Source organism: Ornithodoros turicata, chromosome 1, assembly GCF_037126465.1.
Source record: "Ornithodoros turicata isolate Travis chromosome 1, ASM3712646v1, whole genome shotgun sequence".
NCBI classification, from domain to species: domain Eukaryota; kingdom Metazoa; phylum Arthropoda; class Arachnida; order Ixodida; family Argasidae; genus Ornithodoros; species Ornithodoros turicata.
The window spans coordinates 215,450,108-215,522,196 of NC_088201.1; the positions used below are offsets into that span (position 1 = coordinate 215,450,108).

Below are 72,089 nucleotides of genomic sequence, written 5' to 3' on the forward strand. Positions count from 1 at the left end.
TCGTGTCAAGGTACTCAAGTTTCCGCGATGAAGTGGACATAAATTTGGCTGTTTGTCGTCTGCTCGCCGGGGCTGCACTGTGCTGCCACCACATCCAGCTTCCGCTTTGGGAGAGGGACCTCGGCTTTCGCACCTAGCTGGGAGAGGGGACGGGAGAAGGTGCGCGAGCAAGCGCGTGCAGGGCAAACTGTCTGATAATCAAACTACATTACAAATTCCGACTTCGTTTTTCTTTGCAAACATATCCTCTATGTCACTCAAGGGCTCGTGACTGAAACAGTTAGTTGAACCTTTGGCTCACGAAACGTATTAGGGATCGTATAGTGTCTCAACTAAATAAAAAAGCTGCCGTTGTTGGTGCTAGCAAGTGCTCTTAAGAAAGTTCCCCAGTTGCGTACGATCCGCCTATCCACAAATGACTAGATCAAGAATACGTCCATCAAAGGCAAGGAAGCGAACGAAAAGAGCAAGGAGCATTGCCACAGCTCGCAAGAGGATGCGGCTTGTTGCCACATCGTTGGCGGAAAACTCTGACAGGTAGGCGTCGCATGACATAATTTATAGCTGTCCGATCCCTAAAGTGGAAACATCCCCAAAGGAGTGCAAAACTTGTTCGTAAGTAAAGCACGAGATGCACCGCAAAAAAAAAAACAAAAAAAAACAAACTATAATAAAATAAAAGTTCACTTCGTGTTTCCTTTTTAGCTTGGAAAGTGAGTAATGACCAGATGCAGCATTTGCGCTTGCAGCGCGTTGTTGCTGACCCACGTTGGGTACTGTAAACGTAGTTTTATTCGCGATGTATTAATTTTCGCGAGTCGCGCATTCAGTTATTTGCGAAGTTATTCGCGATTACTTAATTTCGCGATTCCAGGGCTGTTTCCTTTCGCGGGATAAACGTCAAGCTTTGTTCGCGAGTACAATTTTTCGCGATTTTTTAGCGGTCACGAAATTCGCCAAAATTAATACATCGCGAATAAAAATACGTTTACAGTATACTATTCCTTACTTTATTAGAGGAAACGCGTGAGCGTCACCTACTCTCACATACGCTTACAGGTCTTTGTTTGTAATTTCACCTCTAGGGATCAGTCCTGTGCATTTGATGCGGACGTGATGGACACTGAAGCACAATGGGTGTCTACCCCAAAACGTCCAAACACGGGAAAGCCACAGGAATGTACTTTCATGCCACGTCACGTCTGCGATAACAACGACGCAGGCAGTGATAACCGGCAGCAGTCGCAGAGAAGTGATCTGGAACTACCAGCATCCGCGTCGAGTGTTCACGGCAGATCGGGAAACGACGACAACCGGCACCCGCCTCGTACGGCATCGTTGTCCGCAACCTCTGTGTGCGACTTTCCAGAAACCCGTGTCAACACAAGCCAGTCGATGGTGTCAGAAACCGCAGATGGTGAACGAGCCACCCTAGTCATCAACTTTCAACAAGTGATTGAGGAATACGGAAAAGCTGCTGTTACTCATTCACAAGAATGCGTGTTTTGTGGCCAGCTTCGGTTCTACAAAGAAGTTAGAGTGGGGCTGAATGTCACATTGGAATATCGCTGCACCAAATCACCTCTCTGCACCTTTAGCCATTTTGTGCGCACACAACCTCCACTGGATTCGAAAAACAGCATCAATGCCGATATTGTTCGAGGATGTCTCGCGGTCGGAATTGGGTTCACTCAAGCCCGAGAACTTACAGCGTCAGTTGGCCTTCCCTTCCTTTCTTACAAATTGTATCAGAAGTGCGAGGACAAAGTTGGCGAGAGTTTGCACGCTGCAACGTTGGACTCTATGAAGGCTGCCGCTCAAGAGGAAATCGAATTGGCGAAGCAACGTAAAGAATGTCCTGATCCTGACGGCTTTTGGCAGATTCCGGTCATAGTGGACGGAGGATGGAGTAGGAGGTCTTTTGGGCACAGCTACAATGCAAACAGCGGTGTCGCGGTTATCGTCGGCAAATATTCACGAAAGATACTGTACATTGGCGTCAGGAACAAGTATTGCACTCTTTGTCAACGTGCGGAGGCTGAAGGGAAAGATCCTTTTCCACACACCTGTGCACGCAACTGGTCTTCATCTTCGACCTCAATGGAGCGCGACATTATCGTCCAGGGTTTCCAAGAAAGTGAACGAATGTACGGAATCAGATATACGACACTAATTGGCGATGGAGATAGCAGCGTTTTCGTTGCTGTTCAAACACAAGTTTCATACGGTCGATTGGTAAAGAAAGTTGAATGCGTGAATCACCTGGTCAAAAATTACAATAAAAGACTGTACATCGCTGCAAAAGACACCAAAGCATTCACATCACCAGATGGAAGGGAAGCCAGGAAGATTTTGTCGTCAGCGAATATCCGAATCCTAAAGGGTCTCGCGAGGTCCACGGTTAGACGACATGCCCAAAACACCCACGCTGTGACGCCTGAAGCGATACGGAGGCTACGTCACCAACTGAAAAACGGCCCGTATCATGTTTTCGGCATCCACAGCGGCTGTCCCTCTGAGCATTGTCCCATCAAGAGAGGTGATGCGGTTGAACACGAACGACGGACCGAAAAGGGCAGGCTTCTAATACGATCCGGCATGATGGTAGAAATTCAAAAGGCCATTGATATACTCGCTGACAGGAGTGACATGCTCCTTCTGGACGCAACAAGCAATGCGGCTGAGACATACATGAGCATGGTTGCTCGTACAGTAGGCGGAAAGCGTGTGGACTTTGCGAAAGGCAGGGGGTATGGAAATAGGTGTCGCCTTGCAGCCATTGCATACAACATGAGAGGCGCAAAGTGGCACGCATTCTACCTGCAGAAGTCATCCGGGAAGAGGCCGACGTCTTCGTTGATCAAGATAATAGAAGAAAGAAAGAGACGAGACGAACGCAAGGCACGCAGAAAAGCGGTGCGTCGTGACAATCCCTGCAGGATGCCAAAATTTTCAAGCATCGCCGGAGACAAGGACTATGGGCCAGATTCACAAAGGCCGGACCTTGAGAACACCATCTTTCTGCAGAAAGCTAAAGAGCTAGCTGACAAAATAAGACTTACAGCCCACGAAGCGAACACCCTCCAGGAATCTACGCTGGAACAAAGTCAGTGCTCACTTTGGCGTGCAGAAAGAAAGCAGAGGATACCTTCCACCTCGATTTACAGCATATGTCGGCCGCATCGAGCGACTTTCAACTACTCGTCAATTGTGAAGCAGATATTGTATCCCAGGTCATTCCAGAGCAGGGATTGCCAAAACGGTATGGACCACGAGAATGAGGCAGCTTCGGTATTCCAAGCCAGAAACCCAGCCTGTGTGGTGAAGCGCTGTGGTCTTTTTGTGAATCCTGACACGCCGTACGTGGCCACGAGCCCCGATCGCCTTATTGATGACGATGGCATCCTTGAGATCAAATGCCCTGCAAGCGCTCAAAACTACCCGTCCATCTTGGAAACTGCTAAAAGACATGCCATTGGTGTCAAAGTTTCCAAAGAAGGTTCACTGTACCTGCCGCGATCACATAAATACTTTTATCAGATCCAAGCGCAATTAAATATAACTAAGAGAAGTTATTGCAAGCTTGGGATCTGGTCACCCACGGACATGCAGGTACTTACAATAAGAAAAGACCCATCGTTGTGGGAATGCCTGTTGCCCCAGCTCAAAAAGTTCTACCTACATTACCTGATGCCAGAAATAATCGATCCCAGTGTAACAAGGCATATGAAATTGAGAGAAGATGCTGTGGAAATGAGTGACCTTCAGGACCTGCTGTAGCTGTTGTCCACGTTTGTCCTTACTACTCCGTCGCAGGTTGTAAGGTGATGGCATACCGAACTATACGGAATGTACGAAGCAGGATTTTACTATTTGAAGAATGCACTGCAAGAGTGACAGCCTTGACTCTGATTGGCTTGGATGTAACATGTGTTTAGCAAGACACAGCTGATCCACGTCAAAGTCAGCGTGTCGAGAACAATTTCTTTGCAATATTTCTTGCATGGCAGTAGACAATGATAACTGTGTGACATTTTATAGGCAATCTGCCACTAAGCTGTGTTTCTTTGGCTTTTTTTAATGATAATTTTGGTTGCCGGAGCATGACAGGTATTGTGTATGTGTGTGCGCAGATAATTTCGAAACAGTTCACAAAACAGAAGAAATAAAATGTTAGAAAATGTTGGCTACTTAGTTGATCGTTAGAAGCCTTGGCTGCCTTGGCCTCGTCTGATGCCGACTAATCAGAAAAGAAAAAAGAGAAAATGGGGCGCTCTTTACTGCAATCCGCTTCACTTATCGGTGGTGGTGGGCAAGAGGATCGCTTAGACATTGTAGCGTGGTGAGAAATCATGCGCAGTAAACAGTGGGACTCGCGAACGTGTCATCTCCACAATTTGATAAAGGAGAATAATCAGGTGTAGTCACTCGCCCTTTAATTTGAGGAAAGAAAAATTACAAAAGGTTACGATAAATACACTTATATTTCGACAGCTTTTATTTTCGGCATCATACACAAGTGCATTACGCCACACATTTCGAAGCAGTGGGTAGGGTTCCTTAAAAGCCATCATGGCTGCCGCCTGTCGCGCAATTAATATGTTCGAACGAAATAAAAATAAGTCATCGGAAGGACAGGTATGGTGAACTATAGTTCACCATAGTACAGGTCATGGTAAGCTAGTACAGCCATTGTGTCGTAACGACGGAAGAAAAAGACCGTGTGGGTTTCGTCAACATGTAGAATGCAAGCTCTCTGAATCCCTCTTCCAAAGCAATTTTCTTATATAAACAGGTAAATGGCGCACATTCCAAAGAGTAATATATGTCTTTTCGTGTACACAATTTCCTTTACAAGGTGTTTACTATTGACCTCTTTCTTCTCTACACCCTGAAAAGAAGAAGCGGCAGCCAGCGGGCTCCTCGTGCCGTCAGTACCCAAAGTCAGACAACGTATAGACACGCAAACGCGCGTGCATTCGTCATTTCCCATTTTGGTCCAGAAATATCACGTGGCTCAACAGTACGTGGCGCCATCCATCGCGAGGAGATGACATGAGCGGGTTGGGTGATTCGGCCTTAAGTGAAAAGCTGCCAGGAATGAACAACCTCGAGAATATGTACCAACGTACGCAGATGCAGAACGCGCGTGACAACTTCACTTCTTCGTCTTCAGATGGCCAGCCGGGAGAACGTTAAGAAGAAGAAGCGCCGTTCCTCGACAAAGTAATACTGCAGTGGCGTTAGTGAAATAAAAACGCGCCTCATAGTTCAAGCACTCCTTGATTGAGGAAACCTTGAACACGGATAGCGGTGTCGGTAACTAACAATATTCCCGACAGCGCAACGGCTCTTCTTTGATAACCCGGAATTGTTCTGCAAAGTGATAATAATGAAGGCAAATCCCTACCGCTGGGCTTGCTCAGCGGCATCAGTACAGCTTTTTTCATATGTGTATCGGATATCATGTCGTACTATGGTTGTGTATGCCCCATTCATCATCTCAAAATAAAGTTGCGGTTGTTGTATGCCCTAGTGCTGGCAACAGTCATGTAAAGGATTCTTTATTCACCCATCCATCCACTGCTCTGCCGCTCGTGCTCCGCTCCTTGAGCGTCCAAAGAAGTTAATCAGTTTCTCAAGTCTAGGAGTGTTCGTGAAACGTTATAAGGACTGAAGAAGACGAAGTACGTTCAAGGAGTTCTTAAGGCCATTATGAGAATCCGGGCGTAAGAGTAACTTGGATTTTCAGTGATGGAAAAATTTTCAGTGAATGCTCGGTCACGTGGTTTTAACTTTTGTATACCCCATTTTTGTGACACGTAAAATAAATAAATTAAAATAAGTAAGGGTACTCGCACTGGCAACAGCACATGTGCCAATTCATTGCCAATGTGCATGTGCAAGTGCATGTTGCATTTCTGTAGTGTTTAATTCGTTCGCTTGCCATTACATTGTTTTTCGCATTTGTACATTTGTATTTCTCTCTTCTGCTTTTATGGTGCACCGGTATCAAACGCCTAGCAGATGTTTGTGGCCACAGAACGCGGAAATAAATACATGTAAGAAAACGAGATCGGCTTATGGTCCGCAATCTCCTGTTCTACAGAAACCGACTCTCAACACACACCGACAGTAGAATTTCCCAAAATTAAACTAAAAATCTAAAACAAAATTCGACCTTGCAGGAGCAGTGGAGATCAACAACAGCACGAGGTTGTGTGATGGCGTAACCCTTCATGGGTTTCATGCAATTATGAGTTTCCTCATGTTGGATTACTCCAGTGAAGTCAAGAAATTTCAGTGCATTAATTCCCTTTCAGACCTCCGTTGCATACAGGCCCTGAGGGTCGTCAGCGAGGTCTTCAAGGAGAAAAGGGTAGTGGATACTTTATTTCTACATGAGTTGGTGATCAGTATCATCATTTTGTGCTCACTTAACCGTGGACAAGGAGAGTGCATTCTCCTCAGTGGCAGAGCGTGCAGGGGGCCTTGGGGGCAGCGGGCCCGGGTAAAGAATTTTGAAGCGTAAAGAACAGTGCCGGCTTCTATGGCAGACAGAGAAGTTCGTTTCTCCTCCACAGACGACTTCCGTTTATGTGTGCACAAAATAACATTGTTGCACTGGGTGACATGGTTGAGATTCTAAAGAAAAGCATGCACAGTATTTCATTTTACATTTCTTCCAGCGCACCAATTACTGCATGCTGTTCTCAAACCACAAAAGGGAGTTCGGGGGATGTGTTTATTGGAAGCAAAAAGAAAGGGAGGAAAGTTTTGTCCGGCATAGGCTGGTTTGCTATTGCTTAAGAAGAGAAAAAGGAAGAAGCATAAAAAATACACATTCCCAGTTGCGAATGAACAAGTGGGTGATGGGGTGCTGTACACCCCTTACCCTGGGAACCTGAAATGCTTTGGGGCCAACCCCCATGGAGCGAATATCCTGCGAAAAAGTTGTTGCATCAAGGAAGAACACGACTGCAACGGTCCTGATCACAGTGAACAAAAACTACACCGACCTTCTGTTCAACGTCGTACGCCATCTCGTTAAGGATTCGTTGGGGAGCTCTGCCCGGCTTTTTAGTTGAGCATGAAAACGGCATCGCTGATGCACAGCTCGAGGGCAGCTGTGAGTTGTGCGAATCTTTGCTCTCCTGTAGGCGACAGCGCTTGGAGAACTGAGAATGTCGGCCCTCGCAATGAAGTCACAAGGTGGCAAGGCAGAGCTTGCGACTTCTTCTTGTTCGTTCCTCTATTCACTAGCGTAGGCCACGCTGCAGCAAGTCATGAGGAGAATTCAGGGACATTCCGTCTGAACTCTGGCTTCGCTTTACTTCAGAAATGCCTTGTAAGATAAGCAATGGCACGGGTCGCAAGAGCTGAAAGGAGGAACTGTTGGGTAGGGCGGGAGAGTAAGCCGGAGGCCGCGTGAAACGACTTATCCTTGTTCCGCTATCCCTCCGCCAGCGCGGTTGCCAGTTTATTATTTTTGTTTCCCTGATTTTTTATAAGACACCCGCTAAACAAGCTGAAGAAGCAATCTTGTTTCGTCGTTTCCGTTGTACGCCGATTTGAAAGCTCGCCGTTTTCGGGCTGTGGGAGTACAGCTTAGGAAAAAAGATACTGGAACGCTAGGATTTTATATTGAACTTCTCTCTGCACGTGATGAGCAGAATCCTTGAAATAAATCAATGAATCAATAATTCAGAAATGTTCCTCTAGGGCCGCAGGGGAGGCCGGAATAATTTAAATACAAGATTCCAGCGTTATAGGAACTTTTGTCCCAAACTCTGTTGACGGCATAGGTTGGTAGAATACAAAAAGCTCATCACAGGCCCAATCATGAACTGTGCACAGCAAGCGTTATCGTTGTCCCGGAAATTGGCGCGCGCAGGGCTGCATGCGCATTGGCCGTCGCAGTGCATAATGAAAACACAGGCCGGCCCGTGCTGGTCATGTGCTGGATATGTCGGCGCGTGTTACCCTGCCCATGCTGAGCACGTCACGTCGAGACTGGGAGGTACCCGGGTTCGAATCCCCGTGCCGGCTATGCTGTCTGGGGTTTTTCCTGGGTTTTCCTCAGACACTTTCAAACATATGTCGGCACAGTTCCCTTAGAAGTCAGCCCAGGATGAACATTCCCCGTCAGTCGTGACGTTGCCCACCTCTCCACCAATCAAAAGCAATCTTTAAAAATATGAATAAAAAAACGGGGATATTGAGTTAGGCCCACGTTGCAGCAAGCTCATTTGCAAGCGGCTTTTTAAAAGCGGTATCAGGTGGTCGTGCAACCTTCAGAACCCTTACCGAGCAATGCGGCCTTTCTAATACCTGGCTACAATTCTGCTATCCTCGTGCTTCCGAAAATCCACTCAAGAGAAAGCAGGTGAGCTAATTTTCGAAATATTCATCCGACACACGTGTACTGTTGGTCGTGGAATTTGCACCACGCCAATTTTGAAACCGTTTCTTAGTGTGCACCTACACGATCTCAGGAGCATGTGTGCCAAATTGCGTCTTTTTTGGTCCAGCTGTTTGGACTCTGGCTCGTTGACTCGTAGACTCTGGACTTTGGATCGTTCGCCACAAGCTCATTTATGTATATTACAAGTTGCGTGTCTAATTATTGTAGCGTGGCTGATTACAATAGGGACCCAGACAACCGTTTGCGTGGAGGATAAGACGTAGAATGAATGTTTATTGAGCTCGCGCGTCCCGCCTCCTCTTTGTCGCTCACAATTATTATCTCAACAAATATCGTTTTATTGTGATTTGATTATTATTGAAGAAGAATATCGGTATATTGATGGAAATATGCAACACAATACAATATACACACGATAAAAAGCCGCGGATTCGTCCCTGAGTTTTGTGATGACAACGTGGAAACGCGGGCACTCGAACGGACGTCTGCGCGGTAATCGAGTAATTTTATATTTGGCAGTGGGAACATGATTCTTTGTACTATCGTGGTACACCGGAAAAGACGGCGAAGAAGCTGTTAAGCTACCCGCGGTTTCCTTTCCTTTCTACACCTCTGACTTTGTGTCCGTATCATTGTGCGTCATGGTTATCTCCAGGTCGATAAACAACCTTCCCGACTCTGTATGCTACTTGCTTTTAGGTGGAAAACAATTTTTCAACCACGCTTAGCACGGGCCAGAATGAAACCGCGACGGAAGGTTCGGAATTGATTCTTGAAGTCGGTAGATAGTTCCCTTTCAAATACTGCTCTGTCCGTGATGGAGACATATCTCCGAAGCATTGTCGCAATACCTGACCATGATTAAGCCACACTGGGGACATTTATTTATTAGTACTCTCAGGGCAAAGTAGTATAGAGGGGAATGTTATAATGTAATCATATCAATAATAAAGGTCATAAGAAAGTAAAAAAGCTGCATCAATGCTAGGGATCCGGGAATGAAAAACAAACAAACAATTGTAACGGCAGCGCTGTCATACGAGGTATGTAAACAAAGTAATGAGACTGACCTGGTATCGACTGCTCTTGCAACTCTGTGGTCTCGTGTTTCACATGAGACCAAATTTAGCGTCTCAGCGACCTCCAGCAGGATATGTTCACAACATGTTCACAACTTAATCACTACGTTTAGCATTAAATTATTCACGTGGTGAAGGAGGGAGAATGTCGAACTACGGGTGACAAAAGATAAAAAATACCTGTGCCGCATATCTCCGGAAGAAGCAACCGCTGACCGACGAGAGGCGGACCCAGACCCTCGGTTTGGGGGGGGGGGGGGGGGCGGTCGCCTAATCGAAATGAGTTTATGAAGTGAATGAAATGAGAGTAAAGGAAAATTACTCTGGTGCATGTTGGTCCATTTCCGCCGAGTCACGAAAGGCTTTTAAAATAAGGGTGGGGTATGCCCATAACCTACCCGTGAAATCCGCATTTTGCTAGCTCATGAGCACTATCGCACCCACAGCCGACGAAGAGCGGTCGAGTGACTTAACGCGTGTGAAATCTTACACAGGGGACACCGCATTTAACGTCATATGAGTTCCATGCATCTACGCAACGATATCTCTACAGACCTCGTCTTCAAGTACTGATCCTGGCACTGTATGCGCGGCTTTTAGCAAAAATAAAAATAAACAAGCGCAAACAGCAACCGGTGCTAAATGCACAAAATACGTAAAATAAGAAAGTCAATTGGAAGGAACGAAACGCGGGGATTGGAACCCGGACATTTCGTGGTCAATGCCGGAGAGTTACCACAGGTGAACACGAGTCGGATCCGCATAACGCGGCATAACCTCCTTCCGAGGCCTCGTTCGTTGATTGAGAACTTTATACGCCCTTTGCGAAAAATTGACGCTACTTTGGGTCGCGGTTTTCGTCTCAGTTTGAAGTAGACTCTTTCTACTTCACGTCTCTGGTGGACATCTTTTGGAGAGCTTAGCATTTCGTCGATATTTGCAAGCAAAGACGTACGACCAGGTGTCACACCCTGGATGAAACGCGAATAGGCTAAGGTGGTCGGGCAAAAAATTCTGTGGTTCTAAAGTCGCGATCTTGGTATCAAAACGTCGCATTGGGTCTCATTCGTTCATCCAGACATGAACATTTTCTGGCAACACTGGATCTCTTCAGATTCTAGAGGTGGTGGGTGGTGGTGGTGAAAAGGGCTCGCCGTTGTCGGCCTCACAGGGGTGGGCAACGTCACGACTGATGCCCTGGGGAAACGTGCGTCCTGGGCCGACTACTTAGGGAACTGTGCCGACATATGTCTGAAAGCGTCTGAGGATAACCCAGGAAAAAACCCAGACAGCACAGCCAGCACCGGGATTCGAACCCGATTGTAGAGAAAGACGTGGTGCAGTACATTGCACCTATGGGATATGCAGGCATAGCCGACTTTAGGGAGGGTGTTCCGCGATTCTCGGAATCAGCTGCGTCAAGGACTCTGAGCGACGAATTTGACGGGCTTCCCAGTCTGTCAGCGCAGGAGGCTCTGGCGGGTCATTGTGTTCCCGAGGCCTCATCATTGGAGACGAATGGCTAGGGTTTTCCGACAGGGACAAGTTAAGCAACACAGCAACTGTGATTCGCATCTGCACGGCCATTCCGCGCGTGCGTTCCTGCAGCAGTGATCCAAGTTCTTCCCGGATCACAAACTCCGCCATGAGTGCTAAATCATTTTGTGGAGCAGGAGACAGTTGCTTCCAACGTCGTGGTGACATAACACAAAACGCCGCATCCTACTTCTGACACCAAATGTTACAGAGCCCAGAGGTCCAGTTCTATATCGTGAGCACCTATTAAATCAAAATCAAAATGTGTAGCACCATCGTTATATTTGCCTCCATTTTGCGACAACATTTATTGCAGCCCAGGCGGAGTTCAGGAGAACTCCCCCTTGAAGTGCTACGATGTCTACTGTATGGTGGGGTATGATGGGGCTTGCAATTTACTCTTTTTCGGGAATTAAGGTATAGTTTCCGACTCACGGATTATGTACAATAGTTAGGCAGACACCAAATGACAGGATGCTCATTGAGCAAGGTGTTGATAGATACCTGGCAGGTCATCATGAGAAGAACGATGAACATGGTTTACCTCATGGCAATGCTCGGTGCACAGTACCTTTGTACTTTATGTGCTCAATTTTATGAACCATTTTTATTTCAATTTTATATTCATATCCGTCAGATACACTCAGAGGAGGAGGAGCCAGACGGAAGAGCTCCCGATTACAAGGTCCTTCCAAAAGTATAAAATAATATCGAGACCATTTCACAAGCGCAACTTATTCAATGAGAATTGAAGATACAACCATAAAAGTAGTGACAAAGTCTAGTACCTTTTCAGATATCTAGTAACTTAAACAGATTCATCTGAAGAAAATAAGTGCTGTTTGATTAGTTTTTAAACAAAGAGAAATGGTTCGAGAGTTGTTTGGATGAAGACAACTCATTTCACGTATGTGTGCCAATTGCAAAATTTACGGCAATATTTGCTGTTACTACTGTCAATGAATGGAAAAAAAATACTAGGGGCACTAGGTAGAAGGTAATTAAGTTCCTGTAAAAGCGACTATGCTGGCCAAGCCCGAGTTTGATGTACACATTTCAGTATTGAGCCTGTTTGGACAAGCTTGCAGCAGCATCACAGGATCATTCTTGCCATTCAAACTGCCGAAAACGTGTCCAGGCTTTGACGCATATCTAAGTGCTGCCCTGCGATTCACTAATTTGATGGTTCACATAACAGTATGGTGTCGTAACCCCCACTTGTCAAGGGGTGCCTCAGGTTTTCTCAGCCAGGTTCTGGAACAAGATGAAAGAGCATGAGGGCAATCAAGAGAAACTACGTGGAGCGAAGATTATTTGCGCTAAGACAATGACTGGCACACTGTTCTCAGAAACAAAAACAAAACAAAAACAATTCATTGCTTAGTAGCTACTTATTAAGTATTTATTACCGCTCACTAACTACTCATTGCTATTGTGCATGTTGTAGTGCCTATGAAAGGCTAGAATGTAGTCATTTATTGCAAGTGTTTCACTACGCTGGCAACAAGAAAGGGAGCCCGAATGCTCGCTGGAGCTGCTGACGACGGTGACAACAGTGATGTTCTTTAAATGACGATGATGCTGATGGCAGCAACATTCAATCCCCGTCTTCGAGACGTGGTGGAAAGATAATTAGTTCAAGTCCGTTGCGTGTCGGTGGTGAATGCGCACACCAAGACCAGACGGTGTGACTATGTGACATGCTGAGGTGTGGGACCTATCTGCTTGGGTGGGTGACAGAGGTTGGTAGCTAAAGATGGACCAAAGGCCGGGAACATACATCTTTAATTACCGAAATTCACACCGGCTCACAACAATTAAAAACAGTGAATTAAAATTGACGTTTCGGAATCCATCCGGATTCCATCATCAGAATGCGGTCTAGGTGGTCGTCCCCGCTCTTTTATACATCAAGGGGGCGTAGCATTCGGGTAACGGGCCGGGATGCCTGTTCATGGTGTTATCTATCTTCTTGATAAACCAGGACTCCAATTGTTTACGTACCCCCCAACGTTTTTCATGTGCCAAGATTGCCGGTTTTTCTAAGTTCACCTGGTGCCCTGTTTTCAAAACATGATCACAGAGCTCTGTCTGCTTACTAGTATTGTATTTCATATCCCTTTTGTGTTCTTTCATTCTCGTTTTTGTTTTCCTACCTGTCTCCCCAACGTAAACCTCGGGACAATCGTTGCAGCTTATTTTATATATAACCCCACGTTCGTCCCCTTGTATCGTCTTATCCTTAGGGCGAGATATTAAGTTCTTTATAGTCACCTGTGGTCTAAAAGCAGTGCGTATACCTACCTCATCAAGAGCCCGCCTAATTTGTTCTGAGACACCCTTTGTGTATGGAATGGTTACAAATGGCTGTTGGCCAGAGTCCTCGCCTCCACGGTGCTCCCTGTTCATTCGACGGCACGTGTCGTCGATGAAACTGGGGGGATATAGTCTATTCTCTAAGCATTTCCGTGTAGCTTCCAACTCGGTTAACGTAGCCTCGGGATCGGAGGAAATGTCGACCGCACGAGAGGCTAAAAACCGGACTACAGATCTTTTATGTTCTAAAGGGTGAGCCGACGCATAGTGGAGGACCTGTCCAGTATCACAGGGTTTTCTGTGGACCGTGGTGGATATCAGCCCATTCGATCCCCTACTTATTAGAACATCAAGAAATGAAATCTTTCCGTGGGACTCCACCTCTGATGTAAAATTTATATTTGAATGTACACCGTTTAAAAGGTTAGAAAAATTGTCTATGTCCCCTTTCTTAACGATCACAAAAGTGTCATCGACATATCTCTTATAAAATGTAACTGCGGGTCCCGCCTTCCCAAGTGCCTGGTCCTCCACGTGTTCCATGACCATGTTAGCAATTGCCATGGAAATCGGACTCCCCATTGGGCATCCGTCGATCTGCCTATAGATTTTACCATTAAACAGGAAAGCCGATTGCTCTAAACACATCTTAAGTAGAGATATAATGTTGTCAACCGAAAGAGCGGTACGTTCAGTTAAGGTGGTATCCTCTGTAAGCTTTTCCCGGGCCACCATTATAGCGAATTCTAGTGGGACGGATTCCCTATGGGGAGTCCGATTTCCATGGCAATTGCTAACATGGTCATGGAACACGTGGAGGACCAGGCACTTGGGAAGGCGGGACCCGCAGTTACATTTTATAAGAGATATGTCGATGACACTTTTGTGATCGTTAAGAAAGGGGACATAGACAATTTTTCTAACCTTTTAAACGGTGTACATTCAAATATAAATTTTACATCAGAGGTGGAGTCCCACGGAAAGATTTCATTTCTTGATGTTCTAATAAGTAGGGGATCGAATGGGCTGATATCCACCACGGTCCACAGAAAACCCTGTGATACTGGACAGGTCCTCCACTATGCGTCGGCTCACCCTTTAGAACATAAAAGATCTGTAGTCCGGTTTTTAGCCTCTCGTGCGGTCGACATTTCCTCCGATCCCGAGGCTACGTTAACCGAGTTGGAAGCTACACGGAAATGCTTAGAGAATAGACTATATCCCCCCAGTTTCATCGACGACACGTGCCGTCGAATGAACAGGGAGCACCGTGGAGGCGAGGACTCTGGCCAACAGCCATTTGTAACCATTCCATACACAAAGGGTGTCTCAGAACAAATTAGGCGGGCTCTTGATGAGGTAGGTATACGCACTGCTTTTAGACCACAGGTGACTATAAAGAACTTAATATCTCGCCCTAAGGATAAGACGATACAAGGGGACGAACGTGGGGTTATATATAAAATAAGCTGCAACGATTGTCCCGAGGTTTACGTTGGGGAGACAGGTAGGAAAACAAAAACGAGAATGAAAGAACACAAAAGGGATATGAAATACAATACTAGTAAGCAGACAGAGCTCTGTGATCATGTTTTGAAAACAGGGCACCAGGTGAACTTAGAAAAACCGGCAATCTTGGCACATGAAAAACGTTGGGGGGTACGTAAACAATTGGAGTCCTGGTTTATCAAGAAGATAGATAACACCATGAACAGGCATCCCGGCCCGTTACCCGAATGCTACGCCCCCTTGATGTATAAAAGAGCGGGGACGACCACCTAGACCGCATTCTGATGATGGAATCCGGATGGATTCCGAAACGTCAATTTTAATTCACTGTTTTTAATTGTTGTGAGCCGGTGTGAATTTCGATAATTAAAGAGGTTGGTAGTTAAGTCTGTCGATGAAGATGTTCCCGCAATAGCTGTGAACAACAGCAGTGAAATGCTTGGGGAGCCCGTTGTAGGAGCTGGTACAAATCGTCATAAAGCAGCTGAAGGGGCTGCGTGCGACGCCATGACAGATTAAAATGGGGGTGGCAGATTGAAGATCAGGAGTCCAATCTTCAACTTGTGATCAACCCCATAACTCGCATTAGATGCATCACTTCGCACGTGATTAGGCAAGAGCCCCTGCGCGAGCCCAGCAATACGACTTTGGAGCGCGCGAATTCTAAATATAAGGATGATTCTCGCTATACCAGAGTTCAAGATCGGGGCTCAGGTCCAGCGTGCAGGAGGCGGATGTCGGAAGAATGTTGCCGGAGGTGCCAGCGTACTGGGTATGCTCACCGTACTCAGCAGTGACATCCGCAATGAACAACTGCCCCGGAAGCCCAAGTGACGTGCTACATATAGATTCTGACTGCTATGTACTGAATGTCTGGCTTGTGCGCTCTGTCAGGCCGAGCATGACGAGTGGAAGTTTGGTGTGCAATGTACCGCCTGACCACACGCCCGAAGGATGACGTTGAGCTGTCGGTGAACATGTTCCAGAGTGCTATTTGCTGGTATGTGATAAGCCGCTGCTTGCAGCTGAGTGACGGTGAGCTGGGAGCAGCACTGAGCGAAGAAGCGTGATGGAAATTGAGGTCGCCGGCGTACGTAGTAAGTAAAGACGTGGCGCCGAAGCGAGCAATCGATTGGTGGAGAAATTCCCATGCGACTATTGCAGCGGTACGACGGATACTGGAATGACTGCAGGCCACCTCGTGAAGCGGTCGATGTACATGACTATAGAGGATGTTTATTTTTATCATTTATCACTATCGGTTTGTCGCCTTGCTATTCCGCAAGAATATACGTAAAAATTGAAGTAACCGAAACTAACCAAAATTGTACCATTTGGGGCCTCTTTTTAAGAAGCTCAGGTTTCCGGTAAAATATAAAATTGTAATGCTGGTTTAACACACGGCCCCCAACCAGTATCACGACTGATATACTTCAAATGGAAGAGAACTGAAGGGGCTTGCCCCCCCCCCCCGGAACATGAACTAGGGGAGCGCCGCCTCCCCCGGGAAGTCCCGCTAAGAGACTGACACCAACCTTTGGGGCTCGGCGCGCCCGGGTCAAAAGAGCGAAGAGGCACCAACCCCAAAAATGCATCTTGCAATTTGTAAAATATGTATCCGCCCACCATACTCATTATCGCAGTAGAGGGTGAGGCGAAGAAACATAGAGGCTGACACAACACATAGCCTGAATTTCACCCAAAGCAATCAGATCAATGAAACGAAGCAGTCCCCCCGAAAAGGCACCAGCAGCTGCCAGTCTTTGGAACGCATATCCGTTGGGGGCGAGTTCAACTCCCGCTGCTCCATTTCATTGACCATATGCAATATATTGCGCGCATTTCGGGTCAAACACCGAGGATTCAATGCATTTTGTTCCTTTTGCACTCAGTTTTCAAAGGCGTAATGCCTTCAGTTGTGCACATGTTCACTGTTTACGTTCTCTCTTTTTTTTTTCTTCCTTCCTCTTATTTCTATACCAGTTCTGCATATAGCATAGGATCCCGCCAGAGTGTGTGGTTCTTCAGCTTTAGTTTTGTGTTCTTCATTTTTCTTTTCCTTTTCTTTCCTTCTTTTTGTTTTCTTTTGCTGTCTTTCTTTTGTCTTTTTTGTCTTCCCCGGTCCAGTTTTGTTTTTGAATAACAAGCCGACATCCATCTGGCTTACCTTTTCTTTCTTTTCTTTTTTCTTAATAAACATATCCCCCCCCCAACCAGAGTACTTACTTCGTGGTGCGCCCTTGCCCCCCCCCACCCCCGGGGAAAATGAAAACTCTCCGTCTCTGTTCTGTTTGTTTCTTACAAGAAACTGAAAACAATTCGATTGACCAATGTACAAAATTCGTGGGATGATTCCTGATTGCTTTCACACGAAATCGACAATCTGAATGAAATAACCATTAAGATGCAGACAGATAATATGAAAAGAGTATCTCTATGTAACCAAAAGTGCAAGAGGTATTTCATAATGTTTGAGGGAACAAATAATAATAGTAAGACTATGATACTTTCGACAGAGGTTGAAACTGGTAAAGTTCAACAACGTGGTACATTGTTTACACATCAGGCAGTCCAACATCAAACGGACAGTCCAACAGACTTTCCATTCAACGTTCTCTTTATGCTTGATTTTTTTTGTTTACTTTTGTATTTTGTCTCTACTCTTTCCTTCAGCGCTGTCATCTGCCTACTGTTATCAATACGATCAGATTGTTGTAATGGACACACCTCCTTCCAACTGCCTTAAATGATTTCGCGTTAAGCAGTGTTCATGGCCATGATAACATTTCAATGCTTCGTCCCCATGCAGATACTTACCTCATCCCCTGAATAGCCGTACTAAGCCGGATACAAGTGGGCCAAAGATGGGGATAGCGTTAACTACACCCAATGCGACGTCCCAGAACCCAACCTGTGGTGCAGGTGGCATAGCATTTTTCATCTGCGGAATGTAAAACATCACATGATGATGGGTGTTGTACCCGAGCTGTGATGGCTGTCGAAAGACGACGGAGCTTTGAACTTACCTGTTCTACATCCAGGCTGTGGGTTTTGGCCATAGCTTCAATCTTTTCCATGTATTTACTCCTCTCCTCTTCAATAATCTAACGCAGAAAATGCCCTTTATTAGAAAGGGAGATAGGACATGTTCCTGCTACCTCATTCACTCTTCTCGATCGGCCCCTGCATGTCCAACGCTAACCAGAATAAAACAACAACAGCAGTCACATTCAACAAAAACATTCGACAAGCGGATCACGAATTCTCCGCGACCAGCACAAACAGTCCCCCCCGCCCGCCGGCTGGTCGCGAAGGCTACCGATGCCCTTCCAGCCGCTCCGCTAGAAAGGGCGCTCACTCATTTTCTTTGTCCGAGTGACATTTTCTCCAATATCCAGAAAGTAAATTATCACTGGCCCGATCTCGCCATGCGTTACATCAAACTGCAAAGGAACACCAATTCGCATTCGATTTGCGGCGCCATTGTCAGTGATGAACGCGGAGCGAGACGGCAAAGAGCTTTGGAATCGATTACAACGGACGCGGCACTCTCTTTAACACCATCTACCCTTGGCGGACCCTTGTGCTCTGCAGCTGCCGGTAAACTACGTCAAAGGGGGGGAAACCGAGAGACAGCCGCTTTCGTCAGTAACAATTGTGAGAACGAAGCGGGTGGCATACTGAGTCACACATACTGGGGCACACAGAAATGAATATGTTATCACGGATTCCGATCAGTCACATGTTACAGCCTTTGCTCTCACTTTCACAGATCTTTCTTCACAAGGAGTCGGTGATATGTTATCAGCATCTTCGAGTCTGCTTTTGCGCAATATGCAGGAATTATGCCACTAACCTAGAGAAATATTAATACTCGGTGTCCCAGCTAAGTGCGAACACATTTCTTAAATATATAAATATCGCTATTTCTGCGATGAAATCGATTCCAATATGTCATACGCTGAAGGGCACTCCTTAGCAGGGCATTATCAAACTGCTGAAGCAATGCCTTAATTAACATTCAATAATTAACTTTTGAGCTACGAAGTTGTCCCAATGAGAACATCTGGCCCCTCCGGTCACCTGATACCGGATCTGTTTTTAGACCAAAAATCCGCTCGATAGATCACCCGCAAAAAATTCGTGGAGGAACACCATTTTTTCTTAATTTTGTTCATTGCGCGTCTTCGGACACACGAGTTCCCTTCACCCACAATGTGAGAGGGTAGGAAAGTACATTATAGCCTCTTGCGTCCAGGAAAATGACTAAAAGCAAACACAAAATGGCAACTCAAGATAAGGGCAGTTCGGATATAGAGTGTTTGTTTTCATTTTGTTTTGTCAATTTAAAGCTGTTCTTCGACGCATGAGGCGGCATTGTGCTCCTTCCCTTGCCACAATTGAAGTGAAGGAAAGTGCACAATGAACAAAATAAAGAAATGGTGCTGCTTCATTTTTTTCTTTTTACTGTTTATTATTATTATTATTATTTTTTTTTTTTGCGGACGATCTATCGAACGGATTTTTGTTCTGAAAAGGGCTCCTGTCCCAGATGGCCGAAGGGACCATATGTTCTCACTGGGGCAACTTCCTAGCTTTTAAAATTAAGATACTTAATTATTGAAAGTTAATTAAGGCATTGCTTTAGGAGTTTGCTAATGCATCCTAAGGAGCGCCCTTCAGCATATTCTATATTGCTATCGATTTCACCTCGGTAAAAGTGATATCTATATATATATATTTAAAAAAGAGCGTGTTGGCATTTACCTGGGACACCCAGTATCTCTACACCACAAAAATTAAATATGAAGGCATGTCCTATTTGTTCAGAGTAGGTTTACTTACCATAAACGGGAACAGAAGCAAAATATTTTGGTTTCCATCTCGAGAAACCAAAACGAAAACGATATTCAAGGGTTATAACAATATCACAAACAAACGTCAACGGACGTAATCCATCCCTATGGTGAACTACCACCCTTAAGAAAATTTATTCGTCTGTTTACACCGTGTTGCTACAGGGTCTGATCCCTAACAGGCTGAACACACTGAACGATCTCGAACAAACAGAAACCGAAACCAGTATCCACGATATCTAGGGGACCATAACAGAAACGAAAGTGCAAGTACTTGAGATACGCGAAACATAACCGGAAACATTATTTCATGTAGCGAACCCAGGCCAGGTCAGTCAGGTTGGGTCGGGTCGGTTCAGTCCGGGTTCGGTTCGTTTAGGCTGGGTGAGGTGAGGTTTACGGTAAAGTTGGGTTGAGTTGTTCGGTTAACGCCTCGGTGAAACGCTGGGCTAACGTATCAGTTAAGGTTTCGGTGATGGTTTATGCTACGTTAGTTAAGGCTTAGGTTAGGTTAGGTAAGGTAATTTAAGCTGCATAGAAAGAGTCACCTGTTTGATTTTTTCTTCATAAACGCGCTGAGCCTCTTCTCGTTCTTTCCCAATCTGGTCCTTCATATCCTGAAATCAGTGAGACTTATAGGATGGCATGCAACATTAGCAGCGGCATATAACTATACTTACCCGGTTGTACTCTCTCAATATTTTACGAGAACGTTGGCACATGTCGTAGCAGTGATGGAGATCCTGCAACGTTACAAACCCGTTATTACGTGGGCATGTGTTGTTTCTTATGAGTTGAAAAACTGCACATACAGAGAAGACACGTACATACGGGGACCCATGTCATCTCTTTCGCGCATGTTTTTTTCCCCATTATTTTCTATTTCCATTGCTATTCTTTTCTATTGCCTTAACTCAGTTTTTTCAGGTCCCAAAATGTTGTGCTCTCAGTAACATGTGTGAACGATGTTTAATTGCATACAAGCATATAGGATGAGGGAGAGACTGCGCATGAAGTATATGTTTTGCTATTTTTAGATCCAAGGGACTGACTCCCTCAAGTCACTAACTCTTTCTCCGAGTTCAATATTCGTCATGGATACCAGTGGCAACAGCTGGTGAAAGGTGGTGTGAAGGCTCTGATTTATAAAAGCGTAAAGTTTTTCACACAATGCCGCACAAGCTCATGTAAGCAGTGTTCGGCAGTGGGTTACTTGTAATCGGTTATAAAAAAAAGTTAGTTCACGAATAAATGCTTTCAGTTTGAATAGTTTGCATGTGGTGTCAGCCTCGGAAATTGTATGGGGGAAAAGGAAGTCCTAATGTGGAAACGTCGTTGCACTTTACGCGTATAGTTACTTCTTTCTCGTAAGGTAAGCGCGGGTACACTGCAACAACTTCGTTCCTTTAGGAGTTCCTGTTTCCACTTTACATATAGGGTGTCTTTTTTTTTCCGATACGCATTTTTCATGTAAAAAAAAAACTATAAAGGCTATAGACGTCCTGCTTTCACTTCTACCGTCCCTGGGCCGGCCAATGAGAACATCCAGAACAAAATCCGTTTGGTAGATCGTTCGCAAAAAAAAAAATCGTGAAGGAACTGCATTTTGTCTTTATTTTGTTCACAAGCGCATCTCCAGAAACGCGTCCTGTCTTCACTCCCAACGTGAGTGGGTAAAACAGCACGGTGCCGCACCATTCGTCAAAGAAGAGCTTTAACTTGCAGAAAAAAAAAAAAAAAAAACGAAAAAAAAAAAACATGTATCGCGTAATGCTGTCGGAACTGGCCTTATCTGGGATTGCATTTTCTGTTTCCTTTTACTCTTTTTCGAGGACGCAAGATGTGACAGTGTTCTCTTTAACCCTCTTGCATTGGCGGTGAAGAAAAGACGGGTCTCCGAAGATGCGCGATGCCAAAGAAAAAGGTGTTCCTTCACGATTTTTTTGGAGGACGAACGATAGAATTTTGGTTCTGAAAACGGCTACGATGTCACGTGACCGAAAGAAACAGGTGCTCTCATTGTGACAACTTCGTAGCTTTTATAATTAAAAATAATAATTAACGATTTTTAGGTAATTAGTCATCCGACGACTGAGCAACAGATGGCAAGAACGTCCACCGGTCCACAGATGATGCCTATAGCCTTGTTTTTTTTTTTTTAATGGAAAATCTGTATCGAAATAGAGGGTGTAAATAGGCGAACGAAAGAAAACTGGCTGCTATTTTTCTGTTCCTTGAATAATTAGCAGTACCTGTTTCTTACACAACTAGTGTAAAGTTATCATCCGGTTTCCTGTCATAGCTGTTTTTGCGTAGCGCTCGTGAAAGCTTAATTTTGAACACCCTGTATAAAGACACACTGTATAATCAGATTGCGCGCTTATCGCCTTTCACTATAGCCCGCGCCAACTTGTGTTCGAATTGATGGTCAATCTTAATACTGCTTACAAGTAACTTCATACCCGACTCATGACAACACCATATAGACTGCGTAAGAAACGTAAATGACAAGAGCGGTAACTTTTGAAAGTGCTCCGAGATCTTCGTTAATGGTTGATTGGAAATAACGAATATCTGGGAGCATTCTCAACGGTAAGAAATCCTGCCGCCAAGATGATCTAAACTTTCTTCCTTTTCGTTTCTTTTTTTTTTTATTTTCCTTGTCAGCAAGGTTCGAAGCAGCGCTCACCCTGCCCAGGAATTTTCCCCAAAGCGGACAGTGACCAAAGGCGAATGACATCACCACCCGGACTTGACCTTCTGGAATATTCCCGAATCTGACTCACTGACAAACGCCTGTGGCGTGCTCGTGCGGATTATGACGTGACGTACCAAACCTATTTAGTAAAGTGTAACCACCTATGCATCTTTTGTCCTGACGAAGACAGTGCCACTGTGGAAACGTCGATTGACCCCTTGCTCATTTTGCTTTTTAACGTCTCATTATGTAATAAACTAGTGTTTGTCACTTCCATAAATCTCTTTCCGCGTCTTTTTTTTTTTTTCGTGGCCGTTTGGTAATCTTTTTACCTCAAGCAATTAGCGGGAGAAAAATTAACAGCAGCTCTTTGGCTGCACGTATAGCATAGGTTTTTTTAAGTCAAACGTTGCCATGCCAGTACTGGACAGCTGTTTCGGCCTTCTTGGACCTCATCAGCAGTCAGGCAGGCAACGTTTGAGCGGATGGCGTCCGAAGGTCATGTGGCACGTGATGCCTCCCGTCAGGGTGTCCTAAGACACCTCTGAAAGCCCAGTGCAAAGCAAGTCAAGTGTATACACTTGACTTTGGAAATAACGAAGATCTGGTAGCACTTTCAACGGTAAGAAATCTGGCCGCCTAGATGATCTAAACTTTCTTCCTTTTCGTTTCTTTTTTTCTTTTCCTTTTCAGCAAAGTTCGAAGCAGCGCTCACCCTGCCCAGGAATTTTCCCCTAAGCGGACAGTGACCAAAGGCGAATGACATCACCACCCGGACTTGACCTTCTGGAATATTCCCGAATCTGACTCACTGACAAACGCCTGTGGCGTTCGTTCCCAGTCAAGTGTATAACTTGAAAATTCACCGCGACCAGCCCCGACAAAATATGTAAACAGAAACCAATTAATTACAGCAACAAATGACCCGCTTCGGTGGCAGATTTTTCTCTAAAAGGTGTCCACTGAAGGTCCCAAAAGGGGTAGTACCCATTTTAATGTCGACAGCGCCCTGCTTTAGAAGTTGTGTTTTTTTACGAAACACATTTGAATTTTTATTTAAATAATGAGCGCCTCCCACTCATTCACGCGGTGCGCAGCTTGTAGGTGGTATCGCACAGATACTTGTAAAAAAGAAAGTTCGTCGATTGGTGCACCCGTTCGAGAATTATTTAGCCCGGGGATTTAACTCAAGCACCCGGTATATACAGGGCGTTTCACAAAACACAGCTATTTGATGACGTGGGAGCTCCTCTGCAGTTCATGAAACCGGTATGGGTTTTTAAAGCGTGCCGCAGCCCCACCTAACACGTATGCACATACACCGTACAAAAGTCCGACTTAATCCATGTGTTCATCAGTGGTTATGAACGCCAGAAGGGTTAGCGCAGAGTCATGACGCATGCCGTGCGACACAACGGCGTAGCATCAGGAACCGCATAAATGATTCACCATGGAAGTGAATATCGCTATGTGGTCTTTCTTCCAATGGTAACCCTGAACGCAGAAAGAAGAACGACCGTCCTATTTTCCGCATAGTCGAAATGGAGCACAAACCCTGTAGAATCCGAGAATGTCTTGTCACTACGTATCGTGTTCCGTTGAATACTGCGCACGCCGTCATGAGCTGCGTAGCGAGTTAGACACTTTCTCGGGAGATCGACAAATTGATCAAAGTTGATGGCTAATTTCTGAAGTGTGATTGATTCCCATATGATAACTCGACCTCCTCGTCATCGGCGCCAAGGATTCCGCCATCAATACAATCTCACCTGAACACGATTTGCACCTACCCAGTGTGTACGCCAAATTTGGGAAATCTGAAACTGCCCGAATCGCGCTCATTTATTTGGAGCCTCGCGGACCGAGAACGAAATAACGCAGAGACTTGCGAACAGAATTGTTTTGCGCCTTTTTCGATTACGAACACACCAGATCGAGTGGCATAGTGGTTAGGATGATCGATTTCCACGTCGGGACTGAGCGGTGACACGGGTGCGAAACCTGTCACCGACTGTGCTGTCTGAGGTTTTCCCTGGGTTTTCCAAAGACTTTCCAGACAAATGTCGGCACAAATTTCTCCTTGAAGTCGGCCCAGGACGCATACTAACCCGCCTGTTCCCCACTCGTTCCTGCTGTCCTCTCTCCATCTGTCCACGTCTGTACGCCGCTCATAGCCACAGCCGCTTCGCGTCGCTAAACCGGAATTTAAAAAAAAAAGATTAGGAACCATTTTTTCCCCGAAGAAAATAACGATGTCACCGGAGCCCCTTGATCGATTATAAATGGAACCACCCAGTTATACTCAGTGTTACATTACGTGCGTGCTTACCGTCTGTAAATTAGTTTATGTACACACGGCGAAAAACGCAATTTATTAGCCCGGTTCTGACACTCGCGCTTTTCCGCTTTAGAAAGATGTTTCTAGAGCCAGGCGCATCCATCTTCAGCAGCCATAGAGTGTGTCGTCTGCTAGCGTACACACGGAAGCAAAACCTTTCCCTACGATTCTTAGGGTGAATTCGGGTGGTCATTTCGTGACAACGTGGCCGAGCTGGACCACGTGACCGTTGTCACCCGAACATGAGTGCTAGGAATCTAGCGGTTTTAGTTACTTGAATCACGCTAGGGGCATCGCGGTCGCGCGTCTTCGAGTTCTGTCGTCTGCTAAACCATGTGATTTCAACGTGCGGAGCCATATAGCGGAAGTTATATGGTACATTACCTTTACGAGCTGTTCCCGAAGTTCGGTGTCGTGCTTTCCCATCTTCTGTTCGTTATCGTACTGTGACAAGCACTGTTTCATCAGTCTCTCATGTTGCATCTCAATATCAGTGTCGGATTCGGAACAAGTTTTCGTAAGGGCGATCTGTAAAAAAAAAATATATGTAATGAAATGAACGGGCGCATTGCAATTCCTGGCTCCGGGAGTATGTCGGCATATAAATACATATTAAAGTGGTTGCGACAGGTCATGCTAGGTTATCAGAGATAAACGTAAAAGGCCATTCTTTGCGCTGATGTTAGCCTGCATTGAAAGCTTTACAGCGAAGAGGGTAATAGAAGCTGAGAAAATGGGAAATGGCTAAAAATTGGGCTGTTCTGTATTTCATGCTTTAAAAGCGATAAACCTCCCGTGCCGGGAAACAAATCAAAGGACGACACAACACACAGCACAGAAAGGTGAAAGTGCGCTGTGTGTTGTGTCGTTCTTGGACTTGTTTCCCGGCACGGGGGTTTTATCACTTTTAAAGGAGAAAATGGGCACTGCGAATACCGTAACTCATGCAGCTCTGACGTCACAGCCCTCGCCACCGCCAGTGAGGCAGCGCACGAGAAATCACGAGATTACGATTGCGAATGGCAGTGGACGCAACTCTGAGAGCTGTGACGCCTGGACTTCGCCCGGGAGTTCGTTCGAGGGCTTGTATCTCGCCAAGTACGACGCGCCGAAGAATAAATTTTTTACTCGGTATTCTGGTACGCAGTAGGATTCGTCCATGATGTGATCAACCACATATATTAAAGCCTCCATGCTCCTTCAATATAATTATTATGCAGGATGTTTATTTTTATCCGTTACTGATTTTTATAAAGCAGAGCCAAATTGGTGCCGTATTTGCAGATGAGATGGCAAGGTGAACATTATCTAGTCCAGAGTATGTAACTGCAGGATCATTGTATGCCTGCCTAAATTCATTAATTAACTCTTTCCCTATGGGGTTTCCGTAAGGGATCCGTACTCACCGGATCCCATTTCGTGCTAGACTCTCGCCCCCCTCTCTCACAATATTGCTTTGTCACAGGCCACATCCAGCCCATAAACGCTGTGCCCTCAAAGCTCTCCTCACCTTTCTTGACACCATAGGACTTCGATCCTTATTGTTATTGTCATTACTTCATTTCCTGCATAGCGCAAGAGGGAGATATTCCCAGGATAGCGGGAGATATTCCTCGTTGAAAGACATTTCATGTTTTAAAAACCCTTAAACGCGCACGTGTATTGAAACATCGATCGCTGAATTTCGCTATGCAAGTAAGGCGAAACAAGAAATACGCACTTTTCCAGAATAAAAATGACGCGTCCTTCGTCTATCTTGTCAACGGAGTAGCTCTTACACCAATCAGCTCCATCGCTCCAAATCAGGTGGCCCTCCCATATGGTTTCCATGTCGTGTTTCTGAGCTTCAAAATAGCTTATTTCCCGTTTCGTTTCATTTACATAGCGACACGCAGCAGGGGATACCTCAACACACGTGCGCGTTTAAGGTTTTCTCTTTTTCCATAACATGGAACGGCTTCAACAAGGAATACCGCCGCGAAATCCCCTACTTAAAAAGTTGAATAATGCATTTTGATGTAATTAGATCATATAACTCAGCAGCAACTACAGTACCTATTTGGCGTTCTTAATTTCTAATAAAGATCCTGTAACGAATAAATATTAACACCCTGTATATTATATCATAATATATATCGCATTCTGTAACATAATGTGTTATAATTGCATTAACATTGCAATTATTAACATTCGCCATAAGCCAAGTTCGCCTTCGTTGGAGCTTTATACAGGAAGACGGCTCTTGTATATGATCGGGTTCAAAAGAGCGGTCTTTCTGCGAATAACACCAATGAATTATTTTCACCCGTCCTCCCTGCCGTGACAAGGTAAGCCTATATAGACATACACGTCGGTCTTGCTATAGACGTGACTAAGGACCGTCTTTCTTCTTATGCACACTACCCGACCGCACAGCTCCGTCTGCGGCTGAGACCAGTCCACTGCTTTCGTTTTGTTCGATATAAACCTATTTAAAGTTTGACAACCAAATGTAGGAAAACACAGAAGCCTACCCGATGGGCAGCAAAGTTTCAGTTTCAGGTTCAGCTGTTAACTTAATCGAAAGTTAAATTAAGTCTTAGCTGAATTGAGGAGCAAGTCTCGTTTTTTTTTGTTTTCAAATTGCGAACTTTTTTTTTTACAATTGCAACAATACCACGATTAAATTTTGTAAGCGTTATGTTGACGAGACATTCCTTGTTTTGAAGCGCGTGGTTGTCACTTCATTTCATACTTCATGAAACCGCCTTCGCAGTAACACAGAGTTCACGATAGAAAAAGGTGAAAAAAAAAACAACACAATCTCCCCTTTGTAGATGTTCTATATCGTTCTAGGTCCTGCGATGACTCAGGACATATAGACAAATCCGTTTACCTGAAATTTTGTAGCACTCTATTAGTCCTAATCTTTCATTCATACAACGTGCCAGAGCACAAAAGGGCCGCGGTCAGAAGCCTTCACAAGCGTCTGAACGCGATTTCAAGCGCTTGCAAAGTAACGGACACCGAACATTTGATGTCACGTGACTTCCTCGCCAAGAACAGGATTATTACCGTAACTATTTAAGATAAAAACACAATTTCAGGGACGTGTTGTGTTCATGAGGTGAGCCACAAGCGATACCGTGACAAGCGTCCCCCATACGTGGCCTATTCCCCATGACGTTGACTATACCACCTGTCTTGTGAATGGTGACGTGAATCTCAACCGACCGTGCGTATAAGCACTACGTGAGCTGCCAAGAAATAAAGAAACAAATAAGTCGATGTCATTTCGATGCCATGGGAGAATTGTGCTGACGCTTTTTCCCATTATTTTTCTAAATTTGATTTTTTCTGGTATTACACTGCACAGCGAAGATATCTTGCATAGTGACTCCCGATGAACAGCTTGAAGAACGAGGCAGGTTTTGCAGACGCGTTCACAGTCGCCTCATTGGTCGTTTAACACGTTCTTTGAGTTGGGATTCAGAAAACTGCTTAGACACGCGGAAAAGTGTGTCTGCGTTAGCTGCATGAGAACGATAAGCTACGGTGCCTGAGGTCATTATCTGTAGCCCTGTAGTAACAAAGGACGCTTTAGTGGCAAACGCGCGTCTGTGACACTTTTGCATTATCGATTGAGGGTATACTTTTATGGAGATATTGTTTTAACTGGTTGACAGAAATATGTTCCTGCGAGAGAAACATGTCAATACGTGGCTTACCCCTTCCATTGCGGTTTCATATTTTTTTACGATTTCGTCGATGATTCGCTTGTTGTGGACGAATGCAGTTGCCTGTGAATATAATGAACATTGCAGAAAATTTCTGCCTGGATATCAAAGTACCATGGGCAGTCAAACCTACATTGAAGACAGACATGGGTTGAGGGAGCTCCTTCTGGTTGAAGATGGTGAAATAAGTCTGAAATAAAAGAACCAATTTTCACAGTCTTTTTCCCCAAAAGCACAGGGCTCAATATAACTAAGTCGTAATATGTTTACGGTGACAGACAACAATGAAGAACGGTTGGAAAATCGCGTCAGCAGATAACGATTTTTTCGACCTAGGTAAAATGAAGGTATGCATTCGTCGTACGTACACACATACATGCAAACTTACATACATACATACGCGCATACATACTCACGTGCACGCATTGATTCATACATGCATTCATGCAGACCCTGTGCCAAAAACCTCCAACTACACGCACATACAGTACGCGATGATAGTTTACCGAACACGCTGCGGCGCGTTCCTTCCTCAAAGTGACACCCTACAGCAGGGAAAGGGATAGTATACGGGCTTACAGTCAAATGACAATGTCATTTGACTGTCACTTGTTTTCAAGTTGGTACGGTCATATTCGCTACTAGCGTGTCAGTCTGAGGGAGGAATGCGCCGGAGCATGTTCCGTAAACTTTCATCCAGCACTGTACAGACAAGAGTTGCGGAGTTGCTACTCCGGAGTTGGAATGATTCCGGAATCACTGCACATTTAGCAGAGCCCGGAACGGAAGTGGAATTGATAGGCGGAAACTGTCCTAGGAATGGGAATGGAATGGTCTGGGTGCCCCGGTGGCAGTTTTGGTTTCAACGTGCTGGTTTCTGCCCCCGCACCCTTTGCATCACTCCTGCACACGCTCAAGACTGAAATAACATTGTCTTTGTGCTCTTTCCGTGCTTGGGAATGTCAATCTCCTCTAGCACTGCTCGACTTGCAAGTATGGTTACCGGTCCTTTTCTTTTCTTGGGGGGAATTAACGGGATGGAATTGGGTTGCCAAGCCATACCAGGAGTGGAAACTGATCATACCTTTTCATTCCGAGGAATTTAAAGGAATGGAATTATGGGAAATTTCCATTTCTCGGAATTGAATTGCAACTGAATGGGAGACCCACGATGAAAGGGAGACCCAATTCCGCAACCCTGGTACATACATCCATGCATACGTACATGTATGCATTCGTGCCTGCATACATACTTACATACACGCATAAATACATACATACACACCTTTATTTACCTCTCCACCCAGCCCTCCCACTGGGCGATGGGCCTTGGTTGCCATTTTTAAGGAGTCATAACTTTTAAAGAGATTTGGCTACCTACCAGCAATATAGATCATGGCGTGTGTGTGTGGATCATAATCAGATCATGGCGTGTGTCGTATTTTTCAAAACCTACTGTTTGCGCATACTGATTTCATCTTTAACTAGTCATAATTTCTATCACAGTTGTGGCGTACTATAGCTTTAGTTCAATTAATTCAATTATCATCATCATCACGTGCATACACGCATGCACTCATCAGTACAGATATACATACATGCGCACGTACGCACAGAAACAGAAGAACAAAACGAAGAAATTATCACGATGTCCTCCTTCCGTGACTGCACGGATGTATAATGTACAACGAACAGAGCTCACCTGAAACATGCACACGAGCTCCTTGCACGTGACAATCCTTCCATTGATCTTTTTGGGAACTAGCCTTTCGGGTGAGAGAAGGTAAGACATGAGGTTCTCCAAGTGATACTTGAAATCTTCAGATATATCTGTGAATGAAGATTGGCATTGTAAGGTATTTATGCACTTGAGTGTGTAGTTGTAGTTGGAAAACAGTAGGAAAGGCGTCCAAGCGAATGGGCGATGTATGGCAGAATTCCTCCAGTTGCGCTGGAAGTGGAGCGGTTGGGAAATGGCGCCTGTATGAGCGATACATCAGAGATGCCACATTATTAAAACGCTAAAGGCAAAGGCGACGCACAACCGGGTGTTCATCTTCACGGATTCGTTCGGAAGATTATACTGGTGTTTAAGCAGAACGGGACTCTAGTAACTTCTATGCCCGTGAGACACAGAGCTAGACTTGTTTGTAAGACACGGCGAAAAAGCATGTCCGCTGTTGCCTTTGTGTATCTCGCACCCCGATTTTTATCAACAAGGTTCTGTGTTGACGCAGATGTTCACTTGTTGATCATGTCTCGTCCTTCCCCTTCTGTTCTCGAAGATGTGCTCATATCACAGTATCATTCGAACACCTCTTCCCATTCGTGAGCCCTGATAGATTGCTTTAGAAACGTTTTCCGTACACTATTGTTGTGTTAATTGATTCGCAGGATTGTGCTCCTGTTAGTCAGCGATAACTGCTCAGCTCATGAAATTTAGCGGTAACGAAAATGTCGACACGCGGCGGCCGTTGCTCGTAAACATTACGCAACTGCCTGAGTCACCGCGTTACCGATTTCGAGGCTTATATTCCGCATAAAACGGCGTCTTAAAATGAACATCGTTCTACAAGTACGACAGCGAATGGCCATATTGCATGTGAATCGCTGTCGACATACTAAACGGGCTTCATTACGACGGGTAGCGCGGATCTCAGCAAGCCAACACGTGACCGAGTGTGTGACTTTAAATTTAGTGTACGCTTGCTTTTGTGTGAGAGCTACATGGATGCGTGAACCATGACCAATGCTTTCATCCTACGACCTCCTACGTACTCCACCGAGGGAGATCTACGATGGTTGAATTTGAAGGAACCTTACCACGAAGTCTTCCGTCGAAACCCGCGTTCTCTACCGCGTCACCAGGTCTGGGCAAGAGGAAACATTTCACTTCGCTGAAGCTGTTTCGGATATTTTCACGTAGTTCGGAAACTTCACTTGGCAATGTGAGGTCCCTTTGAAGGAGAGGGTGAAGCAGCTCTTCTCCTCCTTCCAGTCCAAACGACTTCTCTCCGTAATATTGCCAGTCGCGAATGAGGAACAGCAGCTTCTGGAACACTTCCTTGCTCTGGCCGCCAGCTCTTCTAGCCATGTTAGCATACTCGGCAAATAGCTGTGTGAAGGAGAAAAATCGATACAGACTGCTGACTGAGAGGAAGTAAAACTTTTTCTCTTCATTTTTTCCCTTTCTTTTTTGGCGTATGACTCCACAAGTCTCATTCACCCGAAACACTCGTTGGCCCAGAGGCAGGGTCGTTCTTCGACTTAAATACATCAACTATTGCCGCTCTATGTGCCCCGACCTCACACAACGGTTTTGCGTTCCTATCTGCTGCTTAGGTTAGGTTAGGGACCAAAAATTACTTAAATTATACCCAATAAATGGGTAATATTGGGATAATCTCAGGAATACCAGATCAATATTGGACCGGTTTTTTGAGCCTCCAGACAACATCGGGTCAAGATTCTGTGTTGCTTGAGTACATATTTTAAAATAATATGGTAGAAAAATGTAGAACTCTGGGGTCAACTTGGATTACACGAACTCAGATCGGGGATCAACTGACGCAACATTGTAATCCAGAATGTTTCATATCACGGACCAGATCTTCAAGAAAATGGTTTCGTAGCTATGCTTGCAAGACAGTAGCCTCATCTGGCACACGACTTAACCGATGGCCATGCTGTGTGAAACAACGCACATCTAATAATGCACATTTCTCGTCATTGAGGTACACAGGTAATTTTAACGCTACAGAATGCTTGTACCACGTATTGCCGAAAATATCCCACACGTTGAATTCAATGAAAATACCATTACCCAATTAAAAGCCCTTGTCTGCAGTCCAGTGTCTGCGATAAATTGTTATCCTCTACGGAATATGAGAGCAGCACAAGTGTCGTTCCAGCAGTGGAGTTATGCGTCCAGGCGGACACCCTCAGGAGGATAGTGTCAATACAAAATGACTAATTATAAAAATTCACTAATTACAATTTTAATTATGGCATTTTCGCAGTAGCAAGATAGGGGAACGGGGGAGAGTCGTCATTGAAACTCATTCTATATCTTACAAAATCAGAAACGAGCGTGGGCCGTGAAGTATCCATCGTTGAAATTCAGTATGCAAATGATCCGCCAAACGAAACAAAAAAGCGCCCACAAGGATGCATGGTCAACGCCGAGGGGAGCTTATTTGGGCCGGAAAGCAGTTTATCTGGCCTGTAGATCGTCACCCGCTTCAATCATTTCCATTGCTCCAAATCACGTGGCCCTGTGACGTGGATTGAGCGTTGTACTCCTTGCGTCGCTACGGTTGCCCTTCCGGCTCATTTGCGCATCAAAATTCAGTGATGGATATTTTAACGCACGTGCGTGTATCGAAATTTGTTAGTCGTGGAATGGCTTTCAACGAGGACAGCCTAGGATTCTGACATGTCGCTTTTTCCGAAATCTCCTAATGATAAAAAAAAAAATGTGATTAATGCATTTCAAGAAATGAGTCATCTTGCAGTAGCATGGTTCCTTCTAGGCAATATCCGCTGGCCGTATAAGTGAATTCCAAAAACCACTTTTCCTGCTAGCAATTGTTTGTTCATCTGTTAGTTTAATTTAGCTTCTATTTTATTAGTTTCTATAATAATTTATATACGAAGAATAAATGCTAAAAATAAACGCACTGTATAATATTTGTCGCAAATGGTCTACTGGAGGATTCATTTTTTCTCCATTGCGATGGTATTTGCGTGCGTGATACCCAATTAAATTATCTGACATTTTGGAGGCATTCTCGGTGGTACGATTTCCAGCAGGGAGGCAATGCATCTGCACAACGTTGCAGCTGGAACTGCACACTGTTCTACTGTTACTGTCACTTTTTCCCTACAAAAGATAAGGGCGTCCACCAAAAAATACTGAATACTGCGTGTACAACGGGCAATAGGTCAGATAGATCATACAATGTAATTGTCCTACTTTGGGAACACGCGGGGGAACAAAACCTCGCGCAAGAAGTTTGAGTATGTAAATATCGCTACTGACTTCCAATTACGATACCGTTACGACTTTCCAGGAATGCCGCAACACTATAAAAGGAACTTTATCAAGACAGCTTGTACGTTTATCAAGGCGCGAATATGTTCAAAAGAAGCCGGATTCCTATGCAAATACCTTTTCTTTTTTGTATGGTTCCAATAGTGCATTTTCGATAGAGGAGCAGCTGGGTGCTGGAGAAGCTCCTGTATCGATTTGTTAGCGCCTATAAATGCCCATTCTTGCGTTAGTGCCTATGTTAGTGTAGATGCCTAGAGCTCCGGTTAAATATCGAAAAATGTCTGTAATTGGCAGCCTGAAGCGTTGGCAAAGGACCGTTGTCCAGCCGAAATTAACATGGGTCACGTCCCACGCCCTTTTAGAAACCATCGATCGTTTGAAAGAAGCGTGTATCTCAAAAGTATTGGAAAGTAAGCTGAGAGTTGACACCCAATTTATCGATATCGAGCTCACTCATTTTCTCCCTCCATTCCAGTATTGTTTTGTTTTGTGGGTTGTTAATAAAAAATATAACCACGTGGCGTAACCGTTTTGTCGCAATCTAGAACACGCAACTCTTTTGCCTATTACATCTAGAAGAGGTCCTGGACCTTTCTTTTTTTTCGTTATCTCTTTTCTTTTTGCCGAAACTTTGACACACAATAAAATGCTGATGAGTGGCATGACGTACCAAAGAAGGTGCAATTCCGGCACAATCCCTACAGTTTGGCAACCTTAGCAACCCTCCTCGGGTGCAGTCACGGACGCAGGCAGACGAGTGATAGTGACGCCGCGTTCTGTGTGAGCAGACTTGATCCGCGTTATTTGCAACAATTGCGAGCCTTAAGGTAATGCCGAAAACTAAATTGAGAAGGCCGAAGCCTGACAAGTTTCTTTCAACTACGAAATTTCAGCGCTACAATAAAGTCGACATGTTGATTTTGCATTCTTTGTTCCTGGCGAATCTGCGTTGATTTTGTAACACCGTATTTTGGACCTTACAACGTTGTGTCCATCTCCCTTATCACCAGTATGCTGCCCGCGATAAGACCTTCTGAGAACTCTCGTGGAACCGGCGGCGGTGGCTAGAAGCCTTATGACTACAGAGGGATAAATGAAATACTCACAACTCCCGTTTACTCTATTGTTCCCGCGGGAAAAGCGCTTCATGGACTTTGTTTTCGATTTCAGTGCTACGGATGACGAAATGAACATCTTATAGTGCCTATAATGACGCTTTTAGTGTTTAAGTCGGTATCTTTAGGGCCTTTTATAGGCTTCTAAGACAGTTTTTTTTTTCGTGCCTAACATTGCGGCCCCACGGTTTTGACCTTGACATTCCGCGATTAAGACCAATTTTGGACATAAGACAAGCATTAACTAGGCACATCCTTGACTGGTACCCACCTTAAGGTGCTCCAAATCGGCTTGAGTTATTTGTTTGGTGAGATTGTACACTTGTACAGAGCTTAGTAGCATGCTCATTGAGAAAATTGTGACATTTCCTTCCATCGTGGACCTGTTGTCGAATGAACCTTCCGTGTCCATCAGAATGACAGCCACGAGTCCGTGTGCTTGCGTCTGCACCTTGAATACTTTTCCCCACAGCTGAATACCAGTGGTCTCTCTCTCGCTGCCGTACCTCCAAAAAAAGCCCGTCAAGGGTATATTCTCCTCGTCCATCCAACCTGACGGGTTTGACGAGATCCCTAGGTGCTCGAGGTACCTGTCACGTCAGAGAAAACTAATAAGTACGCAGTGGTGTGGTCATACAAGCAAAAATTTACACCTTGGCGGTGTAACCATTAGGCGGAGGAAAAGTAATCATTCTTAGCTAACGTGTTCGTTCCGTCTGCGAAAACAAAAAGGTACAAATTTAAGTGCAAGACACAAAATGCATGCATTCGCATATTTAGAATTTGTACTGTTCATATGTTTAACTATTATACATAACTATGCTGCCGCGCAGTATTACGGGTGACACGTACCGCAGCGTGATCACTTCCGGTTGTTACAAAGCTAAACTGTTTGTCTCTCCTCCCACAGGATGAATCACTCTTAAAAAATAATAGAAAAAACGCGTGGGAATAAAACCGGGTAAAGCCGGCGTTGAGCTTCTGTGAGTGAAGAAATTTTTGTATTATGTCTAATTACGAAGCAATTGTTTTATAGTAATATTTATTATTATATGATATTCTCGATATTATATGATATAGTCTCTTCTTCCGCGACCCACAACCAAATTAAGCTCACAATCTCAGAATAGATATTAATATAACTTCAGCAACTTCATACAACTTATTGTGGGAATCGTCCAAACGATAATCAACTCTTAATACATTTCTTAGTATACTATATTTTTACTTGGGACAGTTGTACTTCTTTTACCAGGTCTCTCCCGTTACCTTTGCGTGAGACTGAACAGTATAATTTGGTATCAGCACGACAAGGGCACACTCTGTGTGTCCTTCTGCGTGCCCGGGCTCGGGCGTTTGCCCTATGGAGTTCATCCATCAGCTGGCCTTCGTATACGCTATCTAGGCACTGGAATCTGCTCGATTTGACGTCACCCCTCACAAAGACGCAATCGCGACCTCATGCAACAGCACTGTAATCATCCCGGGGGCGACGGAGGCGACCTATCGTTTTGGCATGCTCGGCTGGGCGACGGCTTCGTGGCCTTGTGCTGGTTCTCATTTTTTTGTTCCCGCGTAATAACCCCAGAGTGAACGGCATACAAGGTTAGAAGAAAAGGTATACAAGAGGTATAACGAAGGCATATCGGTCATGACTAAACTACGAAATTTTCACCTCATCACCGACGTCTTTCCCCCATTTTACACTCTGTCTGATGTATAAATCGAGGTGGCTATACATTCACCCCAGTTGAGGGTATAATAAGGTGCTTCTCTCATACGTTTGTAATTTCGACATTTTGTATATCTGTAGATACAATTACATGGTACCACATTAATTTGCTGTGGAGACAGTACCATCTCAGCCAACCAGTAATTAAATTAGGAAACACAGTCAGTGATACAGTTGCATCGTAATTAATAGGGGGAGTGGTTTATTCTAACGTGCGATTTGTTCCTGAAATTACGAAATCTATGCGTCAACAGAAATGGTGCTCACTCATATTGTCGCTAATCGCGCGAATGCGCCCCACATTTTGCGAAGCCACCATGCATTATACCAGTATCTGTTTTCCACCAAATCGTCACAAATTGCCCCTTGCGTGGCGAGTAATCTGCACGAGCTCTCCTCTGCGTTTTACACGTGCACTCTGTGAATATGAGTTTGTGGGTACATTTCTGTGCGTGGGTGTGTGTCCAGGTATTTTGTTTCTCTCTCTCTTCCTCGCCGTAGTTGTTGTAATTTAATGCACTTGTCGCTGAGTATTATTTTATTTTAGTTTTGTTGCGATCTGAATTACGAAAGCGCCGCTCTTGTATAGCGCTCAAGTAAATCGGGTATTCCAATTTTCCAAGATAACACTCCAGGTTTGAAAATATACCTTCAAGGGGATATATATTTATACAATGAGATGCAGATAATACATCTTCAGTATCACGTTACTACATCTCGAAGGGGGCATAGTGTTTACACCTCAAAACGTACTCGTCCTGGGATAAGCCGTTTATACCCTAAAAAGAACAAATTGTCCTAACAGAGTAGCGGTGATCTTGAAAGTGACATCCGTCATCCATGCTAAGGTCGACCCGCTCCTTTTGTACGATTGATAATCCCTAGAACCATATCAACTTGAATGTACCTGATACAGAAGCCAAGAAGGAAGGACTTTCCGAGTCGGAACCCTCCTGCGACTGACAATACCACCACAGGGAGGTCTGCGACATCGCTGTTGGTGAGAAGACGTGCCAAGTTGTCATTCTGGATTTCAAAGTAAGTGGCATCCTTGTGGGGACGCACGACGACCGGACATGCACCAGAGCCCAATGTTTCCTGTAAAGGAGCATGTGCCATATTCATTTCCCCTGTTAGCACCGCGAAGCAACTGTGGCTATGAGCGGAATACAGATGTGGATAGACAGAGAGGGCAGCAGGAAGGAGTGTCGGAAAGGGAGGTCAGTATGCGTCCTGGGTGGATTTCAGAGGGAAGTGTGCTGACATTCGTCTGGAAAGTCTTCAGTATACGTAGCGAGAACCTCAGACAGCACATCGAGTGCTATAGGATTCGAACACACGACCTCCCGGTCTTTAGTACGGCCCGGTCTCTCGGTATTTACTACGGCTTTGGCTGCCGCCAACGAGACGGATGCCTTAAGCTGCCCGGCCATTCTCCTGGTTTGTATTCACTATCATGCACCCTAAAAACAGAACTTCACCGCATAGTAAGCTGTGCGCCAACCATTTTCACGAATGGTGGTGTTATAGCTTCTGATTCGAAAACAAAGAGGGGCGTACGCCTTTTTGTGGCAATTCGGATATATAAATTCTGTGTGCGGGGTCCTGTTGAGTGTGTTTCCCACGTGCGAAACACACTCGACAGGACCCCGCACACAGAATTTATGACCTCCCTTCGGCAACCTCAACGCACTGCGATTTCCCTTCCCCCACCACTGTCGAAGCACACGAAAGTGAGTGTTTTCTGTTTGACCAACTCATTATATCTTTTCACTTGAAAAAGAACGGTCCACCGTTCGAAACGTCGTGTCTGTGTAATTTCAAAATGAATTAAATGAAGTCATCTGAAAATATTCCTTTGGTGGTGCTCTGTGCGAACTTATTTCTTCTGTGTATATACATACAGATATACAAATATTTTGAATATTTGATTCTTTGTTTGTATACGACAATACCGACATGAATCCTACGCGTTATGACGGCAGTAGATGAAAAGTCACAGAGTTGCATAGAATTAGAACCAAATCAGAGCACACTGATGAGCCAAGTGCTGGCACACCCATCCCAACATCTGTATGACGGAACACTGGGCGGTGCTACGAGGAGCACGTGGGGCACACTGGAGCAGTGTACTCCAGCGTGATGAAGAGCACGCCTTCGACATAAAGTCACGTTTCTGATAGGAGAGAATGCCGCCAGGGAAGGAATACCAAGACGTTTTTCTGAGGCAGAGCAAGACAATACAAAGTCGATCTCGACGTTCCTGATATGGCACTGCTGAATGGGGGCTGTATTTTGAGGTCTTGCAGTCCCCACGGTGCGCTCCACGCCAGTAGTCGTTCCGAGCCCATCTACACGTTCAACGTTGGGTTTGTATCATTTAATTCGCCATATGCTATTGTCATCATGTTCTCATTTCATTCCCCGCATCACCACTAGCTATAGGGCAGAGTATCGCCCCCGGCGATGAGACTCCCCAGTCGTCATCCCGTAATAAAATTAAGTTAAACTGGTTGTTACACTCTGCCCGAGCCTGGGGCTCGCAGTTACAAGTGTTAGCTGTCTACATTTTGAAAACTTCTTGGACTATCTTTAAAAAATAATGTTTATTTTGTATGACCAGTACAAGACAAGACTTGTTCTAGCCAGTGGAGTTGAAAATGTGCAGTGCAGTTCGAATCGAACAAGATGGGATAGTAGATGGGTAGAAATCCAGCGAACCGGTAGAGATGTAGGAAGGGAGTTGCCTCAGGACAGAAGCCGCCGATATTTCGAACAGAGACTGTTCTTCTTCTGGGCACCGTTCTCATCATTGGCATGGTATTTAAAGGGCATGGTGTGACGTGTTTAAAGGTTCATGCGAATTCTGGTTCAACAGCCCGCAGGGAAGAAAGGGACTGTACGGGCTTATACGGCCGGAGCGAATGGCTGCTTTGTTAGAGTGTGGAGGGGATTATGTGAACGTGATCTAGGCTACAGACCGGTTACAGAAAGATGGAAGGTTCACGAACACGTTCACGTGGACGAAACGGGACAACAGGCAAGAATTGGCAAGCATAGCGAAAGATAAGGAGGTTAGTGGTTACGTGGGGAAAATTCCAGAACGAGCAAAGTTTTTTGTTTTGTTTTTGTGATACAAAGTTGTGGCATGCAATAAAGAAAGCAGAAAGCAGTGGCCATGCACAACATAACAGATGATAATGGAGGTAGAAGAAAAAGCATATTATATTTGTGAAGTGTTTCTAGGGTGCCTTGTGATTTGTTGATACCGGACGGGTGAAGAGCGTTGAACTTGCATATGGAGATAAGACTCCCTATCACGTCTGTCACGTGTGGATCTAAACTCGGTTTCTAGAATATATAGGTTAATGTTGTCAAAATTGTGACCAGGAACGTTAAAGTGTTCGGCGACTGCTTTGGGGAGTTTGTTGGACGTGTCGGTTCTGTGTCCGGTAAGGCGGTTGTTCATTTGTTGGCCGGTTTCACCAATGTATTGCATGGAGCAGTCGCCGCATTCAATGCAGTATATGACATTGGAGCTTGTGCATGTGAATGCGTGGTTAACGGGTGGGTGTAATTGCTCGCAGTGGTTTTGATGAAGTTAGTGTGTTGAGCGTGCTTGCATGTTTTGCAGCGCGGGAGGTTGCAGGGTCGTGTTCCCGTGTACGGGGTGCTCGTTTTGCTGATTTTGACATTGACCAAGGAGTCTGCTAGGTTTTTTGCGCGTCGGTATGTCACCTGTATGGGATGGGTGAATATATTGCTAAGTCGGTCACTGCTTTGGAGGAGGTGCTAGTGCTTCTGTAGAATGGCTTTGATGTTTGGAAGTGCGTTGGAATATCTTGTGATGAAGCTTATTTGGCACGCGTCAGGATTTTTTCGGTTTTCCAGAACCTCGTTTCGATCGAGTGTGAGTGCCTTGCGACAGAATTCGGTTAGGAGTGAGTCTGGATAGTCCCTTTGGGCAAGTGTACTGCAGAGTTCGTCAAGCTTCTCAGCGTAATCTGTGTCGTTTGAACAAATTCTGCGTAGTCTTACACTCTGCCCATTAGGAATTCCAACCTCACAGTGACGCGGGTGGTGACTCTTGAAGTGAGGGTATTGTTGTTTGTCAGTTGGCCAGTTGTTGTTGGTCAGGGTTGTGATGAGGCTGCCGTTGTCTAGTGATATTGTGGTGTCGAGGAAGTTAGTTAGGTCAGTTGACTGTTGTGATGTGAACTTTATGTTGCTATTCGCGGTGTTCAGTAGATCTACGAACTTTTGAAATTCATGTTTCCCGTGTTTCCATATTATAATTATATCATCCATGTATCGAAGGTACACAGTTGGTTTTAATGAGAGGGCGCTGAGAACTTTGTTTTCTAAGAACCCCATGAATATATTTGCGTATGTGGGTGCAACAGGTGTGCCCATACTTGTACTGTGTACTTGTAGGTAGTATTCGCCATTGAACTCGAAGTAGTTTAGTTTAAGGACCAAGTCCATTAGAACGAGTATGGTTTCCGTGTCTTTTCTGGTGTTTGTTGTAGAAAGGGTATTGCAGAGGGCTGTGATTCCGTCGTTGTGTGGAATGTTAGTGTACAGTGATGTCACATCCAGCGTGGCTAGTATTTTGCCCCTACCAAACGTACGAGTGTTGTTTATATCTCTGATTATTCTGAGGAGGTGGGGTGTGTCTTCTACATGCGATGGCAGTGTTGTCGGAATATGGTTTAAATAGTGGTCCAGGAATTTCGAGAGTCTTTCTGTTGGCGTGTTGTTATTAGATACAATTGGCCTGCCGGGGATGTCAGCCGTATAGAGCTCGTTGGCGTGTACCTTGTGGATTTGCGGCAGTAAACAGAAACGACCTGCGCCTGTGTTTGATGGGGTGAGATATCTGAGGTCATCACGTGTGATGAGCTTTCGTTCGTGGAGGTCCTGTATGGTATGGGTTATTAGCGCCGTGTACTCCTTTGTTGGATCATGGTCCAGTTTGAGGTAGTGTTGCGTATTGTTGAGTTGACTATGAGCTTCAGAAATATATTTATCTGTGGGCCAGATGACGGTACTCCCACCCTTATCTGCGGGCTTGATAATGATATCATCTCTGTCAGCTAGCGCTTTGATGATGTCACGCTGTGTTTTAGTGAGGTTGTGACCACGCGAGCTTTGAGAAACCTGTTATCGGCGGCTCCTATTCTCGGGCAGATTCCTTAACCTTTGCAGGTCCACTGGATTTTCTACCCTTCCACAGTTTAATGCACTACCGTAAAAAGAAGTAATAGTGTGGACAGGAACATATCTCTATGCCTTACTGCAAGCGTCAACATTCACTGAAAACAGCGTATTTGCAAAGGCATCAACCGTGGAAGAAGCGGTGCCGCCACGACGCAGCTCAGCTCATTGCAATGTAGCTCACCGAAATCTAATTCCAATTTTTATTAGGTACTTACCGTCCCCCTCGAGTCAAAACTTGAAAATGTGCTCATTTTCTTTCCTCTTATGCGTAACTACAGGAACTGCAAAAGAGAATGACAGGCTCTTAGGAAATGTCACACATACTTCCCAGACCCGGGCCATTCAGAAACATAAGGTCTCCTGATCTGAACAATACAAGTACGGCAGTCGTCGAAAAAGCCAGACAACGACCACGGTCCCATCCACTTCCCGACGACTTGCCTGGGGTCTTAAATTGCTACCGTGACACGCAGTTTCAGCGAGAAGGGACTCACGAGGGAGTTAAATGAGGCTCTGAGACTTTCGACAATGGAAATGGCGTACTGATGCTTGCCTGAAGGTGGGGTGTCATCTGAACTGCTTCATTGGTAAGGAGGTGACCTGGCCTTCCAGTATGAGACTGAGCCTATCTTTAAAGTGTCAACTGTAATTTGTGCTTTCAACATCCGAGTGCGCCAGTTTCATTGGATGCATTGGACAACATGACACGTTTGGTGAATAGCGAACGTTACCATGTGTGCTTGAGCACGTGCGGTGTTCATAACATTTACACCCTAGAACAACGTCTCTACTGCTCTGTTCATGCGCACTTTTATCGTTCTTTTATCTTTTTTGTTTTGTGGGCTCGCTTATATCATACACACACGTGGGTTACTTCCGCTAAATTCAGCTGCACAACAGACCGGAATACAATAAATGCCGATATCGTGTGTGACCCCGAAGTTTTTTTTTTTACATAGACACAGCGCGACTCGAGGAAAATATGATAGAACGTTTTACACGAGCCAGGCTGATATGTGTTTCAATGATCTCACGGACAGGTTACTCTGTGCCCAGCAACAATGGTACGTCAACCGAAAGTGCGAGAGGACGTGTCGCAATCTCTACACTCTAAATCCGGCACCCGATACGTACCGCATGAAAAAGGACCCGCACCTGGGCCAATCGGTACACATGAGGTACAGTCCTCAACCAACAGGTACAGTTTGCGACCACGGCGAAATTCAAGCAGTACAAGGGCTCCGAGACCCATCCGTGCCGGCTAGGTACCTCTTAAGCGCGGTCCAGCAGCTGTACCTCATGTGTACCGCGTGTTTCCGGCGCATGAGTACGAACGCCTTCTCACGATCTCCATGCGCAGCAAAAATATTTCGCGTGATTCCGAATACCAGCCAATAAATTCCCTGATGCAGCAGTGCCATATTGGGTCAGCGCTATCATTCTATCAAAGAAGTGCAATAACTAGAACCCGTGGCCGTGAGGGATCGCACGTTTGCGAAGGATGCTTTTCTTGCAACCGCTGGCAAATCAGTTTGTTTTGAAACGTCGGGGAGCGAGGACGAGTCGGTGCTTGGTCTTTGAAGAAACTCGTTCGACGCTTTCAAGATTGGAGTCCTTTAAGGTGCGTATTATATCTATGAAGTAATTATTCTTCCGCACGACTCATTTTCGTTCATCTTCGCTCTGATTCCCAATGGTCCTGATCACTGGCTGGCTGGACACAACGACTGATTGACGGAGACAACGAACTTTGCGCTTCATACACGAACGTTGATGCGTAAATTAGAGAAGTCTAGATTTCATTTTATACCTGGATTACACAAGCAAGTAGGCATGTTTTTCAGGTAATCCATTTCGGTTGTTGGATTTTTTTACATTGTATTTTACAATCATCTTCTGAGGTTGGGGCTACGTTCTGCGGAAGAAACGGAAGTTTGGGAAGAACAGCAATCCAAAGGTGTGGAAGAGATAAAGAAGCGTGACTACAGAGCAGCCGCAATAGTGAAGGAGAGATGCAGTGGTCAGCGTTCATCCATATACGTTGTGCCCCGTGTGTTCGGCGTTAGTGCATCATATATGAGCCATGAAAATGCACGCTCGGGATGGACAAGCATCACCCCTGAAATAGATGTAATTTTCGAATAAAGTTATTTGTTTGTGATATTTATCCTACAGCGGTGCTTCCTGGGGCTGTTAATATGTCGTAGAAGGGGGAAACCACCCCGACGGGTAGGCCTAAATCGCTGCGCGCTAACCGTTGCATGTACCGCATGTGAGGGCGCGTGTACCGCGTAAATTTAAGAGGTACATTTTTTTAAAAATGTACCTCTTGGCCAAGCGGTACTTAGCCGTTACATATACGTTACCTGGTTTAGAGTGTACCGTGCATTGGTCGGTACCGTGCATTGCTCATTGCGCCCGGAGGGGGGGCCTACCCGAAGATGGCTCATGCTGTAGCAGTCCAACATTAAGACGTCTACTCGACTGCCGCACGTATACTACATCACAAGAGAGAGGAATGCGATAAACTGCGTCTGAAGTCCAGTTAACAAAGTGGGGCCTGTGCCGAACGTTGCAGGTGTAGAGGACGAACAGATGCGCTCTGATGGTTACGCTTAGCGCAAAGTCTCTGCAGCCTGGGGGAGGCTGAGAACACGACACCGGCTCCAAACCTGGAACCTACTTTTTTTTAGGAAATTAGAAAATCTATGAATATAGGGGATGCAGACCGTTCTACGCGGACTCGGATCCTCAGTGCAGATGGGAGAAGTCTTCTTTAGGTCACCCAAAAGGGCTTTCGCGGCAACAAGAAAGGCTTGCAGAGGAGATAGTATTCCCCTACATGGGTCCTGGTGATGAAATGTCCCAGAAGGCAGATTGTTACCTTACGCTAGAACGCTGTAGGTAGAACTGACCAGGCAGCGCGCTAGCGCGTGGCAGCAAGGGTTCACTGTTACCGGGAGCCACATCAGAAGAAACGGGTATCCGGCTGTCCTCAGAAAGCTCTTAACCCGTATGGGCTAAACATATGTTTAGGTTTCCTCTATCAATTTGTATCTAGGCTTGTAGGCTAGGTTCGCTTAGGGACTGCACTCCCAGCTCAAGTCTAGACTTGGTCACATCGAGTTCACCTTTTGTAGGGTAATACGTTCACATCGACCATTTTCTCTTTTTGCGAAAATTCCCCAAACTCCGTCTGTAAAGCAAAGTCACCTTTCACCATTTGATTTTTATTACTTTCTTCTTCCTTCTTCTTTTTTCCTTTCTCTTTTTCCCTCCCGTCATTTACCGTTCACATCGGACCTTCCCTGTATATATCTCTACAGGCTGTACAAATGTTTTACACCTAAAGAAATGTAGACTACTACGTGAAAGCTTGCGATTATTAATGAAGACTTCTCTGTTGAACTTCCTGCTTATGATTACTATTCCGGGCTTGGTTCCTTTCTTTACTTTCGCCTGACTAGCTTGAACGAAAGCTGTCATTGTTGAAGTAGGGAAGCAGATTTGATGGTGGATTTCGCGGTCGCTACCTCCACAACCCCAGATGGCTGGCAGCACGCCCTTTTTCGCACGAGGGGCGTACTTCTAGCAGATGTGGTTCCGGGTGCTGGTAAAATGGGCATCTAGTTCACACGATAACTGCCTATGGTTCCTAGATATACAGCTCTCCATCCGGTAGCGTGTTGCAATAAGGTTGCATCGTCGTCGTCTACGGACCGCCACATCTGAAAAAAAAGTAGGCTCCAGGTCTGGAGCCAGTGTCGTGTCCTCCGTACACCTCATGCAGTAGAAACATTCCGCCAGGATAAAGCATAAGAGGGCATCTGTAGCGCAAGGCTGCGCTCCAGAGCGCTGCGCCGGGTCCTTGTGCTTGCTGTACTTTACACACGGTTCACTGCTGTGCCCTCTCTTGTGACAGACTATATGTGTGGCACCCCGTAGAACTCAAGTGGGCGCTTGCCGAGCTCCAAGCCAATAGTTAGGGTCCTTTGTTTTAAGATGAGGCGCACATCTCCGAGTTCAATCCACTGTAGTTTGCTGCCTTGCGAATATTTACATTAAAAAAGAAAGATTCCTATCCTCAAGATATTTTGACCCTTTAGTCACAGAGCGTTCGATTCTTCTCCGATTCGCTATGTTTGTATTATATCAAGTATTTCTCACAACCGCGCTGCAGTTCATTATTTCGTAGTTCATTATAGTTTATTTATTTCGTTCATACGTAACATGGACGCCGAGTGTCCGGCAAAAAGCAGCCTAGCTACTTGACTAAGGCCGGCCACCCGGTTGCAGTGCAGCAGTTGCAATAAGCTAAGAAAGAAAAACATATAAAGAAACAGAATGTTGTACACATCAGGTCATCCATAACACATTGGCGTCAACAACTTCAAAAACAAAAACTAAACGAAATAGGTCATCAAGAGCAACAAGTAACAACCAGTAACGATCGACTTGAGCGTACCATTGATTTACACATCGGGTTCAGGGGTATCCTTCCAGAGAAAATGGTTTATTAGTTGCTTATGAGTTATGTCTTGTGTAAACAGATCCATGCCAGCATCCAAGAAGTCGTTTAACAAACGCGGGAGCGTCACTGTGAGCGACTGTAGGCCATATGATGTGCGAGAAAAAGGTACCATCCATTTGTTTGGGTCACGGGAAGGATAGGCGTGCCTCCTTTCATTCAAATTTGCGAGACCCAGGAAGTATGTATTATTGTACTTCACAGCTTTTAAAAAAGATTTACTAAGTAAGAACAAATGTAACTCTTTGATTGGGATCATGGCATACCGCCTGAAAAGTTCCCTATATGAGCATCAAAGCTAACGTTTGCGATCATTCGAACTGCTTTTTTATGCAGCCTGGATAAGGAGTGGATGTTTGTTTCTGTGGTGTTACCCCAACCTAAATGGCAATAGGTGACATGAGACATGACAATGGAGTTATAAATGTAAATCTTGGCGGATGTTAGCGATATTTCGTTAAAATACCTATACCTCGTGACATTTTATTCTGGATGTGTGTAATATGTACGTTCCACGTTTATGTGTCACAAAATGTTACTCCTAGATTTTTTGTGGATCTTGACAAACCTATAATGTCATTATTTATTCGTAAGTCCAGCGCTACACTGGGAACCTTATTTTTGGGTCGAAACAAAACCGCCTTTGTCTTATTTGTGTTTATAATCATGCCGTTATTCTTGGACCACAGTGCAAGTGGAGAGAGAACATTATTTGCTAGAGTGTCGAGTTGGGCAATGTCTTGGTGTGTGAGCAAAAGACTGACATCGTCTGCGTATATTATGTATTGAATATGTGGACTTATGTCGACAATGTCGTTGATATATGTGCAGAAAAGCATAGGCCCCAAGATGCTTCCGTGTGGAACTCCCACTTTCAGTCCGCACATGTCTGATGGACAATTGTTAATAACAACAAATTGCTTACTGTTGGTTAAGTATGATTCTAATAGGAGGCTAGCTTGCCATCTAATGCCATAGGGTTCCAATTTGCTAAGAAGTATTGAGTGATTGACGAGGTCAAAGGCTTTAGAATAATCTACGAATATTACCAATGAGTATAACCTCATTTCGAAGTTGCGTATCATGCTTTCTTTTAGTGTCAATAATGTAGTTTCGGCTGATCTGTTTTCTCGGAATCCATGTTGCGATTCCACTATGCATGTGTAGACCCAACATTCTCGTGTCGCTTACCGACATCTCTACCGCGCGTCATTAAGTCCCTCCTACATCGCTTACGGCTGAATGTTGCCTTTTCGCCGTACTACCGTTACCAGGTAGGGTGTGCCAGTAGTCCCTTGTTCCCGGAGTGTGGTGTGCCAGCGACCGCGGACCATGTGATCATCGCATGTGCCACTTATAGGAGGGAGCGTCACTTGTTGGCAAACGACCTTGCGCGGATGGACAGCCGACCCCTCGACCTCAGACTCATTTTGGGACAATGGGACACACGAAAGCAGATGTCCGTCTTACGACCCTTCATCAAATTCCTGCAAACTACCGGCCTGATCGACTCTCTCTAAAACCCTGTCAGCGTCGTCAGCATCATCCTCATCACCGTCCTCTCATTTTCCCCCAGTAGCAATGGGGTAGCATTCCGCTCAATGAGCGGAAGTCATCCCCATATCATCGTCATCATGTATTTCTCTCTCTCTCCACTATGCACGAATGCTTATTTAAGAACGATGTGATTCTTTTGCGCACGATATGTTCAAGCGGCTTAGAAAAAACTGGTAGTATGGATACTGGCCTATAGTTGGATAATTGATTACTGTCACCCTTCTTGTAGATTACAGTGACCTTAGCGATTTTCATGCGCTCGGGAAATGTCCAAGTGGTTAAGGCCAAATGTGCTAGGAATGGAGCGATAATATTAATAACACATTTTATCGGTTTAACCTGTAAACCATCTCAATCGAGAGATTTGCTATTCCTCAAGTTTAAGACGATCGTGGCTATCTCCTTGTCGACTGCGGGTGTGAGGAATATCGATTCCGTGACATTGTCACGAGAGAGGTAATATGGAGGTGGTAGGTCAGTAGCATCGGACGATGCAATATTGCGGAAAAAGTTATTGAACTGATTTGGAAGGTCATCGTCTGAGATGCCACTGACACTAACATTGTCCGTCACAACAGTGGGATTTAAAATGCGCCGTAACTTTTTCCATACAGTGGCCGCGTCGCAACTCCCCGAGAAGAGGTCCCGATAGTAGCCTGCCTTTGCTTGTTTAGTGGCACGGTTGACACTATTGCGCAACCTTTTATAGATATCAAAGACTTCCGAGTGTTTTGTTTCGATAAATTTTTTGTAGAGTCTGTTTTTCTTTCGCAACATACGTAGTAGTGCAGGCGTAATCCAAGCTTTACGTGCACGTGACGGATGTTTGACACGGTGCATCAGGAAGCTACTAACATAGATAGGATGAAGAAGAGCCATAAAGTTGTTACACGCCTCGTTTGCAGGTGTTGAGGTGAATACGGCGTGCCAGTCAGTATTACTCAGTTGCGACCTGAACTCGTTTATTTCCTCATCACCCATCTTTTGGACTGTATGATATCGCAATTTCCTTTGTATGTGCGTACATTGTTTGACTAACATGAATGTCGGCATGTGATCACTTGCATCACTAGAGATAACACCGGCAGTGATTGCCTCAGAGGGTCGATTTGTTATCATCAAATCAAGGAGCGTTGACGAAGTATCGGTGACGCGTGTAGGATGTGTGATAACATTGTAACATCCATACGATTGCAGTAAGTTCGTGGAATCGCATGCTTGACTACGACATACATAGATATTGTACTTATTTTCGGTACACGTCCTTAAAATTTTTTCCATGGCAGTGAATAGCAACGTGATACCGGTAGTCGGAGGTCGGTAAACCACTACAAAAATATCATTTGGGCATTTGACTGCGAGCATTTCAATGTAATTACAAGAGCTGAGCTCACAAAGCGTTTCACACGTCAGCGTATCACTGACCAATAATGCCACACCACCACCTCTCCTGTTAGTACGATTTTTAAAAAAGTGTTTATAACCAACAGGAATAAACATATTAATGTCATCGTTATCTGTGTTACCACGTCTCAGTTAACATAACATAGTTCTAAGATAAGATAGTTCTAATCGGTATCCTTGTAGTCTTATGTTATCTAGCACTTCTAGTCTAATTCATGCTGCTCTATAATCATTCTTTCAAGTACATACTACATGGTACTGGTCCGCTGAATAATTTCTTATAACTGTCCACAGTGGCACGAGAACAAAAAAGACAACAGAACGTCGTATGTTTAAAAAGTGATTTTGTAGTTTTTGTTAGCGTCATGTAGCTAGCGCTTTTCCATCAAATGCGATATTGCTGGAATTTTGAGCCGGGACGTCACATTCAGAAAGTCGCTACCGAAAATTGGCTAAATTGTCGAACTTCCGTTTTCAACTGATAGCGCAAGAGGTACCTCGTACAGAAACACGAAGCCCATTTTGGTTGAACGGCACACACTAGACGATATCGGCCCGCGGTTATTTTATCCGCTAATCGCAAGAGAAAGAGCGGCATACAGAACCGACACTGCCTTACTTCGCCGTAGAGCACTATAGACTGTGAGGGAGATTCCTGCTTTGCATAAGGCAAACGTGGAACACGATTTCCGATTCGAATAACGCCTAGTACGTGATGAGATGAAGCTCAAGTCAATGACTAGCGATGCTGTGAGGCACGCTTTTAACTTCTGAAGCCACAGAGTTCTCTTTCTCAATCATCGAACAACACCATCCTTCCACGTGAGCTGTGTACTTCCACAACTTATGGGTGATGGTCAAGCGCGCTATTCCGATCACCAGTGATGGACTTGCCCTCCCCATCATTCTAATTCCCATTCCCACAACCAGTTGAAGACATGCCTCAGTAATGGTCCGGCTGATTTCACTCCCCCGTAATTGGGGTGCACAACTGTTCGAAACGTCTAGCACAGAGCGCACAGTGTTCAGGTCGGCTCAATATACAGGATGTTTCACCTAAGGCGATAAAAAAATTATAACTGGCTACGTACTCGCCGGAGGATTGTCGTACTTTCGGCAGTACACCTTCTGGAAACTTTTGCCATCATTGAGGAAGGCTTTGGACAATTTGAATTGCGGAAAATTATTTTTTTTTTACAGTTGAAGTTTGAAAATTGCCAAGCGACCCTCACATTTTTTACAGAAATATGATGTCCTCCACAGATAACGGCAGACCCAACAAAAAAGTCTGCGCAGTATCGCAACTGAAATAGTCTACAAAATTAGTAAAACTTACGCTTTAGCCCCGCCTGCTCGATTTTCGCAGAGAAGCGCGCCCGAAATCTGCGTCTAACGAGAAAGTGTCCCTGCCTTCATTTGTCTTGGCTTCTTTGTGATAAGTCGGTTGTCACCAGCATCAAGGTCAGCGCGGTGCAAGAAAGGTAAAACAAGAGGCGGGACCGCTTCTTCCTGTCCGCGCAAACACCGTGCGCTTTTCTTAGTGACAATCAAGCAGGTGGGGCTAATGCCGAATTTTTACTAATTTCTGTAGACTATTTCTGCTGCGATACTGCGGATAGTTTCGGATGGGTGTGTGGTTGTCCGTGGAGGACTTCATATTTCTCTAAAAAAAAAGTGAGGTTCGGTTCAATTGAAAAAATAAATTTCCCGCATTTAAAAATTGTCCGAAGCCTTCCCTAATGGTGGCAAAAGTTTTCAGAAGGCAATTGCCGAAAGTCCGACAATCCTCCGGTGACTACGTAGCCAGTTAGAAGTGACAAAAATTATTCTTAGGTGAAACACCCTGTACAGGGCGAAAGTGTCGCGGAATGCATTACTGGTTCTGGAAATGTCTAGGGCCAGGAATTTTAGGCAGTTCCCAAAAACATTCATAGAAACGCCTAAATGCAGCATTTTCGGGGTAGCCTGCCTTGTAATCGACTTTGGGTGGGTTGTGGCCTTTTCTAATATTTCTAGATGCCATAGAAGCCTTTTTCAGACCCACAAGAGTGAGTGCGCCTTTAAGGCTCAGGCTGAGTGCTGCATTTCTTTCTTTCTCTCTCTCTCTCTCTCTCGTTTCTGCGTATTTGTACCTCTTTGACGTTTTCCCTCTGGATCTTGGTTTTCTGGAAGGGGTCGAGGTGTGTGTGATCAAAAGATTTGACCTCTGTTGACCTTGGAAAATCATCGATTGCGGAGAGCTAAAAGTATTGTCCAATATAGCGAGGTTCGAGGCCGCCTCAGCATTCGTGTACCGGAAGTCGTGAAAGTTTGTAGTGTACCGTAGCCTTTAAACGAGCAAATTTTCGTGGACGGAGCATTCCGAGAGGCCAACAAAGTCAAAGAGCGTACCGGATTAACGTGCCTACTTTTACGTTTGGTTCGCTATTTTGCTGTTTTTGAGGCCCGGGCGCAGTATCCGGGCCCTAGAAATGACGCAACAGGAATAAAAGGCACCACACAATATCTCTCCACGACGTGAAACATCTACGAATCGGTGAAGCCACAAAAATCGTATCCAGTCCTTCGGTTTTTCCTGAAACATTTCCTACATTTTCTCGGCCCTGTTTCGAGAAACAGCAACGTACCGCCGACCAAAGGGGACAGTTTTTGTCATCAAAAATAACTCCTCTCCTTTGTAATTGATAAGCTTCTTCCCAGAAACGCGTGGACGAAAGCCACTCTCCCGAAGGTCGTAAGAGCGGACATACGGTGACCCATAGGTAACGAATAATATATTGTCAATTATTGTAAGTGGGCACGGACATTTTCCTATGTTTGGAAAATTCTGACTACATTTAGCGCGGACACCCAGTATCTTGCAAGATTATAAAAAAAAAAAAATATTTGACTTACAACGTGCTGCAAATCGATGACTTCGGAAACTCGATTCCTGTTTGGGGCACGCAACTCAACGACGTTGTGACCCAGAAGTGACTCTTGGATAGTGCCACTTTCACTGAAATCACTCTCCAGGGATCACACAACGTTATCTTTGCACGAGGATTTACTGAGAACCTCATTGGCTGCGCTATTCTCAGAAAGCTGACTGTGTTATCTACGAGGAACTGACGGCTTACTCGTAGACGGGTGAAACATTACGTCCATTGTTTTCGCCTGCACCTCCTGAACCAGTCCAAGCAGTGCAACTCACTCGCATTCTTGTCGCCATACACCTCGCATGTATTTAGGAACTGGTGCAGAACCGGTGCAGTACCGGTGCAACACTTTTCTTTCGAAAAGAATGGACTTATAGTGAGAGGTACTTCGTAGCATTATTTTGCCACCTGTATTGAACGGCATCACATCCCGCTTATACATACCTGTGTGTGTGTGTGTGTTTCGCAAATCTAAACTGAAAAGTTAGAAAATGCACAGAATAACAGAAATCATATTCCTAACTATTCCGCCGCGCTTAGCTTATCAAAGTTACGTTCGACAAATGTCGAAACGTATTCTCTCTCTTTTCATGTGTTTATTTTCTTTTCCTGTTTTTGTTGTTGTTGTCCCCGTCTCTCTGTTTTCACGTGACCACTTCGTATGTTATATAGAGATGACAGCCCTTTATATTTTCTTACCTGATGAAATGCACACTATTGCAAGAACGCTTGTACATCAATGAACAGGAATTTTAGTGTATCATTTTTATCACTTCAAAAAGTTAGTGAAATTGAAGAAGATCGGTCTGCCTAATTGACAAGTGACTAAACGGAATAACATGAAGAAATTTGGCTTCATCGTCATTTCATTATTTCTCTCTGTGTTCCACGTCTTTGATATTATCAAAAGTAGCGGTAGCGGTTGCAGAGAAACAGTCCGACGCTTCCGTATGTGTAGCGGGATTAATTTTTCCGTTCGCAATTAAAAATGTAGCGCGTTCACTACTCCGCTACTGTAAAAGGTAGCGAAATAAAAGCACAGTGAAGGAAAGCAGCGGCGCTACCAGTAGCGCCGCTATATATATATATCACTGTTAAGTTCTAAGTAAGAAAGTAAAAAGCGGCTAAAAGTAGTTCTAGAAAGATTACCTTCGTCCCCTACAACTATCGTTCCAGTACGCATTAGCTGCAGCGTATGGGACTTGGTGTATTCAGTCGTATAGTCACCTGCAGAAAATAGGGCGTTTCAAAGGGCTCGAATTCTATCACCGGGCTGTGCTGCCTGAAGCTCTCCCTGGGCTGCTTTGTAGACGAATGTCGGCACGGTTCCCTCTGAATCCGGCTCACAGCGCATATACTAAACCTCCTGTTCTTCACTCCTTCGTGCTGTCCTATCTCCATCTAGCCACATTTGTATACCGCGCATAGCTACAATTGCTACGCGACGATAACACGAATTAAAAAAAAAGAACTGAAAAAAAAGAACAGCTAGACCTAATAAATTTACTGCTGTAGTCTCAGGTGACCGTTTTCCTTATCTCTTTTTCTCTTTCAAGGGTGTTCTTCAAACCCAGTGACGCGTCGAACCACCGAGGCCTGCTCTTATCACGAGGATCGTGTGCGTCGATTGCAGCTAGTAAGGTTCATTGCATTCATGCTGCGAGATTGAGCAATGCCCCATCATGTCGCGATTTGAGAGCAACTCACCTGGAACGACGACAAGTGACAATAGTGAGCGTTAGTACGCCTGTCGGCAATGCGGCTTCTCGAGTGTCGTGTCTGCCACACCCGATCAATAGATAAGATTCTGAGACATGCAAACTGGCATTGGGTCCGGCAGGTGCAGCTCACATCAGAGTTAACTTGAACGTCATTCATGCCTGCGGACCCTGAATGAGCTTACTTGAAATTGACGGCGTATGGTGTTTTGGTCATGTGAAAACAGATAGAGGGAGTGATCTTCGTTATGAAGGCGCTGTTTTCCGCTAGGTGCTCCTCTACTAGCATGTATGGTGGGCTAGAAAGACTGGTGTGCTTACCGCCATATTCAATACATGGAATGCGCGATGCCCCTGTTTTGAAGCCAAACTCGTGAGCTCCGGCGCTGTGCGCTCGCTGCGAACCAAGCGGGTTCTCGTTGAACTAGTCCAACACGTGCCGTGTGTGACGGTGTATGTGTGCTCGACTATTTTTATAGTTAATATATTTGGACCAGCACTACGTTGGTTTGCCGCACTGACTGTTTACTAGCATCCGCAGTTCTTTGTAACTAAACCACGTGACATTTGCTACCGTCACGTCTGCCTAGCCGACGATCCTGCAAGCGAAAGATATCGGAATGTTGCGAAGCACGTGACCGGATGTCTTATCTTCGTTGGATGATGACAGACGGGTCGAAAAACAAAATAAAGAGCGGCTACTGCGTCCGAGAGCTCGCCTCCTTGATGGTTTCTTTCTCTTCGCTCTTTCTTTTCAGCCTAGATTATCGAGTTGCTGTGTACAGGAAGCTGGGAACACTTTGTCACGGAACATAGGCCGATGGTAGATTGTTCAACTAAATTGTCATTTAGCTAAACTATGGCGCTTTCTATACAGTGTACCTCGCCGCACATCTTAGTTGTTATGTAATTCTTTTGCTCCCCATGTAACTATAAAGGAACATGGTATCGGCCATAAAAAACGAAATTGTAGCACCGCAGTAGTATTCTCTCTGCACGGTTTTACTGTTGACCAGTAGAACGACCGAGTTATATATATATATATAGCGCGAAAGATATATTCCTTATTTCCTTGCTCCTTATTTTGTTGCAGATATATATATATATATATATATATATATATATCTGCGTGTTTTGTTGCATATATATATATATATATATATATATATATAAGTTGAAATAAACGAATGCGGTTGACCACGAAAAATAAAGGTATTCAATAAAGATCAGAAGTGGAGACGGTGCTTCTACAGGACAAGGAATAAAAGGGGAACTTTATTAAAAACTAAGAGGGAGTATTCGACGTTTCGACAGCAGCGCTGTCTTCAACAGGAATGGGATCTTATGGTGACGCAAGACAATTGCAAAGAATGAGAGGGGAATATGTACAAGGGGAGAGGGCAGCACACGTGCTTTGTCAAACAAAGGTAAAAGGGTACAATGAATCACAGGCAGTCATATTCTTCGCCGGAGGGCAATGATTTCATGGGGTGACCAACCGGGGAGTCTGAAAGAGATACAAAAGAGTGTATGTATTTTGAGAGAATCAGGAATTTAGGTTGCGAACTGTTGAGAGGACGCCGGGGTCCTCATTAATCTGGCTTTTAAATTTGTAGATCAGGAACGATTCTCTTTGTTCTCTAAGGCGTTGGGATGGAAAACCCGATTGCAGAACGAAAATGGCTATGTCGTTAATTGAGTGGCCGGGTTTACTAAAATGTCGAGACACTGGCAGATTAGGTTTCTTTGATACGTCGGACCTGTGGTTGTTGAATCGGATTCTGAAGGATGTAGCTGTTTGACCGATATATTGGGCCTTGCACTCATTGCATTGAAGGAGATAAAGGACGTTAGAAGAGTTACAGTTAAATGGACCATTAATTTTTGTGCGATAGCTGGAATTTGTGCTTTCTACTCTGGTAGTAGTTTGCATTAATTTACAGATCTGGCACCTGCGTCCGTTGCATGGTTGACAACCGTTATGTTCCGACGGCTTGTTTAACTTGGCGTTCACAAGTCTGTCTTGGATGTTCCTTGCTCGACGATAAGTAACGCGGGGTGGTTCCGGGAACACCTGACTCATACGGTCAGATTGGGTGAGGATTGCATAGTGCCGTTTAAGTATGCGGTTTACGTCCGGGGCATAACCGTTGAAGCTAATAGTGAGGTTTACCGAAGAATTCTTATCGGCTCGGGGCTGTGTTTGGAATAGGTTCTCTCGATCGGTTGATCTAGCTCTGGCTATGGCATCTTTTACGACCTGATTAGGATATTTTCTATCTGCGAAAGTTTCTTCAAGGCTCTCAAGATGATTGTCTAGTTCATCATCGTTAGAACATATTCTCCGGTAACGCAGCGCCTGACTATAAGGGATAGCTAGCTTAGTGTGTCTGGGATGACAACTCTGGAACGATAGATACTGTTGGGAGTCGGTAGGCTTTCGATACAGACTGGTGGTTATGATTCCATTATGTAGTTTAACTTCCACATCCAGAAAATTAACAGCTGAGGAGGAGTAATTGAATGTAAATTTAATACTGGGATGTACTTGGTTAAAGTCGTTAACAAACAACTGAAGGTCGCATTCGGAGTGGGGCCAAATAATGAATATATCATCTAGGAATCGCTTATATAGGAGTGGCTTCAGTGCACAATTGCTGAGGAACGGTTCTTCCAAGGATGCCATGAAGATATTTGCATAGTTAGGAGCCATTTTTGTTCCCATTGCTGTACCATTGACCTGTATGTAGTGTTTGTCGTCGAATTCAAAGTTATTGCATGTTAGGATCAGATTCAGGAGTTCAGTGAGGACGGACGTATCATAACCCTGATCGGGTTGATTCTTAAATGCACATTCTGCTGCTGCTATTCCATCTGAGTGAGGAATGTTAGTATACAGGGAAGTGACATCTAGGGTTGCTAACAGACAGTTAGGGGGAACGTTTATTTTACGTAAATGACGTAAATGACGTAAAAATGACGGCCTGCACCCTAACTTCGAGGGAGTCCGGCAGATAGCACACCGAGTGCGAACCCTACTGCCCCGGCTTCTACGTCGGCTGCCTGTCCACAAGGAAGGAGTCACCAGGACGCCTGATCCAGTCTGGCCCACAATCCAGGAAGCAGCAGCGAGCAGTCGGAGCCACGTCCACGTTCAGAAGACGTCTAACAAGCGGGATTGACTAACCGGTGAGTCTGAACCAATTTATCCCGGCGAAACTACTAGCAGTGACACTCAGGTGTTTTTCCGACTCAGAAAAATCGCGGACAAAATTGCGCGCTACTCCTCTCACCTTAATACTCTGCTTACTTATGAAAGGAGTGGAAAATTCCCGCGAGGACTGCAGATTCGTAAGATATCTACGTTTCCTCTTAACCAAAACCTGGAAAAAGAGTGGCTATCAACCCTTCACAATACGTCCCTAGCCCTAACCAAAATACTAATTATGCAGTGTCAAGATACAATCAATTCCCTGTCAGAGGAGGCAAACACCGTCGCAAACGCAACCACCTTATCTGGGTCTCATAGAGCAGAACTAGACGAGTTCTTTCAAAAGAAACGAGTGAGCCTAAAACTACAGAAAGAGAAAAAGCTCACTCGGGATAACATACAACATCATACCGCCGATAACACAGCCTCAAACGCTCCCAATTTCTTGTTCACTTCTGCCGTAGCCTCAAACCCTAATCTGCAGCACGCCCCTGAAACGCATCTAAGTAATAATTCCCCTCCAATGCGTGATGCCGACCGACTACCAAAAGATCGTAACGTCATCAACCTTTCTTCGCGTGAACTTACGAACTCCGATCGTTCCCTACTTGGTAAAGGATTATCGTTCTGCCCTAATGATGCAAGAGTGGATGAATACCAGTTACATCTAGATCTTGATAACTTTGCCCGGAGGCTACGGCTTGCAGAATACTTTCATGAAAAGACACAGTCGAACGGTAATCCGTTTCGTATAAAATCAGAGTTCACTCCAGAACCTAACCGAGATAAAACCCTTGATTTGTACATTAAAGCAGTTCAGAAGGATATCTTCCGTGCGTATCAGGACAGCGCAAAACGCAAACTCAGGTACAACCTCACTAAGCAGGAGCAAGAAAGCTTGTCGGCACTAGAGAACGACAAGGATATCGTAATTAAGAGGGCAGATAAAGGAGGCGCGATAGTTGTAATGGATAAACAATCATACGTTACAGAAGGTCTCCGCCAACTTCAGTGCGCGGAATTTTACAGATCTCTCGAAACTGACCCTACCCCCGAAATTAGTGCCAATGTGACCAAAGTCCTAACAAGGTTAAGAAACGCCAAGAAGATTGACGAGAGCTTGTACCAGTATTTACTCCCAAAGGACCCTAGGCCTGGTAGATTTTACATGCTCCCCAAGATACATAAGCCGGGTAACCCCGGAAGGCCGATTGTTTCCTGTAATGGTACAGCCACTGAGAATCTTTCATCATTCGTGGATCATCTCCTCAAGCCCATCCCGTCTAAATTCGACTCATACGTTAAGGATACCAACCATTTCCTTCAAGATTTACGTAAAATAAACGTTCCCCCTAACTGTCTGTTAGCAACCCTAGATGTCACTTCCCTGTATACTAACATTCCTCACTCAGATGGAATAGCAGCAGCAGAATGTGCATTTAAGAATCAACCCGATCAGGGTTATGATACGTCCGTCCTCACTGAACTCCTGAATCTGATCCTAACATGCAATAACTTTGAATTCGACGACAAACACTACATACAGGTCAATGGTACAGCAATGGGAACAAAAATGGCTCCTAACTATGCAAATATCTTCATGGCATCCTTGGAAGAACCGTTCCTCAGCAATTGTGCACTGAAGCCACTCCTATATAAGCGATTCCTAGATGATATATTCATTATTTGGCCCCACTCCGAATGCGACCTTCAGTTGTTTGTTAACGACTTTAACCAAGTACATCCCAGTATTAAATTTACATTCAATTACTCCTCCTCAGCTGTTAATTTTCTGGATGTGGAAGTTAAACTACATAATGGAATCATAACCACCAGTCTGTATCGAAAGCCTACCGACTCCCAACAGTATCTATCGTTCCAGAGTTGTCATCCCAGACACACTAAGCTAGCTATCCCTTATAGTCAGGCGCTGCGTTACCGGAGAATATGTTCTAACGATGATGAACTAGACAATCATCTTGAGAGCCTTGAAGAAACTTTCGCAGATAGAAAATATCCTAATCAGGTCGTAAAAGATGCCATAGCCAGAGCTAGATCAACCGATCGAGAGAACCTATTCCAAACACAGCCCCGAGCCGATAAGAATTCTTCGGTAAACCTCACTATTAGCTTCAACGGTTATGCCCCGGACGTAAACCGCATACTTAAACGGCACTATGCAATCCTCACCCAATCTGACCGTATGAGTGAGGTGTTCCCGGAACCACCCCGCGTTACTTATCGTCGAGCAAGGAACATCCAAGACAGACTTGTGAACGCCAAGTTAAACAAGCCGTCGGAACATAACGGTTGTCAACCATGCAACGGACGCAGGTGCCAGATCTGTAAATTAATGCAAACTACTACCAGAGTAGAAAGCACAAATTCCAGCTATCGCACAAAAATTAATGGTCCATTTAACTGTAACTCTTCTAACGTCCTTTATCTCCTTCAATGCAATGAGTGCAAGGCCCAATATATCGGTCAAACAGCTACATCCTTCAGAATCCGATTCAACAACCACAGGTCCGACGTATCAAAGAAACCTAATCTGCCAGTGTCTCGACATTTTAGTAAACCCGGCCACTCAATTAACGACATAGCCATTTTCGTTCTGCAATCGGGTTTTCCATCCCAACGCCTTAGAGAACAAAGAGAATCGTTCCTGATCTACAAATTTATAAGCCAGATTAATGAGGACCCCGGCGTCCTCTCAACAGTTCGCAACCTAAATTCCTGATTCTCTCAAAATACATACACTCTTTTGTATCTCTTTCAGACTCCCCGGTTGGTCACCCCATGAAATCATTGCCCTCCGGCGAAGAATATGACTGCCTGTGATTCATTGTACCCTTTTACCTTTGTTTGACAAAGCACGTGTGCTGCCCTCTCCCCTTGTACATATTCCCCTCTCATTCTTTGCAATTGTCTTGCGTCACCATAAGATCCCATTCCTGTTGAAGACAGCGCTGCTGTCGAAACGTCGAATACTCCCTCTTAGTTTTTAATAAAGTTCCCCTTTTATTCCTTGTCCTGTAGAAGCACCGTCTCCACTTCTGATCTTTATTGAATACCTATATATATATATATATATATATATAGAGAGAGAGAGAGAGAGAGAGAAGAAAAAAATGCCACACTTGTATTATTAACCGAAAATGCTTGAATGGAATTGATGTTATACAAAGGGTTCCTAGAACATCATGTAAACTCATTTTATCCACTGATTGAGCGGCCTAAGAGCGCTGCTAGCGTGACATTATACAATAACAACGAATACACTGATGATGATAAATGGGGAAATTCGCCACCTGGGTTTGTGGCCCACAACCGACAGCCTTAATGCCGTCATTATAGATTATAAAGACTCAAGTTGAAAAGCGTAATATACATGTGCCCTATGACTTGCGAAGTGCCCGCTTGGTGTGCCCCCCCCCCCCGCCATATTACTTGTGTCATACTACCCTCACTCGTTCCGAGACCTTTTTCCTACATTTTGCAATTGATCCGTTCACCGTATGTGCATCTGTTTGCATTGTCGTCGCTTGTAGGCGTCCTGGTGTGGCCCCGACTCTGTCGCGACTCATATCCCCATCTTTTTGTGTTACCTCATCACCGCCATCATCAGGTTATATTAAAAAGGGTGTAACATAGTTACAAATGAAACCTATTGACATTGAACACGGTTAAGGATATAATGTCATGATTGTTCAGTATATGGTCCCATGTTGAAGTATAAATTAGGAAATCCCAACCGGAGTTTGAGACTTCATAAATGAAAATGCACTACTTGATATTGCCTTTTGCTATGAGGTACACTAGTAGTCAAGAGTCTTCTGCTTCAATACGTGATCTGTTCCTGGTGCCTAACACCCTCCACTGGAAATGGGACTGCCAAGTACTTGGTTGACATTCAGATCACAAGATGGTTCTTGAGATGCACCGTATAAAATTTAAGCATGACAGACCTAAAATCCAGATATTCCACGATATTCCTTGGGCAGATCCTTGTACAAATTTTAACTTGATCTGTAGCATCTCGAGAAATGTTAATATGGCCTGAAATTTTTTCAAGGCCACTGTACACATGTCCACAAGAAAGTTCGTGTCCAAGAAGCCTTACAGGGGGAGGGGGGTAATATGTGTATTACGAAAAAAAAAAGAAGGAAAGGCTAGCCAGGCAAAGAGCCGGCTTGCTATTAAAAAAAATGGGAAAAACGAAAAAGAGAAGGAAGGAAAGATAAAGGAAAAAACGGGGAAAACGAAAAAGACGAGATTTACACTTAAAGACCATGGCTGACACGCGAAGCTTAGCATCTTAAACGTCGCATAAACAAAATTAGACGGCGATGGAAACTAGCCCTGGTTTCAGGTTTGTTGAAGGCACTGAAGGAGGACATGAGGAAATTAAGTGAGACTAAAAATAAATATTATAGCTACGTCTTTGTTGCGTACTCCCAGCAAATTGGGCATATGACTACTCAAAGTATCGAGCAAAAGAGGAACAAAATGACGCACAGCAGAGAACAGATTATATAGAAGATGTGGGAAACTCGTAATAGATCTATCACCGTTGTCGCACAACTTAAAGTCCCGAATTATTATTAGTATGACATTACTTTAAAGCAGCACTTGTATCTCTATTTGTTATTCTTCCACTGTGGGAGGTAAATATGAAGAAGTCTTCTGCGGGTAGATTGGCAAAGGAAAAAAGTGGATATGCTGACGAGCCGCAAACACGGCGAAACACGTGTCCTCTGGTGCTGTCGCATCGTTCCATCAGTATCTGTTTCTCTGCGTGCAGCCATAGAAGCCATGTTAATCTGTAATTTTGAATTTTAAACACGTCTAGTGTCATTTACCTGTTTCTTAAGGGTTTTTTCCCACTCATTATAATTCACTGGCTTGCACTGTGGTGTTGAGGAGTGCCAGTCGCCCTCCCAGGTGTATATCGCTTGCCGAGCGACCCCTTGTTCGCCAATTCCTAACCATGCGCAGCTACCCAGAGCTGACGAGGCCCAAACACGGCGAAACACGTGTCCTCTGGTGCTGTCGCATCGTTCCATGAGTATCTGTTTCTCTGCGTGCGCCCATAGAAGTCATCTTAATCAGTAATTTTGAATTTCAAACACGTCTAGTGTCATTTACTTGTCTCTTTAATGGCTTTTTTCCTCATTATAATTCAGTGGCTTGCACTGTGGCATTGAGGAGTGTTCAGTCACCCTCCAAGGTGTATATCGCTCGCTGAGCGAGCCCTGGTTTGCCAATTCCGAACCATGCGCAGCTACCCAGAGCTGACGAGCCGCAAACACGGCGAGACACGTGTCCTCTGGTGCTGTCGCATCGTTCCATGAGTATCTGTTTCTCTGCGTGCACCATAGAAGTCATCTTAATCAGTAATTTTGAATTTCAAACACGTCTAGTGTCATTTACTTGTCTCTTTAATGGCTTTTTCACTCATTATAATTCACTGGCTTGCACTGTAGCATTGAGGAGTGCTCTGTCAGCCTTCCAGGTGTATATCGCTCGCTGAGCGACCCCTGGTTTGCCAATTGCGAACGACGCGCAGCTACCCAGAGCTGACGAGCCGCCAACACGGCGAAACACGTGTCCGCTGGTGCTGTCGCATCGTTCCATGAGTGTCTGTTTCTCTGCGTGCAGCCATAGAAGCCATTTTTATCTGTAATTTTGAATTTTAAACACGTCTAGCGTCATTTACTTGTCTCATTAATGGCTTTTTCGCTCATTATAATTCACTGGCTTGCACTGTAGCATTGAGGAGTGCTCAGTCACCCTTCCAGGTGTATATCGCTCGCTGAGCGACCCCTGGTTTGCCAATTCCGAACAATGCGCAGCTACCCAGAGCTGACGAGCCACAAACACGGCGAAACACGTGTCCTCTGGTGCTGTCGCATCGTTCCATCAGTATCTGTTTCTCTGCGTGCAGTCATAGAAGCCATCTTACTCTGTAATTTTGAATTTTAAACACGTCTAGTGTCATTTACTTGTTTCTTAAATTGCTTTTTTCCCTCATTATAATTCACTGGCTTGCACTGTGTCATTGAGGAGTGCTCAGTCACCCTCCCAGGTGTATATCGCTCGCAGAGCGACCCCTGGTTTGCCAATTCCGAACGATGCGCAGCTACCCAGAGCTGACGAGCCGCAAACACGGCGAAACACGTGTCCTCTGGTGCTGTCGCATCGTTCCATGAGTATCTGTTTCTCTGCGTGCAGCCATAGAAGCCATCTTAATCTGTAATTTTGAATTTTAAACACGTCTAGTGTCATTTACTTGTTTCCTAAATCGCTTTTTTCCCTCATTATAATTCACTGGCTTGCACTGTGTCATTGAGGAGTGCTCAGTCACCCTCCCAGGTGTATATCGCTCGCAGAGCGACCCATGGTTTGCCAATTCCGAACGATGCGCAGCTACCCAGAGCTGTCGAGCCGCAAACACGGCGAAACACGTGTCCTCTGGTGCTGTCGCATCGTTCCATGAGTATCTCTTTCTCTGCGTGCACCCATAGAGGCCATTTTAATCAGTAATTTTGAATTTCAAACACGTCTAGTGTCATTTACTTGTCTCTTTAATGGCTTTTTCCCTCATTATAATTCACTGACTTGCACTGTAGCATTGAGGAGTGCTCAGTCACCCTTCCAGGTGTATATCGCTCGCTGAGCGACCCCTGGTTTGCCAATTCCGAACAATGCGCAGCTACCCAGAGCTGACGAGCCGCAAACACGGCGAAACACGTGTCCTCTGGTGCTGTCGCATTGTTCCATGAGTATCTGTTTCTCTGCGTGCAGCCATAGAAGCCACCTTAATCTGTAATTTTGAATTTTAAACACGTCTAGTGTCATTTACTTGTTTCTTAAATCGCTTTTTTTCCCTCATTATAATTCACTGGCTTGCACTGTGTCATTGAGGAGTGCTCAGTCACCCTCCCAGGTGTATATCGCTCGCAGAGCGACCCATGGTTTGCCAATTCCGAACGATGCGCAGCTACCCAGAGCTGACGAGCCGCAAACACGGCGAAACACGTGTCCTCTGGTGCTGTCGCATCGTTCCATGAGTATCTGTTTCTCTGCGTGCAGCCATAGAAGCCATCTTAATCTGTAATTTTGAATTTTAAACACGTCTAGTGTCATTTACTTGTTTCCTAAATCGCTTTTTTCCCTCATTATAATTCACTGGCTTGCACTGTGTCATTGAGGAGTGCTCAGTCACCCTCCCAGGTGTATATCGCTCGCAGAGCGACCCATGGTTTGCCAATTCCGAACGATGCGCAGCTACCCAGAGCTGTCGAGCCGCAAACACGGCGAAACACGTGTCCTCTGGTGCTGTCGCATCGTTCCATGAGTATCTGTTTCTCTGCGTGCAGCCATAGAAGCCATCTTAATCAGTAATTTTGAATTTTAAACACGTCTAGTGTCATTTACTTGTTTCTTTAATGGCTTTTTTCCTTCATTATAATTCACTGGCTTGCACTGTGGCATTGATGAGTGCTCAGTCACCCTCCCAGATGTATATCGCTCGCTGAGCGACCCCTGGTTTGCCAATTCCGAATGATGCGCAGCTACCCAGAGCTGACGAGCCGCGAACACTGCGAAACACGTCTCGTGTGGTGCTGTCGCATCGTTCCATGAAAAGGTTATCCATCTCCAGAACATCAGCCTCAGCCTCAGCCTCAGAACATCAGTTCTCCCATGTTCAACATTTGCCGCCTGCGTCGATCCCTGTCGTATGAATGTGTGTATGAGTGTGCAAAAATGTAAGAGTGAAAGGAGTGAGAGAGAGTGACTGGTTTTGAAGGTGGCAAACTTAATTGCCGCACTGGAGCGGTTTACCGCATAGTTTTTCGTTCTACCGTTTTCTTATAAACCACAAATGAACCCCATGAATCGCCCTGTACATATTTTTATTGGACTGTCTGGCCAGTGACTCTACTTTGGGTGACCGGATTAGAGAACGTACGATTCAAACCTGTCCAGAGATCGCGAAATTGTAATCGATAGACCTGGCTGCAAATCTGCCTAAAAATGGATAATACTGCGACGTAATTTACATATTTTCTAAGAAACAAGGAATTTCTGTGGAAAACTGCCAATTCCGTAAAGTTTCGCTGAATCTCGGAAAACTAGGGCTTTAAGCATGTTCCATACATTGTATTATTGACATATGCACCAAACGCCATTGACCACCCAACCCCTTTGACTTTGGTATATATAAGTTCAGCCGTATTGCTTTTAAATGTATCGCACTACAGACTAAGCATTAGTATGTCACAGCCTTGCACTTACATGAAGCTGCTAGAATGAAGAAGATATGAATTATGAACTATTTATACATATCAATAACAACATGGTAATAAAGTGTAAGTGTTGAAAATAACCCTGAACAGCTTATAGCGTTCAAATCTCTCTTCTAACACCTCCTCCATGTCTTTGAAGTCGAGCAAAGAATTCAGTGGGAGACCAAGGTCGTCCGCGGTGATGTCGCCAAGAACAGGGCTGTTATTTTTTTCCCCTTTCAGATTCGTAAAGCGCTTGATGATACCTATTTACAGTTGCTGGATGTCTTTCAGTCCGTCAAGGACTTCCTGACTATGTTGCTTCGTCTGTGCTATGTGCTTCAGGATGTACTATTCGAACCTTGAAATTCAGTAAGTTATGTGAACACAGAAGCTTCAATGGAAATCAAGAAAAAAACGTGAAATTTCCTGAAACAAACTCTTTAGAAAGGTCTGTAAATAACCCCTATTAGAAAATGAAATATCAAATTGCGTCCAAAGTGTACTAATGTCCATGATGTTTTTTTTTTAATTCGAAAAGGACTTTCTATAGTAAAGTTTTCTCGGATATCCATTGACACGTTCTAAACCAGAGTCGAAAAGAAAATGTTACCGTTTCGATCATACCGGTTCAGTTCCAGTTGGGCTCCAGGGGACTATTACAAAGAATCGAAGCGGTTTATTCGAAATGGTTCAGTTCACGAACGGGTTCAATATACTGCATAAATTCAGGCCGTTTTGGTATTTCCGAAACAGATTTGCCATCGTAAAAGAAAAAAAGAGCAATTTCTTCTGGTATCAATATCCGATTTCTAGGAGACGAGAGAGAGAGAGAGAGATTATGGGTTTAATGGCACAAAGGCAGCAGGAGACGAGCAGCGGCTTTTGAAAATTTCCTGGAATGACTCTGGGGAGAGTTTGCAGAATTTTTTTACATGTTTTTTTGCGCTTGACTAACTAATATCAATAGCTTCAGTAATGGCTCACTACCCGTTTTACCACTAGAAAAGTTGTCTTATCAGGAATAATCAATTGCAGGAATACTGTACCTCGAAGCAGAAAAAAAGATTAATCCCATCGCACAAAACTTGCTTCTTTGACGGTTTGTAAACTGAGAACAAAAAGCTTGTTTTGCTCCTTTTCAGAGTAAAAAATTATGTGAATTTTCTCTGTAAAGAAAGAAAATGTGACTGGCATGCATCAGTCCATTATAAATGAAACTAGCCCACTGTAAGAAATAAGATGTAAAAAGACAACAAATAAATTATTGTAATTAAAAAATTAATTATTCTTAAGGTATTACGTCAGAGCAGTTGCAGTGATTTTTCGACTTGAAAACGTTTGTATCTTTGTAACAATCGACGAAATATGTCGGATCAGAACAGGAGACCTATGTTTCCACAATTGAAAATAAATTATGGAAGGGATTGCTAATTTTTGAGCTTATGTTTTGAAAACAAAAGGAAAAGTAACTGTGTGTGATAGCACTTGTTATATGCAGTACCACAATGAACAAAGCTCAGTCTAAATTTTCAAGGCATGCAGGAATCACACTGCATCCCAAACCGTGAATTTTTTTAACGGTTTAGTTCCGGTTGAGCTACAAGACGGCAGCGACTATTTCGGTTCTTTGCAGTACCAGTGCGGCTGAAAATAACGGTTAATAACGGTTGTCGGTATACGTTCGGGTCCAGCCCGACTTCGTTGTAACCCATCTACACTGTAATATGTGGAAAGTTACCGTTCAGCACCAGTGACCCCGTTGAAGCTAGAGGTGATCTCTCGTCAGGTGCAAGCAAGTAAACGCGTATTCACATTGTGATGGCAACATGGCAGGAGAAGCAACCTTGATGCAGTCACTCACTCCAATGTGCAGAGACTAGATAAACTCACTTCTGGTAGGTATTGGGGAGTGGCCCTCAGGTGAATTATCTTCTGACCTTGCCAGTGACCCAGTTGACCCTCTCGAGATATTCAGCTGAGTTCTCGTACCTATCAAATGATGCACAGGTATCAACAAAATGGCAAACTGATGGCAGCTGTACCTAAAGAAGCATAAAACAAATTGAACCGCGTAGCCAAGATTTCACGCTTTTTAGCTGATCTATCAAATTTCAGGCAAATTATACAACATAGTTCTAGCCCATACATAATCTTTATAGAAAAACAGTGACAGCTGGCGGACAACCCTTGCAGAAGATTTTATTAAATGCAGCACCAGAAGAACACAGGAAGTACACCTTCCTTTCTGCCAGCGTCACAGGAAAGTCGCCAGTAAAAAAAAATAAAAAGAAAGATGATCACATCTCTGCCTCATGAATCAAATCTCAGCTGGATACCTTACTGATAGTGATAAGGAAACTCTTTCAGGCGCAAGCCATATGCTGAGTAAAAACAACTTTCTCTCATGTCCCTCGACATGCCATACAACTTTTGAAATTATACCATTCATGCCAGATTAACAATCGAAGCAAGATAATTAACCTAGTTAATTAAGAGCGCTGAAAAACTGGTAATGAGGAGGCCACACTAATCACAAAATCATGTAGGGTTCGTTCATACAGTGCACTCAGGCTTTTTATTAAGTAGTGTGACACATCAACCTGGATACCCTGTATATACTGCATTGAAAAGGTTGCATAAAGTTGAAAGTTGGGCAAGTTACTATGAGATGACAACAGTACAAAGTTCCCTTTGCAAAAAAAAGAAGAGATTGCAGAAACCAGAACAACTTGCAGGCGCTAAATTAGTTTGCTTTCGCTTCTCCTCTTCGCTCTCCACCATGTTCAGCATGGTGACAATGGCCATTTTAGCACATTTTCGATTTTTCTCACTCGTTATGATTTATTATTACATGTTTGTTTTTCACTGAATTAAGTTAGCAGTGACAAAGCATACTACACGAGCATGTACAGCCCCGAGGCCGTACATCACAACCGCGTGAACCACATCCAGGAACGCATTCATCGTTTCTCTATAAATATTATGTGCCAGATAAAGAGGGGCACTCTGTACATTTCCTTGGAGAAATATGTAAGTGCGTGAAGCTACATTAGGTGGATTGCTAGTGATTCCGATGCCTATGATGGTAATGGACGAACTGAGAAAAGCTTAATCAAGGTGCTTACACTGTTGCTCTGTGTGGCCTTGACTCTGAGTTCTGAGTGGTGTTGACGACAGTGCGGTTTGCCGACCCTCTGGTGGCAATGCCGGTAGATCGCTCGCGGCAGAAATATCAGAAAACGAGTCTTGGGAGCCATGCAACGTTTCAACCACAGGCGACGGATGCATATGGGGTTATACCGTGGACGAACAGTCAGTAGTATCCATATATACTATATAAGAACCACTTTTTTCTAACCCAAGAGAGCCTATTCTAATCAAATTCTAAGCCAAAATCCAGCTGTAATCCAACGCAAGCCAATTCCAAAGCTATCTGATTGGCCGCCATTAGCCCCGCCCACTTCACGTTGATTGGCTCATGCTAAGCCTACTGATCGTTGATTGCTCAATCGTAGCTCCACCACTTTGTGCTAATTACTTGGCTCCGCCCACTTCACGTTGATTGGCCCATGCCCGCTGATCGTGGATTGGTTGGCTGTAGCTCCGCCCCTTTATGCTAATTACTTGACTCCACCCACTTCACGCTGATTGGTGAACGCTGATCGCTGACGTTTTATGCTAACTAACCGCTTCCGCTGATTAGTCGTAGTTATCACTCTCACTCTGATTGGCCCGCACCGCTGGACATAGCCTTCACCAATGCAGCGGCAGCCCAGCTGCGGCTTTATGTCAGATGTCCAAACTTACCTCTTTACTGGCTCCGCCCTCTTTGCATTGATTTGTCCACGCTAAGCCTACTGATTGGGCCATCACACCGATTGGTCCACGCTAAGAGTAACTGGACAGTGATTGGCTAGCCTGCATTTGTCGCTCCTAAGCCACAAGGCAGCAGCTTCAGACAAGCATGAGAATTGTGGATTTCAACCTTTATTTGGTACAGCAGCCTCCTGGTCATGCAGCATCGTAGAGCATGGGTTGGTTCAGGTCCATCAGAGAGATCATTGGTCCCGGTCATCTCTTGCGCTCATTGGTCACTCAGCTCCCTCAGTAGACACCAACTGCTATAGGTTCATCTAACTGCAAGTGGCCTGCTCATTAGCATATCCGACTGCTCACCCAGCTGCTTATTGGTTCTAGTCGATCACAGCTTCCTCATAGGCTCCTACTCTGACTGGTCTATCTAACTGCAAGTGCCCAACGGCCGATTGAACTGCGAGCCACTCATTGGTCACTCATCTCTAGGTGGAACCTTATGAAACCAGGGTTATTGGAACCTTCTACTCAGTTCGTTTACATTTCTGTCCGGTGAGCTCTTGCGCTTATGGATAGCCTCAGCTCCCTCTGCAGACACCAACTGATACAGGTTGTTCATCTAACTGCAAGTGGTCTGCTCACTGGCACAGCTGACTACAAGGCTCTCATTGGTCACTCATCTCTAGAGCTCCTTAAAACGTTCCAACTCCGATTGGTCACTTCCACTCATTGCTAAACCCAACTGCTCCGTCCAACGGCAAGCCGCTGATTGGTCACTCCCTGTAAGTTCTAGATGAGGTACTATAAGCTTAACTCTGGGATATCGGAACTTTGGCCGTAACATAAGTTTAGCCTGGGGCTGGTATAGGCTCCAACTGCATTTGGCTCATGCTAACTGCATCCCACCACAATGAAAGCTTTTCATATGCTCTGACGGCGCCGAAGAAGGTTCCCTACACATACAATAGATGGCGCCAGCCTCGATACATGGGCCCTCTTTGCAAAGAAGGCTGAGGCTGTCGATGGACAGACACAACGCGAGCGTGAAAGACGTCCATTGCATTGATGACTCATTTCTACACAACTGGTTCATAGTTCTAGAGAGCCAGCGTTGGAAGGCAGAACAGCACAGAACAGCTTACGTACATCAACATGGCACCTCCTCCTGTTCACGTAGCCACAGTTGCTAATGGGAAATAATAAAAACGTGTTCAGGGTACGATGTACACATCTCAAAGCACACGCTATCCACCTACATGAGTAAAGTTGGCTTCACTTGGTTGCATGTGTGCGTTAGGTGACCCTGGGAACAAGCTTAGGATCGTTTTTCCTCCAAAGCGTGCTTTGCACTTCAACGTAACAATTGATTTCAATGACTGTTTGATTTCAATGTTTCGTGTGCTTATTTAGAGTGCTACCTCTCTTTGTCAAGTTAATATATAACGATAGATTAATGCATGTTTCATTATGTAAAATTAGACAGAGTTTTTAGTCGTTGAACTAGCACTCGACGAGATCAGATTGTGTGGGAACATCTGCTGACTGCAATAGTTGAGATGATGAATCAAACTATGAAGCTTCCTTAAAAATAAAGCGCATCGCCTTGCGCTGAATCTACTCCAACCCTTTAAGTTTTGTGGTTGATGCCGCAAACCGAACCACAGAACCATATTCTAACACTGAGCGTACTGCCTGAGAGGCAGTTAATTCGGTATTAGAATTAGCATCTTCCAGTACTCATCATTTAAAAAATACCGCTCCATGTTAGCTTTTGTGAGCACTTTATTATTACGTTTGTTCCAAGCTCATGTCTTCGCTGAACATCAAACCTTAGTACTGGCAATACTTGAGCAATACTGGCAGCTTGACCTGGGCAATACTTGATGTCGTTGATCATGTAATTGTTCTCATGCTCAAAAATTAAGGATAGTGGCAGCTACGACTGTTCCACTACAGGGATACCAACTCAACTGTAAACGGTTACTGTAGCAACGGTGTTCCAGAAAAAAAAAGACGATGTCGGATTTCCCATAGTAAAAAGGAGCAGCTCCATGGAGAACATTATATGTGGGCATCCCGCAAACATGTTTGTTTTAGGATAGCAGATGTTTCAATATGGTGTATGTTGGCAGCCACTCACACGCATTTACTACAGGAAACGAACCGGCACGGTGATATTGAGCACAAGATTACCAAAAAGCTGTTGAGATATGGTATCCCACCGTTGCAAACAGCTCTTCAGAGGTTCAGGACGGTCTAGGAGGTGGATGACGATATGCAATACGATTCGATTGGCTATGAGAGTAGCGCATTAGATAACACGATATGGATTTCAATTGTCTGGGTGGAGTACAATTACCACCACAGAGGGCCATGTGAAAGTAGAACATAATACACATAAGACACAAACGCCTTCTGGTGCGCTGTACTTATGGTTACTGGTGCACCATGCTACGAACAGGTCGCTGCCGCACATTTTGCACAGATTTGATGGGGTCACTTACACCTCCTCCTGGGAACACATACACAACCTCTCACTGGGAACCACATACCAAACCTTCCTTGCCGCCAGAACATGCAATACGTCCTCTGGCGTCGAACGGTAGCTTCGGCGTAAAAATGACTGATGTGCAAAACTGCACAAACATGTGCATGAACGCTGAAAGTAGGAAGTCACGGAAACGTTAGCCAGCTGTAGTACCATCACCTTCTTTCACCATTAATTTCATAGGCACTTGAGGCTCTCTATGTATTTGTGCTTTCTATCTGTTCCAGCCTCTGAACATTAATTGCAATCATGCGCATAGACCCCACTAGGCATTTCTAATGCCAGATAGCTACACTTAGTTATGCTTGTCGTGGTATCTGGAACACTCCTATACCCTTTCTTATGGTTTTGGGAACTGAAGCAGCTCTCGATCATCACAGGTTGTATGCTCTTCCGTTGGGCATTAATTATAATACGTTTATTTCATGCTCAAGCATCCTCGTCTGTCTAACCATGCTACCCCGAAATCTTTCGCACGTACAGCACCAGGTGTCTTCCCACATCA

The 72,089-nt window shown here is 44.7% G+C and overlaps 1 protein-coding gene across 1 annotated transcript; it reads right to left on the reverse strand.

The window, feature by feature from the left end:
* Nucleotides 1-11,628: 11,628 nt before the first annotated feature.
* Nucleotides 11,629-52,119, reverse strand: LOC135376456 (atlastin-2-like). Its single transcript, XM_064608976.1, has 14 exons — nucleotides 51,978-52,119; nucleotides 41,809-41,874; nucleotides 37,281-37,471; nucleotides 34,913-35,231; nucleotides 31,297-31,588; nucleotides 30,176-30,303; nucleotides 28,607-28,663; nucleotides 28,465-28,536; nucleotides 25,142-25,285; nucleotides 20,402-20,464; nucleotides 20,270-20,338; nucleotides 17,892-17,969; nucleotides 17,683-17,806; nucleotides 11,629-12,294 (listed from the first exon to the last, which is right to left on the reverse strand). The coding sequence occupies exons 2-13, from the start codon at nucleotides 41,842-41,844 to the stop codon at nucleotides 17,684-17,686; spliced, it is 1,572 nt and encodes a 523-aa protein (XP_064465046.1). The 5' UTR covers nucleotides 41,845-41,874; nucleotides 51,978-52,119; the 3' UTR covers nucleotides 11,629-12,294; nucleotide 17,683.
* Between the last annotated feature and the right edge of the window lie 19,970 nt (nucleotides 52,120-72,089).

Bases quoted from the DNA above. Each gene is read 5' to 3' on its own strand.
- LOC135376456 (XM_064608976.1), bottom strand. From the start codon at position 41,844: ATGAGCACATTTTCAAGTTTTGACTCGAGGGGGACG. The intron at 28,664-30,175 runs GTGAGCTCTGTT...CTTTTATTTCAG, and splicing joins AGCTCGTGTGCATGTTTCAG to ACTTATTTCACCATCTTCAA. The intron at 20,339-20,401 runs GTAAGTATAGTT...CACTGATTTCAG, and splicing joins TATTGAGAGAGTACAACCGG to GATATGAAGGACCAGATTGG.